We start from the raw sequence: 72089 nt of genomic DNA, 5'->3' as shown, positions 1-72089 counted from the left end.
AGACTTTTCTGCACTATGCTCTGAGCTCAGCACTTGGCGACTCCTTTCTGTTACTTTACTTGGTCTGTGTTGCTGTGGTTTCTAAATACTTCACTTTTCAATAATACCACTCACAGTTGATTCGTGGAATATCTAGAATTGAAGAAATTTCAACAACTGACTTGTTGCAAATGGTGGCATCCTATTACAGTACCACACTGGAATTCAATGGGACTGTGAGAAGTCTCAATACTTTTGTCCAAATAGTGTAAGGATAATGCCATCATCTCCTTCGTCTGACTGTAAGTAAATCAGTATGTTGTCAGTACTGGATAAAGCTTTGATTGCAGTTTATTACAATGATATGATAGATGAGTTAGAAAATAAAATAGATAAAATGCATGTCAGCTCATATAATTCAAAAAAGCATTACTCATATTATGCTGGATTACTCAAATCATCATACTGAAGCATAAAATGCAACAGTGAGGCAGAAAGAGGAAGTAAGATTAGAGTTAAATTTACCACACTGCTTGACGTTGAAGAGAGTGTGGTTGTAGTCACTAAGGAATCCATTGAGGAAGAGGATCATAGGGAACTCGGCGAATACGAAACTCAACTGCACGCACAAGACACACGTACGCACATATGAGTAATCAGAAAAGGCATCGTAATACCTATATGTTTGCATGCACTCACTGACCATTTGTCATCTATGACTTGTTCCTGCACTAATGGACTCTAAAGTACTGCTAATGCTTTTAGTAAGGCTTAGTATGCAATGTGAGCTGTGGGTATCCTGACCAGTCCATATTCAAGACGTGTTTCTGATAAATCAAGCACATGTAAACCAACTAAATTAAGTGATTTCAGAAAAATTTATGCAGGTTAGTTGAGTTTTTGAAATATGGGTAATAATAATAAATATATATATATATATATATATATATATATATATATATTTTTTTTTTTTTTTTTTTTTTTTTTTTTAGTAATGATCCCTGACACAAACCAAAAAATCATGATTGTACATACAGACCACTAAGCCCCCCTGTATTTCTATGTAAACCTAAATTAACTGAAGTGTGCTGTCCACAGACCTCATATAGTTTAGTATAGTGCCAATACGTTCATGTTGATCTTCTCCAGGGAGTGATATTCTAATGGCAATGCTTCTCTAAAGGGACTAAACAAGATGTGTGTTTGTTCATTTGCACATCTGTATCAGCAATTGGCACAACTCAAAGTAGCTGAATGCATCCATTAGGAGGGATGTCCACAAACATTTGGATATAACATATACACCTATATGATATGTTATATGCATGTTGCTGTAACTACAATATATTATAATAATAATAATAATATATAATTGTTTAATTACACAAATTCCTACCTGTCACTGTACGCCATACAACACATTTATAATGCATTATAAACACAGGATACATAGGAAGAGCTTTCTTTTGTCTTCTCTACACATTTCTCGATATAGTCCCTCAACTTCTCAATGGAATTTAAATATAGTGATTGTGCAAGCCACTGTACTGTATTGTAATTTCACAATTACAGTATGTATCAACATGTTAGCAGTACTAGTTATTGTTCTGACAATGCATCCTGAGTTAATTCCTACACAAATCCAACCTCCCCAGGACACAAATACACACAAAACACACATTTGCACTCACATGGAAGAAGATATAGAAGACTGATTGGAAAATGATGACATATTGATGGCAGGCTCCCTTTGGCAATCTCTTCTGCTCTTGCACATGCTCTTCCTTATAGTTCACATATTCATAATACTGCTGAGCCATCCTGCAGTACACCACATCATGTCATACACAAAAGAAACACAAGTAAGTATACTCTACCCTACACCTGCACTTTTGTTATTGTTTGTTACTCCTCTGTGAGGGATATATTATATATATTCTAGTTACATATTAATTTAAATAGAATATATATAATATATTCTATTTATCTGATGGATATGATATCATGGAAAAACGTAATATTGTATATTAAATTAAGCAAAATCAATAATTCTCCCTCAACAATGTACGGAAGTGAAGAGGATTTGTTAACTTCATCAGTTTGGTGCCCAAACTGCATATATAAGTGGAACTGAGTTGGAGTTGAAGTGATTTGATTAATGTGAATGAAGGTGTGTTTGGAGCAGGGAAAGCACTTCACAGCCCAGGGCTTGAAGCCAGTGCTGCAGGGCTTAATGCCAGCCCCAGAATAAAGCAATACACACCTAATCCAGCTGATCAAGATCTTTCAAAGCAGCTAAATACTAAAGCAAGGTGTGTTAGGTTAGGCTCCCTTAAATCAAGTCGATCAGCTTAGACATGTTCAGTGTCTGGAGTTTTGCACTGGAGCTACAAGACTTAGAAGAAGAAGTAATGTTTGCTACAACAGACGTGTAGATCAAGGGCAAAACTTAGCCGTGTACAAACAGAATGCCTCAAACCACACTGACTACATTTAGGGAAATGAGGTAAAAAGCACCACTTCATTTTTTTAAGAGCTGACCCAGTACAATGTATCCTGTAATTCGCCTCCAATCACTTTACCTTGTGATGTAGCTCCCCATTGAGGCCCACAGTGGAACTATGGCAACACCAATGGCCACTGCTGATGGTACCAATGTATAATAGCGCTCCCAGTAATTGGTTGAGACAAAGAGAGCGTAGATTCCAGAAGCAAGGAACATCATCCATTTAGTGCCCAAAAACCTAAAAGACATTTGTTTACATTTTTTACAAACAGGAATTTTATTTTCCGTCACTCAGTTGTCAATAATAAAAGCATGAAAAAAGGAAAACGGTAAGAAACAAACAAGGCAAGGTGGACAAAATGTAGCTGCTATCATCATTACTTGTACCTCTAAAATTTGAGTTAAAGTACCTTGAGAATTAAAAGTGCTAATTGGACCTGCTGTTCCATCTAGAGACAGAAATGACTCTTTTAAGAGGATGTAAGAATTAAAATATCCATGAATATTCAACACAATCAAAGGCGATAATGAAACTGAAGCAGCACAGCCTCGTTATCACAGTTCCAACTGCACCATGAGGAGTGAGAGATCTGGAAGACGTGAAGAAGCATCTTAAAAAGCTGAGGTTCAAGAGGTGGAAAGGTGAGATATGCATATGTGCAGAATGACTGATCAAATACTAAAATTTCATATGTGCAAATATACATATATTTTTAGGGAATACAGCATTTTTACACAATCCCTCCATTTTCAGGGCTCAAAAGTAATAGATGAACATATTTTTAAATATAAGCAGTAATATTTTAATGTTTTAATATTTGCAAATTAGTTGCTTTCAAATGCTTGCCTGAAGTCTGCAACAGTTACCTCTCCTTGCTGGTTTGTATGTGTGTGTGTGGGGGGGGGGGCTTCCATATCTTTGCCTTAAGAAGCTCTTGGGTGGCTTTCACGGTATGTTTTGGGTCATTATCTGTCACATCATTTGTCACATTAGTCTTGTGAAGCACCATCCTATACATTTTACAGCATTTGACTGAATCTGAGCAGACAGTGTATCTCTACATACATCAGAATTCATCCGGCTGCTCCTACATATGAAGTCCATGTAATAACAGTGCATCCACCATGTTTGCCAGATGATGTGTTATATATAATATACACACACATAAATTATTTTTATGGTGATAGTGTTTTTGAGGGTGTTCTCCTCAAAATTGGTATTGGCTTGTTGTGAAGGAATTTTTTTAAGAATGTACCAAATTGTACCAAAGTTGTTTTTTTTTTGTTTTGCTTATTTATGGCCTCCACTTTGGACCCCATATTGAGATCTCCCATGAATGGCTACCAAAAGCATATTCAATACTTTGGGATCAACTCCACATTTTTCACAAAATAATGAGGGACGAGATCTCACCTGGCTATAAAACTGCTTATCAGTGCACTGTCTGATCACCTTTGAGCCTGTGAAAACATGGCTGTAATTCGTAAGAAAGACAAGCGTCCAGGCTTTTTTCTGTCCTGGCACCAAAGTGGTGGAACGAGCTGCCCCTGGGTGTCCGAACGGCCGAGTCGCTCGCTGTCTTCAAACGCAGACTGAAGACCCACCTCTTCAGAGAGTACTTGGACGAATAGTTCTATGGTCGCCTTATTGTATTGTGTTTAGTAATGTCTAAGCTTGGAGGTATCTTTTGTATTATTAGTCTATTCTAACTAGCTAAGGCTTTTCTTGGGTAAATAGCAAAGCACTTTGTAAGTCGCTCTGGATAAGAGCGTCTGCTAAATGCCATAAATGTAAATGTAAATGGTGACTGCAAACCTCTCATTAAAACCCCTGAACTAAAGCTGAAAGTCTACACATCAATAACATCCAGATGGCTCCAGATGGCTTCATCAAGACTTGTGTCACTGTTTAAATATTTACGGACATGACTACATACAGAGAGAAAGAGATAGCGAGAGATAGAGAACAAAGTACCGTATGAGTATTGGTGTATAGAGCAGTCCTACAATAGGAGTGACGTTGATGCCCATCAACATCTTATTGTCGATGTCTTTCAGGCCCAGACTGCCGTACTTCACCTCTCTGTAGGTTTCATCATTGTGCAGGATCAACTGCATCTGCAGAAGACCTACAAAACACAGCGCATGTCAGAAGTACATCAGTGCAGACCATAATAACCACAATAGTGCTGCATAAAGGTCACTGCATATATACTTATATACTCAACGCTAAACAGAATGAAGCACATGTGATATGTGCTTCATCTGTTGATCAAATTAAATCAAATTTATTTGTGTAGTGATTTTTAAAACTGTTGTTGTCACAAAGCAGCTTTACAGAACCAGTAATTAGTAAAAGACAGAAAAAAAATCAATAACATAAAAGACATGAAAAATCTAAAAACCTAAGTGAGGAGCCAACGGCGACAGTGGCAAGGAAAAACTCCCTCAAAGCTGGAGGAAGAAACCTTGGGAGGAACCAAGACTCTAAAGGGGGACCCGACCCATCCTCATCTGATCAGAACCATTTACAAATGATTGACAAAAAGTCACCAAACCACCAAAACTGTTGTACTGCAGAGGTGTGCAACATATTCATAATCATAATATAATAATCATAGTTTATCATTTCTTGTGCACTATATTTCACATGTAGTATCTTTGACATGGTGATATATGATCTAGGAGCGGTCATGCAGCAGCTGTAACAAATGTGTGCTGATATCTAAACTGGTAAGGAAAAACTCACCCATGTAAACACTGTAGATGATCATGCCCCCAAAGCTTGCCCCGACCACATTCTTAACCACGCCCAGCCTCTTCCTCCTATAGTACTTCCTTTCCTCCTCTTCTTCATCGTAGTCAGGGTGTGGTCCCAGAAACTCCTCAACCTGATGTAGAAAAAGAGCCATTGAAGTACCAGAACCAGTATCTTGACCAACGCAGAAGCCTGGACGAGTGTTATATAGGGAAATACCTATGATCATTAACTAGGCCTATAATCATTAACTACCTAAAAGTCATCTATTGCAACACTCTGGAATTTAAGCCTCGTCCTGGATTTCGTCAATGCGGTGGTGGGCTACAGTTGCCTAAAAACACATTCTAGTAACTGCCTATCATGTTATACACATATGTATTCAGTTTAATCCCAGATAGGGTAAATATTAGTTCATTAGTCTATAGTCTGTTGCTAAAATAGCCCTGGCTGTGGACCTACCTGCCCCTGAATGTTACCGTCTGCCCCTACAGGCTGCGGTTCCTCAGGTCCGTCAGCAGGGGGCGCAGCCTGCAGCTCTGCCTCACGGTATACGTTATCCTCTGCTATCACTGCTGCCATCTGGCGGTGAAAGCACAGAAACAAGGATCACGACACATAATCAGAATTTCTGATCTATTAATAAGTCAAACGCGTAAGAAGTACATACATTATTTGATTTTGAATGCAATTAAATGATTATAGTCAATACCTGAATATGAATGAGTAAATGTTTAATTAACAGGCAACATGTGGTTTACATGGCGTTTACATGAACGTGGGAACGTAAATAGTAACATGCACATGTAGACACGACTACAAATACACTTTATGAAAGCAAATCCATAAACATTTTAAGATTATGACCAAAATTATAGTTGTATTACATGTTTAGACGAAAAAAAAAAAAACATAAACAAATTGTATTAGTAAGTATTGGTGTCTGATTTTTGTTCACTTGCATATTTCTTTGGTCCCTATGTGGATCTGAAGTGGAAAACCACCTACACTCAACATTACACGCACATATCCCAAACACTACGTTACTCACCTGCACTGGGATCCAGTAGCCAAACAACCGAGACTTTACGCAAGCGGAGAGCCGCTGAAGGACTTCATGCACTGAGGCTTTGGCTGCTGTGAGGTGGAGAAAGCCTGCTAATACTGAGCTGTTTAAGCTCTGATCAACACTGAGAAGAGACCAGAATTAAACATGTGAAGAGGAAGAGAAAGTGGCTGCCTTTCACTTCCCTGTTCTGGAGAGCAGTTAAAGCTACAGTGTCCCTCTATCCTGGGAACAACAGCCAGATGAGGCAGTGGTCTAAGACAGCACCTACAGGTACATAATGACTCAAGTAGAAGTGAAAATAGCTGTTAAAAGACAACCTGAAAGCCTGGGCTCTTAAAACTAATACTATATAGTAAATAGAGAATAGAATAGGTGTCCATTATACACTGGGCCTGGGTACTGAATAGGGTCTTCTTCTCAGTTCAGAGGACATTGGATAGGTGGTCTGTTCTGTATATTATTATTATAATGCACTGCAGATTAAAAACAGATGTCATACACTGGTATTTAGCAGCTGTTTGGATGTGTGTGAAGTATCCGTCGTGTGTTGTTTGATGACCACAAAAAAGTTGGAGAGGGCTGAGGAGTGAAGAAGTTCAGGTGATGCCATGGACAACACAATCACCACATTCAAACACCACTGAGAGCTTGTGGAACTGATTTAGGAAAATGTGTGCAGAAGAAAAATCCAGCCACTATAGGGGGTCTGTTGACAGAAGTGAAGATTTCATTGAAGCTGTTCATTTACATCCTAATTTAGAACATTATTATTATTATTATTTCCTGCACTGCAAGACTAATAAAGGATTATCTTATCTTATTATATGACAAAGCGCTGCAAGGCAGCCCTCAATATGAGAGGGGTACTTACAGAACACTGGTGGACACATAGTTGTGCAGTCGGATGTATTATTTAAAACCATGTATATAAATATGGATTATAGCTTGTATTGCTTGTATGTGCTTATATTACATATTTGGTGTATTCTGTCTTTTCACTCAAGCTTTTCACACCTTCATGTCATACTTGTGAGAATGGGTGAAAATCTTGAGTGAAGACATTATTTAAAAGCCACCAACATAGAAAAAAACAGACCTATAAGAAGTGAATAACAATTTCTGAGCATTTTGGAATAGCTTAGATCAGTATATTTTATAAAATGGCATTGTACTGATGCACAAGCCCTTAAATACAAGTAGCAGTTATGTGTAATTTCTGTGAAATATTAAAATGATAATTTTCACACATTTTCCTGTATTACTTTAGATTAAGGTTATCATTTGTATGACTCAAACATGGTGTTCTTAATTAGGTCTCTGTTATTAAACTATGATTACTCAGGAATGACTCTTCATGACCGTGCTTTTACTTGTAAGATGTTCTTTTCCGAAAGCCTTTAGGTCTATAATAGTGCTAAGTGAGAAAGTGTGAGGAACAGTAACAGTCCAGGTGCTACACCTATAGAACAGAATTAAATAAAATAATAAACATGTATAAAAAGACTGGTCTTTTCTTCAGAAATATACATAGGTATAATAAAAACGCATTATAATCTCCAAACACAAGGTACAAATCCCATTAAAGTACTTTGATCCAAGTACAATTTACCTCTGGATCAACATCACATCCAAGGGACTGGAAAGCTACTGGAACCTGTATTAGTCAAGTTAAAGCCATGAAAAGAAAGCATGGCCATTTCAGAGCATTGCAGGTTAGCTGGAACCAGGTTAACATTTCACATGAAAAAATACATGTATATATTAAGGTATCGATATAGTATAGTATGTATTATTTATATACACACACACACAAAATAATGAATACAGAACAGATTTAATTAAGTTGAACAAAGGTATTCCAAAATGACATGAATACAGTAAAACTTTGCACGTATGTTGTAGTTTGTCAGTTTGCACATTGAGTGAACAAAATATAAAAAGAAAAAAAAAAAAAAGTTAAGCTGACAATCAACATAAAAAAACATGCATCACTCATACAGAACCTGGTCCACATACATCTGGGCTTAGAGACAAAGCCCAAAACCTAAAGGATGAGCATGTAAACCAGCAATGATCACAATTCCTTGTAACTCAGCATGTTCATAATCACTGGGCTCCATTTAACAACTCAAATATATAGAACATATTTCAACCTCCACCACCCCTCCAAACTCTGCAGACAGACTAATTCAATACTGATGAGGTGAAGTGGAAAGTCTTCTCATATCCATAAACATACTCTACTTATTCATTTGCACATCCTTAATAACCCAGTGTTCCTGCAGGCCCTCTTCCCAGTTTATCCCAGGCCCTAGGTTGCTCTGTAAGAGTCCACATGGGGTTTATCCAGACCCTGCAGTCGCTTTCTTCATTATCTCCTCATCTTGTACCGACAACTCTGTGAGTTTGCGGCCCAGTCTCTCATGCAAGTCCAGGTACTTGGCTACACAGCGATCCAGGCACACCGCCTCGCCTTTCGACAGTTCTGCTTCCTTGTAGTGAGGGGGGACGCACTTTCTGTGACAGGCATTGGTCATACTGCAACAGGAAGAGGGGAAAAAATGCTTACACATTTTTCACAACTGCATAGAACCAACCTTTCATCAACTAAGAATTACTTAATGTAATCAATAATTTACTTAATTACTAACAGTATATAAAATACCACAAGAAACAATAACTTGTCTAATGGATATAGACTGTAAACCAGTCTGTCTGCAGATCTGAGGCACATAAAAGAGTTAGGGGGCAGAACACCCAACAGATCCCTCTGAAGCACTGGAAATGAAGCAGTACAGAGGAAGCAGGAGCTGGCCGTGTTGTCAGTACCTGAACACTGCCCAATTGCATGATACATAGAGTATAATAATAGCATACTGACACTATTTGATAACGATAATACTATTTAAGACTATTTAAGTATTATTAATCCTGTTTAACCAAACACAGCACAGCCAAGTTGTATACCATCAGTGCACCAAGCGTCTCAGTGCTGGCACTAGTGCATTTTTTTCCTGTGTTAAAATACTGTAATACACATGTATTGTAAAAATCTCAATTTCTTGATATAATACATTTTCCAATTCCTGTGACACATTCACATGTGCTAGAAATGTACTCTGACGAAGCTCATTCATTTATGTAAATAAGCAACAAGAATCACAGATTACCATCATTACACTATTATTAAAGTCATGTGACCCTCTACGGCCAGAGTGATAACCTAGCAGCACTTTTAAACCACAGAAATCTAAAGTGGACATGAGGACATATGATGCATTCAAAAGACTGTCATTATATATATATATATATATATATATATATATATATAACTACCCTTGCAGCACTGCAGGTGGCCCATTATGATCCAGATTATATTTTACAGACGAATTTCTAATTAGACAGATAACTGAAATCGATTACGGTCCAATAGGAATGTCCCTCAGCTCTTCTCCTATTGAACATGCTCCACTCCACAGTTAAACTACTGTCCAATAATCCCCAGGTCTGCGGTCAAACTCAGCCTGTATGCAAGTACTTAAGACTCCACCTTCTTAATTGCTCTTTTCCAGGCCTGCTGTAGCAGGCCTAGTGCATTTTGATCACACAGTGAAAGTGAATCTGCTCCTGAATCTGCCCTGTAGCTGTTCTGTCCTGTTTTGAGATACTCTGAACACCAACCTATAAAAGGTTAGGATTTTGCAGTACAACACATGTAAAGCAGGGATAAACGATTCCTCTCATGGAGGGCATGAATCTCAAACACTTTAGTGATTTCTACATTACATTTTACATTTACAGCACCCAGAGCGACTTACAAGGTTACTCGTATTACAGAGGTGGGCCAACGTAATGTTAGGAGTCTTGTCCAAGGACTCTTATTGGTGTAGCGCAGCACAGTCACCCAGACCGGGCATCGAACCCCAGTCTCCCTGCTCAAACACATCAGCTAAACATGCTAACTTACTAATGCCTTAAACCAGATTGGTCTGAGCTGAGAAATCACCCACTAACCCTTCAGGACCACAACTGATAACCCCTGATGTAGAGAATGGTGTTTCACGGATGACCTGACCCTTGGAGAAACCCTGTTGCATGTCTTGGAAGGTGGCCCCACAGAAGGAGGAGCAGGAGGAGGAGGAGGAGCAGGAGGAGGAGGTCACTGACCTTGATACTGTTAGGGACATTTAGGCTGCACACAGACAATTGGAAAGCAACTCCACGAAAATTATTACTCTCTATATTAGTTTTGCTATTAGTTAAATCTTGTCAAATTATTTGATAAAAATAAATAAATAAATAAGTGGTTGTAGTTCATTCAAGCTGGCAGAAGCTCTAAGGAGTCTTATAGTCCCTACCCAGTAACAAGATTAGCCTAACTGAAGTCGCTTGACTGGTGGTCCCTAAAGAAAAAGCAGTGTCTGTAAGGAGCACATGTCCTGTAATCGTGATGATCGTGGCAGTTTAAACAGACTGAATGAGCAGTGTAAATTGGCTTGGTCCAGCAAAGGACTTAAACAGCAGCAGATCACTTATTACAACGATTTACGGTTGAACCTGTGCATGTCTGCAAATCAACAAGATAAAAAAAGGAAATCTCTTAAAAGACTAGCCTTAATAGAATACCTAAGAAAAGCAGTAGCTCATGAGGCTGAGCTTGGACGCAGGAGCCAAGTCTAACGGCTAACCCCCTGCTAACAAAGCAGGCTAAGCTAGTTGGTCGCTTTTAATATTACCGGTTATACATGTCTGCCATCATTTCCACTTCAAGCTCCGCCGCCAGCTGCTGTGCTTTCATGGGGTCCATCTCGGCTGTGTCTCGTCTCCGGGCTCCGATCAACAGAGAACCAACAGCAACGTTTAACCTTCAGAGCCGGAGACCAGCACACGTGGGGCCGCCCAGCTCTCACACTCCTTCCGGTGTCAACATGGCTCCCTCTGTTTCACTGTAATGTCTACTCCGAGCCGACTGGGGTCATTATTGTGGATCAGGTTTACTTTATTTGGTTTTAAATATAAAACATAAGTAATGTTTATATATATATATATATATATATATATATATATATATATATAGCATATTTAATATTAAATAATTTTGTCAGCTTTCTCAAACATTATGTAGGCTGTTCTTAACAGCATAATAAAACGAAAAACGAAGAACAAAGCACTGTAGAAAATGACAGTGCTTTATAGCTCAGGAACACAAATCTTAGCATTAACTAATCCAAACAAACATTTGCCAACTTTTAACTTCACAAAAATAAAAAATTAAATATGCAGAGTCACAAAACAACGCAATAACCGAACAATACAACAGCAAAAAAATGACTTACCACTGGGTTTTCAACAAACAGATTAACTGAAATTAAATTTGTTTTAGGCTCAATAGGAGAGACTCAAGATGCTTGATGCTTACATACATCAATAAGAGTTCAGTTTGTGTCCTCTCCAGTCACGTCAACATCTTCCTCATCTTCCTCCGATTCCTCTTCCTCATCCGTCAGAACAGTCATGCTTTCTCGATTTGCTGAAGAATATGGCAAAATACCAGGAGAGCTCGAGAGGTCATCCACAACTACCTCCTCCTCTTTCTCCTCTTCGTCGTCGTCTTTTTCTTCTTCTGCATCACACTCCCGGTCCTTGGTCTCAATGTTCACTCCACAGTCAACTAAGAGTGTTGTGGAATCCACAGTGTTAAAAGTGCTCAGATAAGTCTGCTTAGGCTTCTCTCCAAGTTGAACAGAAAGTGCTTCCTTGGCTGTGAGTGCGGGTGGATCTGTATGCAATAAAGCTGTAAAATAAATACATAAATTAAAACAAAAAAAAAATAACAATATCTCTCCTACAACCACAACAGACAATGACATCCAAGAATAAGCTGGAGAAAGCACAGGAAAGTTGGAGAAACGGTCTTGTACTAAGATTACTCTCCACTGAAACATAGCAACAGCATTATCAACAAATCTGTTGGACGTTTCTTCTCTTCTGATGTTTGATAAGATTTGGTGTCCATAAACTTCAGTGAGCCAAGAGTTTGACAATGGCTTTGTGAAAATAGGAAGTCATTTCCCGTCTCATATCTACGAGGTATGTGATGTGTTCCACTAAAGATAAAACGACAAACAATCATATCTCACTAGGACTGCATTCCTCAAACATGACTTCAAGAGTAGGGCATGGTCAATGTTACAACACAGTGCCTTATTAAAACCTTAAAATATTAGTTTTGAATAGTTCTATACAATATACATAGTAAATGATACACTTCCTGTCCTCATGAACTTCATACACACTTGTACCCTATGCTACTTTCCATGGGTCTCTTATGGACAAGCCATAATAGACAGGACATACGTAAAGCATCTCCTTTCAAGTGTATATGCTGCAGCTGATGGTTTTCAGATAGGGCATTCACATACACATTTATATACACAAACAACTACTTATGAGTAGCTCTGTGGTCAGCCATGAAAGAGCCCAATGGAAACTGGCACAGAGTACAAAACATGCTACAGCTGTCAGCAGTCAGTGGTGAAATGAATGTGGTGCTACCATGTCTAATCCCATCTGATCAGAAAACATGGTCTAAGACTTTTCACTTGATGAAAAGCTAAGATGTAAACTAGATCATTCAGAGTGGTTTGATGTGAAATGCTCTGTTCTAGAGAAACCTTAGAGTTGGATCCATTCCATGGTGGCAATAGGAACCATGCAGAACCTATGCAATAGTTTCATCACATTAAAAGCTAGATCACAGACAGGTATTAAGTGAAATTGTAAAAAATATTTTGCCTAAAACATTATCTTAAAAAATATATTTATGGCAGAGAGGCATGTAGGGCTCAGATAACTCAAAACACAAATTTGGGTTCACTAGTATAGTAAATAAATAGTAAATAAAAAGGCTTTGCAACCCATGGTTTCCATCACAACTGTAAAGAAATCTGTATCTGTAAGCTTCTCTACAACCCACCATTTCACATCAAGCCTCCCAGAATGGCCTCCACATCTCAACCACCAAATTGTGTGTCTTATTAAATAAAATAAAAATACATCAGCAGGGTCCTTAATATGCAGTCAAAATTCACTTAGTAATGTTACCTTCATTTGATGAGATATTTTGAACTTCAGTCCTTAGGCACAGTGGTCTCCTTAGTTCCGCCTCATGAGCAACAGACTCTTCTTTACTCATTTTGACACTAGGTTGGCTTTCCTCCTTGCCAGTCTTGCAGGAAGAAGTAGCTGCCTCATCTCCATGACCTGCTGCAACCAGAGCACACTGTTCCATCATTTCTACATCAACATCGCTTCTTTCAGCTCCATGTTCTTTATTCTTTTTAGGGATTTCCGTCACACAGACTGCTCCCATTCCTAAGTTCTCTTTCACTTGCTGCTTTTCGCAAACCTGGTTAACTTCTTGACAAACTATGTGTGTGTTCTCACATTCGTTTAGATGGATATCTTCAGTCCTGTCTGAGGTCTCCTCTAAGTCAAGACATGTTTTAGCTGTTTCACTTTGAGGGTTACTTTTTAGCTCAGAGTTACTACCATAATTCCCTGCCGATGGAACGATATGCAAATCAGAACCAATATTAGCGTTCAGATCCTGATGAATGGAAGAACTACCAGCTTCTTCTATTTTATCCATTTCATTTCTACCAACTTCTCTTTCTGAGTTTCTATCAACCAAGCATCCATTTGTAGTTTTGGATGTTCCCAAGTGCTCACTGTTGTTTTTTGAGTCCATGTTTCTGTCTTTACTTTTGTCCATAACTTCCTCTGCTGTCTTGGCCACCTCCTCCGTTTCACCATTTTTTGTTGAAACTTTCTTTTCTTTTCCACCAATCAACTTTCTTCCTCTCATGTAATCTTGGTCTATGAGCTTTCTGAACTTCGTGAGGATATGAGGCAGTGGTGGACCAGTGCCCCTTTTTCTTTCAGTTTTCTGAGCAATCTCAGTGTTCATCGAACTTGAGCGCAGCTTCTCATCAATGGATGGTAAACACTGAGTAACGGTGCTTCCAACACTAAAAATGGTCTGGTGGAAAACCTGATCTACAGTACTTTTTCTTATAGCTTGACTAGGATGCCTGCTGGGCTGCTTCTGTTCCTCCGTTTTCAAGCTCACATCAGAAACTGCTTTAGAAATTATTTTAGTTTCTTGAGCCTTATTTTCTTCACGCTCACGGTTTACCTTGTTTTCTGTCCTCTGCAACTCTTGGTGCCCAGATTTGCTGGGTTGCAACCCTGTTGTGTGTTTTTCTTTTGTAGAAGGCCTTCCACGTCCACGCTTTACCATGGCAGATTTTTTTTCCCCCACGTTTTCTGTGCATTCATCTTGAGCTTTACTTTTGCAAGACTGGTTTGTCTGGACGTGTGTTAACTTCTTCTTGGACTTTTGATCTGTTGACTCACTTTTGACCGTCTTGCCAGCCCTGAGCCAATACGTTTTCTTAGCGCAAGGGTAATCACTCTGTTCTGCAGTACTGATGCCTTGAACAGCTTCTCCACTTGTACAAACTGCCATTTTCTCAACTCCATTTGTGTCAAAATCCAGCATCTTAGGTTTTTTCCTATTTGGCTCATCAACTGTAGCATCAACGCTGTACCTTTTGGTAGATATGCTCTTAACTTCGGACCCATCTGTCTGCCTGGTGAATTCACTGTCCTTTGCCTCTCCAAACACCTGTTTTTCAAGACTCTGGCTTTGTGTCATTACCTGTTCATGTCTGCCTTTTTTGACCCCTCTGATGCAACCTTGGCTTGACCTTAAATTGCGCGAACTGTGACTAGGCAAGGACGCGGTTTTCAGGTTTATAAGTGGATGAGTACATGGGTTCTGTTGGACAGTTTTGCTAGGAAGTAATTCTGTTTGGGGAGAAGAAATCAGGTGCTTTGAATCTGTTTCCAAGCTGAAAGATGATGTAGAAAGTGATGAAGACATACATGCCAGTTCTGTACATTTCTGGCTAAAACTATTGGTCTTTACCTCTTTTAATGCAAGAGGTGAAAGACATCTTGGGAGTCTCATCTCATTTAAATCCATCCCACCATCAGAACTGGTGGCATTAACAACGTCTGATGTTTGTCTGAACAATTCCTGGTGTATTTTACTAGAGTAGTCCTCTTGGAGAACTTCTGAATCCCTCTGAGAAACACCTTCAGGAGATGGTTTCTGTTGATGGTCACTGTCAGTGTGTATAACTGTATTCACTATGTCTAAATCACAGTTTGCTGCATTTCTTGTGGCTGTTTCTGAAGGTTGTACATTCTCCTCACTGGTATTGCTCTTAGTTTGTTTCACCGACTGCACATAATCATCTGCAGTCCAAAAGAGGTTATCAAACACATTCTTCAACTCCCCGACATTTTGGTGCGACGGCTCAAGACCTCCAGTACTGAAAGGAAGGCTGGACATCAGGACTTTGTCCGGTGCAGTGCATGGCAACATAAACGACGGATCAACATCTTCAGCAATGGCAAACGATGCAACTGATGTCACATTCTTGAACACCATCGGTCCACATTTGTATTGGTTCTCAGAACCAGGACACTCAGACCCTACCCAAGAGAAAACATCATAAGATATGACAAGTCATGTTTGGATAAGGCTCACAAAAGGTGTGCAAATAGAGCTGGGCAATATGACAATATTTTACTGTATTGTATATATACTACAATATATAAATATTGTTATTGCGATACACAATATGCTTTTCTAAGCATATTGAGGATACTGTTCATGCTTAATAAACACTGATCAGCTGCAGGTTTCATTACAAACAGTGTAATTAGACTGGTTTAATTAAATAAAGAGCAGCACTGTACTCAGTACAGGAGAGCATATGTATAGTAGTTTATAAAAATTTAGAGTTTATGTATTTAGTCTGTGATTACATGTATCATGATAAATATTGCGTATCGAGAAAAATGTCTTTCAGTATCAATATACAGTATTTTTAACATATCGTCCAGCCCTATGTGCAAAGCAGTAGTACTTATTTGAGGATGTAACGGTACACAGAAGTCACAGGTCCATTCACACCACAGTTTGGACACAGTTTGGTTCAGTGTGGTCAGCCTGTTGTGTTTTAATCAGTAAACAATGAACTCCCTCATAGATCATGCTTTTCTGGGCTTTAGGGAGGATGAGAGCAGAAAAAAGGCAATAGGTCACAAATGGCTACAAAAAAAATGACTAATTTAATCAAGAATAAAAAAATAATTTGAGGAGTGTTTCATTTCATTTCGCCGCTATATTTAATCATTCAAAGCTTAAACCCAATCCCCCCAATGAAGGGACATAAAACACCTATGCTGATTTGAAAGAAGGTGGGGTCTTCTAGCTCCAGTGGATCATTTGCACTTGCCATAGTCAGATGCCAATCAGCCTGAAATAAGCTCATTATGACATGTTGGTAAGTGTTCTGAGTTGAACTTGTGAAATTTGGTTCCACATTATGTTCATTAATCTTACCACATAATCTACCATGTATTCTCTGTATGACTGCATGCACTGAACTGTAACATCTGAACCGTTACATCCCTAGTATGTATATAGAACCATCGAGTCACAGTGATGAATGTGCCAAACTTTGCAGTTCGAACAATGCAGGTGGTGAGACATGTTTGTTGTATTCCAACAGTTCTCTCACATGAGCAGGATATAGGTTGTTGATTAACTGGATCAGATTTCAGTAACTGGAATAGAACAAATGTGTGGACTGACTGTGAGCCCCTGAGAACCTTTACAGGTCACGTTTTTGCAAGCAGTTTACCCTGTTCTCTATTTCCATTGTATACTGTTACATTTATGAAGAAATCACCCCTGTTATTAAAATTATATGGTCTAAACAGGGCAGTTATTTTATAGAGGAAAGTGGCAGGTACCCAGCTCTGATGCATTGTTTAGCAAACACCTGTACTGGCCAGCATCACACTGAAGTGCTGTGGGAGAGAAAGAGTCATCTATCCACCCGGAGAGAGCAAGCTAAATTGTGCTTTCTCAGACTCTGGATGTAGATGGCTGGCAGTATGACCCGATGTTAGTACCAGTGATCCTCAGGTCATAGTGGCAGTGCTCGGAGCATCTGTCGGTTATTTAATATTATTTAGTGTCTACTTTGTTATTCTGTGTTTAGTTTTAGTTAGTTGTGGAAGTATTTGTAGAGAAATCAGATCAGAAAGAGAGAATCAGAAAATTCTCTCAAGAGTGATGATCAGGACGTAGTGTATGCAGCTATTTTACCTGCTTCTCCTTGTGCAGAAGAACCTGGTGAAGATGGGATCTTGCCAACATCAGGTCCACCAGACCCTAGATTCTGCCCATCCACACAAAGGCAGGGAGCAGGAGCAGGATCAAAAGACTCACCCTGCTCTTCTTCCGGTTCCAAGTGTGGTTCAGGTGATGCACGTTTCTCACTGACGTGGTGCATGTCGCTTTTCCTCTCCATTGGCACTGAGGGTAAAATGTTCAGACCCATCATAACCATATCCTCCAACAGCCTGGCAATATGCTCATCAGACTCTTCAGCTTGAGGAAAATCTGGTGACGTGGGTGGCATTTGTAAAGGAGTAGAGGGAGGATTTCTAACAGGGGTATGGGGAGGAGACAAAGTCAAGTCTGAGGGTGGTGTGAGTGTTACAGTGCCAAGAACCGGACGAGGATTTGCAGGAGAAGGGCTTAGAGGTACCCCATGGCCATTCTTCTGGGGCTGTGTGCAGGTGGCACCATTCTGAGGAGAGACGAGAAATGAGTAAATGCTCATGAAGCAAGTTCAGGCAGTAGCACCCAACTGATTTGTCAGCTGGCCAATATCCTGATTTATGAAGCCTAGAATACCGGCGGTGCAGGAAACAGGTTCAGTAAATGGATCGGTCCCATGAATCGGCCTAATGATCCAATACCTGATCCAGCTAATGTTAGCTTTGTTAGTATCTGGACCAAGATCCGATCCAAGTATCGGATTGATGCATCCCTACTTATATAAGCAGCCTGCAATAAACTATATGGACAAAAGTATTGGGATACCATTTCTTCTGGTACTTAAAACAGTTTATCCTGCTTTTGTTGGAATAACTGTCTCTTCTGTCCAGAGAAGACTTTCAATTTGATTTTTGGAGCATTGATGTGATGATTTGATTACATTCAGCGACAAGAGCGTTAGTGAGGTCAGGATGATGGATGATTACAATCACATTCCATTTCCAACTCATCCCAAAAGTACTGGATGGAGCACCATCATTTCAGAGAAAACAGTTCCACTGCTCCACAGCTTAACGCTCTACTATAAAGCTAGAGGGGCTTTATACCCCTCTAGCCCACACATTCTCTACATGGACTAGACAATCTGTCTAAGCAACTTGAAGTAGCTGGAAGCATTTATTTGAAGTGAGGTCCACACCCCTTGGGACATATAGTGCGTGTCATATTTAAAAAAATGCTAAAAGAGCAGATAAAAATTAACAAAGATCAACAGTTGCTATCATCAGTACTACATTTTTTAGATCCTTAAAATCAGTGTCAGTGGGGGAAAAAGTTGCACCCTAGATGCACTTCATCCAACAGGGTAACTCTTTAGAACATAGCATAGAAACTTGTACCTCAGAGTGACTGTGTGTCTTTCTTGGGCTGGCTTGACACCTCCCTGAGGCAGTGGAACCATCAACCCCACTCTCTTTTTGGACACTAACAATCTCCCACAGCGCCCCTCTTCTCCTCTTCAGTTTAATCTTCAGTGAGATCTGCGCGTCTTCCTGTTGTTCGAACGCAGTACTGCTTGGGAAACCAATTTTTTTAACAAGTTTACGATAATCCTTCCCGCCCACTCCTTTCATGCTTTTCAACAGCCCGACTGGTTTCGACTGGACCCCTTCAACATTCAGTTTTTGTCTGTGATGGATTTTTTTCAATCCATCCATATTCTCAGGCACCTTTCGCCTCTCCTTGTTCTCCTTTTGTATTTGCTGGCAGCATTTGAAGTTGACGGGAACTGCTGCTCCACCAACACTGGAGGAAGCAGTAGTGTCCTTTATCCAGTCAGGTCCAATAACTGAAGGACTGGTGTGATAAGCACTAGGCACAGAAGCTAATTCCCCAGACAGGCCTACAGACTCTAAAGCAGGGCAGATATCTGTACAGTAAGCTTCAGGACTGTCTGTCTGACTCGCTGAATGCATAAAACTCTGCATTTCTGACTGGATCTGTACACTTGCATCTCTCTTTCTCTCTTCTGTGTTTTCTGTTTGCAGTCCAATCTCCCGCCATCTCATTGTGTTGTCCTTCTGCACCTTCATCTGCTTTTTCAACCCATCTATCAAGGTACTGAAGCCAAGCCTGTGAGCTATGTCAATAACTTCCTGTAGTTCAACAAGCCCTTCCCCTTCCATCTCCCCAGTGTACATAAACCCAACCAGCTTCAGCAGGGAACGGGTCCCTACAGCCTGGACACTGAGCACTCTATTATGTCCCGCTGGAAGTGGAGGGGTGTTGGCGAGGGCTCTGGAAAACACTGGGCTGAGGGCAGACAAAACACAGCTATGTGCAGGAACAGACACATCTAAGGGCGTAAGAGCATGAAAACAGGAATTAATGAAAAAGGTAAGAAAGTCTGAGAACTTGACAAAAGGATTCTATTTTTTCCAGCATCACTTTGAAAGCACTAAGAATTTTATGTTTATATAATAAAAAGTAATGTATTTAATCTTAGCATCACATGAAAATTTGCAAATTAGTCACTTAGCCCTCTAGTTATGCTCAACTGTAAGGAACAGCAATAATGTTCCCAGATTGACCTTTACATTTTACCATCCAACAGTAGTTATTTCTTCATAAACATTGTCTTTAGTTCAATTAATATTGTGATAATAAATATTTAGTGTAACTAAAAACCTCTTCCCTTCCAGATGATCATAACTAAACTATAACTATAACTATTCTGAATTTGAGACTGAATTTCCTTCATTTACAACTTTATTTGACTAATTAAGCTCAGATTTAAAGGTTTGCAAAAATAATTCGAATTAAATATTAAAGAAATACATATTTGTTTTGAATTTTTGAGCATTGAAACAGGTCAATTTGACCCATAACATAACAGGCGGGTTAAAAACCAGACTGAAACCGATGGTTTCTTAAATAGTTCTCAGGGATTCCTCAGATGGTCCAGATTCAAGTGGCAACTGCCAAATGACGGTTTCCAAGATGCTACCACCCTTCTCCCACTGTCACAGTCATATCAGAATACTCCTTTTTTGGACTGAACTCAACCCGGGACGTCAGAGATGTCATGTTGAGTTCACAGGATTTGCTGCACATATAAATAAGTGAGCACCCAGTCAGTTGTAGCAGAGTGCAAAACAACTGTCAAGGGCAAAGGACATTTTTTGACTGATGTCCAAAAGGGCAATATAACAGGGTACCCGTGTGAAAGGTGGATGTTCTAGAGACTCTATAGTGGAGGTGTACGGAAAATGGATTTCTCGCACATTGAGTGCCTCCCAACGACATAACAGTGGTTTCCTATGGGCCATTGATGCCAGACGGGAATAATAACTCCAGCCAGTAGTACAGAGTTATCGATTCACCACTGTGGACCAAGTAACCTCTATAATAAACACCTTCCATCACCTCATACAGCCCAAGCCACGACATCTCGATAGAGTCACCCGAGCCAATTGTGGTCATTCCCACTATGAGGTAGGTGGTGATAATATGCTGATATGACTGGATAAATTTCTATAACAAACAGCTTTCTGTCCAAATTGCCTCTTCACAGATAAGCTATCCACATAACCCTGATGCAGACTTTTATTAAAATGAGTGCACTAGGAGTCAAACATCATCGAGTTTGTAAGGCATTTTTCCAAATTTGAGTTAGCACAGAACAGTCCTGACAGGAATTAGGAGTCAGTTGCCCACAATTCACACTCCCGTCCCCCTCTCACCCTCTGTCTGCAGCAGTGTGTCACAGTGTAGGCCACCTTGCTGCTGTTTTTGCAGTTCATAAAGTAGTTGCAGGGCAAATCCAGACTGCCTGTATGTCCACATCCTGGGAACTACAAAAACAGACAGACAGATGAAACTCAGAAAGTCAAAGAACATGGTTACTGTAAAGACTTATTTTTGAATAACCCAGTTTTACAGCAATACAGGTAATGTAACAAAAAATACTAAATAGATAAATAAAAAAATCCCCAGTTATAACAATACAAATAATAGCCTGGTCTGAACTGGACCATAAGTAACCGACCACCCAAATAATACCTGCTCAGTGGAGTCCTGACCATTGAAGAACTGGGTGAAAGTAGGCCAACAGAGTATACTGAGAAACAGATGGACTACAGACTGTAATTATAGAACTACAGAGTGCTCTTAGAGGACTAACAATAACAATAACAGCCTATTATATATAGCAATACATTAATATTAGTAGTAAATTTAAAGTACTAACATTAGCTATCTATGTGAAAACTCACCAGTCTTGGTATTTTAGACCTGTCTCCCTCCTTTAATTACAAATTTCACTTTTGAGGTGTTAAACAAACATCAACACTAGTCTCTCTGGAAGTACAGAGAAATATTTAGCCACCCAAATCAAGATAAACTTAAAAACAGGCCCAGTTCACCTACTGAAGGCAGGTCAACACCACTGCTACCCAAGTAAACGTTAGCTAGATCATACAGACGGCCTGAAAATGATTACATTATGCATAAGGCCAAAGCTCAATACCCACCATGATATATAAACTCAAAACAGAACCAGGTATCAACCCAGGGATGATGTTACAGTTAGTTAATTAGACAAAACGCACAGTGACGGTAAATCCAGTCCCAGAAAGTAAAAATCCGCCCCGGGTTTTCAGTCCGACTCCCAGGGCAAGCGCTGTAGCAGCTGTAGCAGGAGTCGCTCAGTAGGTGGGAGAAAAACCCGGGGCGGATTTGTACTATCTGGACCTGGATTTGCCATTTCCAAAAAGCCAAACACCTGAAGTTGTGATAACCCAGCAAAAACGTTAGTCAACAGCACGGTACCTAATATCGCCTCCCCACTTCAAAATTCAGTAACATGCTCAACAGTGTGTGAAAGTGATGTGTCTTTTCGTAGCACTGTCGATTAACAGGTTTCTGGAGCATGTGTTGTTTATTTAGCCAGAATATCCGCTTTTAGCGTTCACACACAAAACAGCGCCCCCTACTGGAGCACGCGGTGGCTGTCCTGCCTCTGATTAAACACAGCAGCAGCTCCCTACATGCGTTTAGGTGTGCATGTTAGATACACTATATGGACAAAAGTATTGGGACACCTGCTCATTCATTGTATCCTCTGAAATCAAGGGTATTAAAAAGAGAGAGTATTCTTTTGTTGGAGTAACTGTCTATACGTTTTGGAGCATGGCTGTGAGAATTTGATTGCATTTAGCGACAAGAGCGTTAGTGGAGGTCAGGATGTTGAATGATCACCACTCTCAGCTCATCCCAAAAGTACAGGATCCATCACCACCACTCCAGAGAACACAGCTCCACTGCTCCACAGCTCAATGCTGGGAGGGCGTTATACCCCTCTATACCATGCCTGGCATTATAGGCAGGGTGCCAATACGTTACTGTTTATCTGCTCCAGAGTCCTTTCTATTGGCAGTAACAGAGAAATATTTAGTCACCTAAATCAAGATAAACTTAAAACCTCTAGTTCACCCACTGGAGACATGTCAACACCACACTGCTATCCAACGGAGTGGCTAACGTCAAGTAAACGTTGGCACTATCTAAGTAAATGTTAGCTATATCATACACACCGCCTGAAAATGAGGACTACATTATGCATATGGACAATATTAGATACATTATATGGACAAAAGTATTTGGACACATGCTCATTTATTGTATCCTCTGAAATCAAGGGTAATAATAAAAAAAAGATTATTCTTTTGTTAGTAACTGTCTATACTTTCCAAGAAGCTTTTTACTTTTGGAGCATGGCTGTGAGGATTTGATTGCATTTAGCGACAAAAGCATTAGTGAGGCAGGGTGCCAATACTTTCATGTTAATCAATAGAGTCCTTTCTATTGGCAGTAACTGCGTGCGTGCATTTGCACATCTGTGTCACCAATAGGTGCAACTTAAAGAGGATGAATGCATTCATTTGGAGCGTCCACAAACATTTGGACATAATGGCTAATGTCATGACCTACATAAAATATCCGATAGGAATAAAAAATACCCGATGCTGTAACTCCTCATAAACACAGGCTCAGTTTAGAGTTTCCGTTCCACCTTAAATTAGGCTGTAGTTATATTCTGCGCATGCGCAAAAGCTTCAAACCTGCTGTAACTGCTGCACTATTTAAGGTGGAACCGAAAATTGGAAATAGACAATTTTCACTCCACGTTTGGAAAAACGGAACCATCAAGGTTTTAGAATAACTGATGCATTAATGAAACACAAACACACAGGATCAGCCTGCAAGAGGTAGCTAGCTAGAATCACTGAACCGTATACACAATAGCTGGCTAGCCATGTCCTGGGTCATCAGCTGACCGGTTACTTGACCAAATGTACTTGTCTTTATTAACGTTACTGACCCGGTTTCTTTCCTTTTTTTTTTATTACCTAGATCAAACTAATCCACCCAACCCAGGACAGACTCTGATCTAGTTCATTGACTTTAATTTACAGGGTTGCAGCTTGGGGTAAGGGGTATTAGGAAATATGGCAATCATAACACTCAAAGCCAAAATTCCAAGACTACAATTATTTTAATGAGGTTAGACAAGAATAAGCCAATGGTTACCTGAGCAGAAATAGTTACTTTCTATAATTACAGAATGAATTTGCTCTGGCTCCTAAAAATGACATTATCCACTCGGTGTCCAACAATGGCACAATGTGCCTGACTGATTTTTACAATAGTGGGTTGCAGGATAAGACGATTAAGACCGTGTCTTTCTGCACTGGCTGCATTGTACACACACCCCTAACATCTTTTGTTGATGTATCTGTTGATGTGGTTTGAGCAGATTGAGCTCCAATTCATGACTATGTAGGCTGGAGAAAGAGATTTACAGGGTAGTCAACACACGCAATACACAAAATCCAACCCTTGAAAAAAAAATCATCCTTTTATTAAAAACAGTATTGCTAAGTTACATGTTCAATCCATGAAAGAAAGGTGCAATGTTTAAGAGCCAAGGCAAAGAGATGAAATATTTATCACCAGAACGATCAGATTTAGTCTTGCATATAAACTGTATGACAATTGACAATACATGACACATGATTTTTTTTCCTTGTTTTGTTTTTAATTAAAAGATATAAACTGTAAATGCATTTAATTAAAAATAAAACTGATTGCATATGCATTCACCCACAACAGCCCCAGAAGAACAAACAAAATAATCCCCAATCATAAAATATAAAAAAAGGAAAACAAAGAGACAACCAAGAGGAAAACAAATAATTAAAATTAACAAATATTCTCTGGTATATATAGTTAAATGTGCTTTTATTTTTTTTCTTTATCTAAATATCAAGCTAGAATCAAAATCTGAGCTCTGCCTCAATTTAGCCTGTAATAGATGCAATTTTTCCATTAAGAGATTTAAAAAAAAAAAAAAAAAAAAAAAAAAAAAAAAAAAAAAAAAAAAAGTCTTTCGCTTCCCTCAAAATCAAAATGTCCACAGTTTCATGAAACTTATGGACAACAGTCAAATGTCCCGTCCTCTGGTTACTTTTACTCTTTAAAAGCCATAATTCTGTTGAATTAGTTAAGACAACCGTAGTCTCTCACATGGGGGAGAAAATGTTAGGGAGGAAAAAAGGTAAATCATAGGTGTAAATTCAAATAAAAAAATAAAATAAAAAAAGGGGGAGAGGGGAAGGCAACAACTTAACTCCTAGTGCTAGAGAATCCATTCAGCAAATATCTACATCTGAATCACTGTGCATTTCGAATATGCAGTCTATGGCGCGAGCGTCATGCTCGTCGCATAAAAAAACAAAACAAAAACAAAGCCCAAACGCATCCTTAATATTCCATCATTCACTCCCAATACAAACAGGCACTGGAGAGGAGAGGCTGAACAATGGCCAAACTCTCAGACTCCTAAACCTAAGCATGTCCTCCATGTACTCTTCTGAAACCAACGCTCAGACTCTCTCACAATTGCACGCGCACACTCACATGTACAAGCCTAGCAGACTGATCAGCGAGCGAGGCACTCAGAGTAAGCAGGGTGGATTTGTTAGACGCCAACATATTTACACAGACATCTATATTCAGACAACAGGAAACAACAGAAAGCAAGAACTGGTCCAAGGGCCTAACTCAGAGTGGCAGTGCTGCTGCAGGATCAGAGATTCTGCCATTTCTACTCATTCTTTTCACTCAGGGACCCTGATCCATGCAGAGCACTCCCACTCTGAGGTGCTTTACGGATATTGCACCAACTCTGCTATTAACCCTGCCTAAGGAGGAATTTGAGCACTGGGATACAAGTGGTCATTTCCCAAACAACTCAGGCTGACATTTTCTTAACCACTTAAAAAAAATCTTTGCAATGCAGGGGAATAAATTGCAGTACATTTCTCTTCCCAAAGCCAATCATCTTTCTTTAAACTCTACCAATATCTAATTCACATCTCTACTACTTTGCCAGTCTCCTTGGACAGTCACCAAGTTAACAATGAAAATGGGCTGCAAAAGCTGAAGTAGCAGGGGGTGGCCAAGTGGTTGAGATGATGGTTAAATTACAAAATGGCCCCTGTTCCCGCCCAAACACTATGAGACATACATGAAATATTGTATACACAAATTACTTATTATAACTGAAGACAGTGATGCAGTTTGGCATAAATGCTGATCACTGTCCATCGCAAAGCAAAATGAAACATGAAGTGGAAATCCACTGTAATCCTCGACCATTCTTACGGCTACATAAACTCCTAAGAAAAGTAGTAAGGGGTTGAAAAGGTTTGAAACACATCAATATGAAGTTATACAATGAGGTCATTAGTGTTTAAAAGATACAAAGAGGGTGATTCAATGACAAAATGTTATTGTTTGTGTTACCCCTAACCATAATGCAGATTTGTCAATACATTAGGTCACAAACATTCCTGTAGTGTAGTGACTCTCAGGTCATGATGTAGAAATCTCCCAATTAATCTCAACCATTTTTGTAGAGGGACAACTTAAACATTGCACACTACACAGTTCCATGAGAGTAATAAAAAAAATAAAAATAATAAATGGAGGACATATGAATGGCAAAAACCCATTCCAGTTCTTCAGTGTTTTCAGTCCCTTGTGTTTCTAAATGAAGCCATTTTCACAGCAAAAAAAGTGGTATGGATTAACTGTACCAAAAAAAAAAAAAAAGTGTTTTGCCTCCTCAAGTAGTGGCTGTCAGTCATTTGGATCTCAGAGAGAAAGAGTAATAAGGAGAGTGTGAACGAGAGAGACAGAGGAGAAGGGATAATGATGGAGGAAGAGATTCTCTGCGTTATTGATTAGTGGCTGTGGTCCCTTCATGATGAGATCAGAGGCTCAGCAGGGACAGTAGGCATGAAGAGGGCGCTCGCCACGAGTAATGCACACTATCAGTTTTTCTGTGTGGAGAAACAAGACAAGAGAAATAAATACAGATGTAAAAGCTAATTTGACAACTCATTGTGATTAACAGTTAAAAAAAAAAAAAAAGAAAAAAAAAAAAAGAAGACAATTTCTGAAAAGAGAACCTGTTTACACCCAATATTTTCCTGCTATGTGGACCGAAGAAAAAGAAAACTTACGAAAGCTAATCTTGAAGTCTCCTGGGTAGGAGAGTGTTGAGGGCCTTATTCCAGATTATGTAACTGGTTTGATATCATATGGTCTTGGAATACCACTGTTCTGCTCCCAGCACACTTGATACAACGAAAAGTATTAAATCAAACCTTTCTTGATATATAGGAAAACAAGAATACAAAGCAATGGTACTCCAAGAGCAGGACTGAGAACCACTATATTACAGAATCAGAAAGCTTACAGTCAAACAAATAGGTGACAGTCCCAGTGTGTTCATTATTATTTTTGTCCTTTTTTATTGAGTACCATTATTATAATTGCTTTAGCATTATAGCTGCTGTACTTTTACCTTTAAATACTAATTTATAAATATTTATTTTTTCTTCCTACAAACTATATTCATATTTAAAGAACACTCAATCCAGAGATTTGAACAAACGACATAAAAATATTCCCTTCCTACTATTAATTGAAGCCATCCTAATCTGGTTGGAAGCAGAAATTCCAAACAATTGACTTCCTGAAATGTGCAAATACAACAATACAAAGACTCAATCATTCCTTTAAGACACTGACTTTATGTAACAAAAAGTCACAAAACATATGAAGGGCGTTTTGTGCATGTGCCATCATATGCACAAACCCACTCAAAGCTTACAAAGCCCACAATCAATGAGGGGAGGTTATATGACTACACATAAGCCATGTGGCCAAAGTGAACACATGACCAACACAGCTATTTCTTTACAAAATATAAATAAAATAAAACTACACTAAAAAGAGAACAACCACAGAACTATGCTGCATCAACAGCAAAAATATATTTACAATAAATGTTACAGCAGCAGGGGTTAGGACCACACACACACATACACTGAGAGCCCATGCAGTGAAGGAAGGAGGCAGTGGACACACATACCATGCTCGCTCATGCACTGAGTAGGGGGAGGGGGGGAGTGGCCTAACCATCGTAAGAGTCCAGCAAGGGCATGGAGCCCCGCCTCTCCCCATACATCCCTCCCTAAGTGAGAATGTGAGAGTGGAGAGAGGTGTTCACAGAGGTGATAAGGGTCATCAGAGGCAAGAGAATGTGAACAAGAGAAGAAGAGAGAAAAGGATAAGAGTTTGTTTTAGTAGAAATATTTACATTTACACATCTCCCTGTAAATAGTGTTAGAGGTAAGTAAAAAGCATGCTGTGCAAGTCTGGTTTTGGTAGATCACTCTATGTTTTGCTATTTAAATTTCACAAGGACATGCTTTTTTTTTTATTTTTTTACCTGAGCTGCATCACTGTCTGCAGGCTCTAGAGTGTCATCCAAAGTGTTCCTCCTTCCTCTGTGCTCCAGTGTAGTGTAAGTGTCTGGTATGTGATGCAAAAACACAATGAATTAATATTTGGTACACATTTAAGAGCAAATATCAGAATGCAATACATTCAGTATTCACCAAAGTTTAAAATGATTAAATTACCTGATCCCATGTCGTTTAGAGGAATCATGTTTCTATCTCTGTCCTGCTTTCCTCCTAGAAAAATAAATGTTATTCAGAATAAAACAACCAAAAAAACTAAATACAATATTAGCGACAATGGAAAAAAGGGGAAGGGAAGGATATGAGCTGGTTAGTCTAGGAGTGAGTGTCTCACCTCTATCAATAAGTGGAAGGGTGCTGCTGTCTTCGTAGCCACCATTGCTGCGCGTGTTATTAGGAGGATTGACACCAACCACAAAGTCGGATTTCTTCCAGCCGTCCTTCTCCAGCGTACGCCGGAGCTCTTTAAAGCCCCAAACAATCTGTAGCACCAGGCCAGCTCCGCGCACCTCCCGATCAGAACGGTTACTGTAGGACAAAGGCAGCGTTTGCACTATGCCAGTCATGATCGGGGACAACATACTGTCCCAAAAATAATTGCAATAGTCATTTTAAGGTCACTTTATACCCATTATTATAAACAGCATATCAATGCAATTACACCCTTTAAAAAGCAATGGCCTTTTAATTAAGATTATTTTGACATTGGCACTGCAACACAATATGACTGCAGAGTCCAAAGTACAGCAGAACTGCGAATGGACGGACACGGACACACAAACACAGACTGACCCCTCCTTATTGATGAGCACCAGCCGCTCGATGCCTTGTGAGCTGCGCAGGGTTTTGGCAGCATCCACACTGGAGCCCACCACCTCAGCCAGAGTGCTCAGCACCGACACCACAGTCTCCTCAGAAAGAGCACGCACAGGCTGGCTCTGTCCACCACCCGGTAGATCCGCCACCAGGTTTGGCACGGCATGTTTACCTACAAGTGCCCACACACACACACACATACACACACAAACTAAGTATACTACCAAATACTGTTAATGAACATTTAACTCCAAGAGATTTTAACATGCATAAAATGCAGCTACTTAAAAAGACAGCATTTTTAATGCCGCAGAGAAGCTCTTCAAAGCTTCCACTTCGATACTTGCCAAAGGCAGAATGCTTCTCTGACAGGCATTCACACTGCCACAGCAAGCCTTTTTCTAACTGCCTCTCTCTCACTAAACAGTGTGATAGGATGTGAGCAGAAATAGCCTACTGTGAAAATTCAGCATTCAGCACAGCAGTGAAATGAACAAGAGTGAGATGAGATTAATGCAACACCCAGGTAACAGGATACCATGTTACTCAGCCTTTGTATTGTAATTGCCACTGACACACTTCAAGCAGCTACATTTAGGCATTAACAGATTTTTCACATTTCAACATTCCTCATACTTCACTGTTCTTTACAGCACTTGGATTGGAATGTTTTCGTTGCACAGCAAAACAAGACATTTCTTTGCACATAAAAACACACACACAAACCTAGCAGTTCACGATTGCGAGCATCAATAGCCAGGTTTCGAAGAGCCCCAGACATAGCTCTGACCACACGGTCGTTCCCATGAGCCAACAGCTCAGTCATCATGGGCAGCCCTTTCTCCTGCCTCATTACGGCCCGTATGTAGCGTCCATACTGAGAGAGAAATAAAAAGAAAGCAACCATGTAAAATGTCAAATACAGCAAAAGTGGAGAGCGGTGGCTATAATTAAAGTGCTGCATGGCAGCTGTGTGGTGGTCAGTAGCATATACTTACAGTCCAGCGGCCTGCACACAGATTTTGTATGGCTCCTGCAGAAGCTTCTAGAACGGAGGGATTCTTACTTTCCCTCAGCAATGAAGTGTACACACGAACCACCTCAGGCTGGAATAGCAACTCATAACCTACAATAAAAATTACATTTAGTCAAGCATTTGAAAGGCTAATATTTTAAACTTTATTCTCTCCATTTTTTCCTTTTAGAGCATTATTCACTCTGAGGTGTGCACACTTCAGGGAGTCATTAAAGGCACCTTACGCCTCCATACCTTTGGCTTGTGTGGTCCTCTTTGGAATGTCAATTGTGTCTGAAGTCCCATCATCATCTTTCCTCCCTAAAATTAATACAGGAAATGCTATGAAAAATACCTGAAATCTGCAAGACCCACAGTACTTATGGGTATTTTAAGAATTATTGCTTCCTTTAATAAAAAAAAAACAACAAAAAAGGAAAAGCCCTAACAGAAAATAGTGGTACACACCAGATGTTAGTCTGTGTGCTATAGCTGAGTAAACTATAAAAGCATGGGTCAGTTGTGAGATAAGCACTTAAGAAGTGGTAAAACACCCTGGTGCCCCCCTTGAGGTCAGATGAAATGTTACAGGCCATATTTGTAAAATAACAGATGGTGAATGTTGGAGTGTATGACTGCACCTTTAAGAATGCAAAACAAGTTTCCAAAATTAATTTGAAATGGGTTACAAGACAGAAAATGGTTTAATTTGTTTAAGAATTGAAAAAAAAAACCCATTTCAAATTCTATAAGTTAGCCAGTGCACTGAATAAAACCAAAAACAGAAGAGTTGATTGGCAGGCATAAATAGCATAATTTATATTACTGATAAACAAAAAGCAAGCAATGCTTACAAAAGGACAGGCTTACCTTTGGAAAACCACTCGTCTGGACCGAAAGAAGAAAGCAGGAGAGGGGAAAATGCATGGCAGGAGTGGAAAGACAGGGAGAAAGGATTTCAGTAAGAGAAAACAGAGCAACAGTGCCCCAGCCACCAAAAGCAACAAGCTTGCATTCATAAACTTAAGAATAAATAAAAAAAAAAAGCATAATTCACATGCAATAAAATTCAAACAGACTAACATTTGATAGAGTATTGAACATAAACTTCCAGTCGTGAAGGTTAATTAGTCTTTGTTTTACTCCTATGCAAACAAATAGCAATTTATTTTGAATTCTTGAGCGTGCGCACACAGACACACCTTTGCCCTTGCGAGAGCTGAAGCAGCCAGTTTTCTGATTGGCAGGGGTTGGGCCCTGGTTTACAGGTGTGGTCTCCTGGTAACGCTCACAGCCTGGCACCTCCCGATGCACCTGATAGGACAGATTCCTCAACAGACACATACTGTTCTCTACCAGCTACAGAGAGGGAGATAGAGAGAAATTGCAAAAATAAGAAATGACAAAGAATGCTTACCAACATACTGGATATTCCACTCAAAAATTGTAATTGGCAACATTTAACATTACCTTGTTATCCACATCTTTACAGTTAATCTGGGATTGAACAATGTACATGAGTGAATCCACCAAGCCGGAGCATTCTCTCAGCTTCCTCCTGGCCTCACTCCTCTCTGAGCTCACATTCCTGCAGAGATCAGACACCGCATGCGTTAAAGAAGGGGGGGGGGGGGGGGGGGGTTATATAGTAGGTTTTGGTTATTATAGTAGGTTTGGTAACAGACTTACTGTTTTTTCATAATTTGACAAATTTGAGCAAATGAGCAGTTATGTGATGCTTTCAAGCAATCTGACTTAACGTAACTCAAGACACCATGCACCTATGCAAATATAACCCCTGAAAACTCTTCAGAAAAGTAACTAATCATACCACATGTACACAATTACCAGAAACATTATTATTATTATTATTATTATTATACAGTGGTTAGAGTACAAGTCTACCACAAACATTATTATTGTCTGGAAAAAGCTCTGCATTAAACACCTATGAAGTGCACATAAAGATGCAGACAGAGAAGTGACTTAAAAAAAGAGCTTGAGCAGCAAGGAGTAAGACACTTCTAGCTCTCCTTAGATGTAATCAGGGGGAAAACATTTCTCTTGGGTGAACAGAGAGCTTTCTAAAGGCAAACAGGAGTAAAGGAGCATCTCAAAGAGAAGCACTGAAGAGAAATAAGTGGATTTAGAGAGATCACATTTCTTTCTTTTGTCCCTTCAGAGTCCAATTAGATTGAAGTTCATGCACGCACACACAGCTCACAATACAACAAGCATTTCCCTTTTAACTTCCCCTCTTTCATACTTGCAAGAAAGTAGTTTCCTCTCACACATGTGCGCACACATCCTTCTGTTTTCGATTGCTTACAGATAACCCTTTACCAACAAATTTTTGCACTGTTAAAGACCCTCACACTAGTTCTCAAATATTCCACCTGTCCCTCTTCAAAGTGTCTGTTGAACCCTGCATGGACAGACCTGCCGGTTTGCTGTGCAAAGTATGAGCTTACATCAAAGTCACAATTAGTTGAGATTACATGCAGTAATCAGGTGAAAAAAGACCTAGCGTGATTTCCAGGAAACTAAGAATCCATTGTTGAACATAAGTCATTACTATGAAGATTTCTAGAAAACGTTATTACGACACACAAACAGCCTTTGATCTATGTTTTTGAAATATGGAATAATGGAATCCATATCCATGCATCCCAATTTGCAACAGGACTTTAAATGCAAATGACAACCCATGTATTTGAGTAAAACAGCATTTTAACCAGATTAACTTGTGCAAATGCTGCTTTGCTCAGATGCAGATGGTCATTTACAGCTAAAGTCATCGCATTCAAACAAAAAAGTATGACAATAATACCTCAAGCAACCGGCAGTGTTGGTAAGAGCAGTCTCCCACTCCAGGTGTCGAGGCTTGCAGCTTTCTTCTCCATCGTTCCCTCTCTCCCAGCCAGAGTGTGGCACCATGACTTCATCAGACAGTGCATGTAGTGCATGGTCCACAATCTCCATCTTCACAGAGTCATGAGAGGAAAGGTTCCACAGCGTGCCTAAAACAGGAACCAATTATGACCATTTCTGAGACAAGTAATCTTTAAGCTTTTTTTTACTGCATTACATTTATGTGCGTACATACCTGTAATTGTATCAGTGAGGTCCTGATCCCTGGTCTTTCTTAGTAGCCGCACAAGAGCAGGAATTCCATCGCAATTCTTGATGGCAATCTTGTTGTCAGGATCTCGTCCATATGAGATGTTTTTAAGCGCTCCACAAGCTGCATGATGCACTTCCTTCTTTGGATTGTCCAACATTGATACCAGAGCAGGTATGCCCTTCAGACGCCTTACTTCTGATTTCACCTACCAGCAAGGTGACAGAGGGAGTGAGCAAAAAGCAGTGTGGCAAAACACGAGCAGGTTTAGCCCTTCTCATTTACTTCTGATGTACTTGTGTACCTTGTCATTTTTAAAAGTGAGATGCTGGAGGTACGCAGCAGCATTGCTCTTGACCGGATCCAGGCGGTAGTTGAGCATGGCAATGACCTCCGGTAGTTCAGGCTGTCTCCATGATGTAGGGGCAGGGCCTTTTCGCAGGGTGCTGTCCAGCGATGCCATGCTGCCCCTTTCTCCTTGAGCCAGGGGAGCCCCTCCTCCCCAAAAGTACATATCACCTGCTCCACTCATATCTCCATCCAGAGTGCCCTCATAAGACCTACACATACACCAAGATATAAAAAGTTAACAGCACAATAGAAGAACAGTTTATGCATTTAACCACACCCCAATACAACTATACTCACCCTGTCCGACGTGGTGGTGGTGCAGCATGGTGCGCTAGCCGGGGCATGGTGCTGTAGTGCATAGGTGGCCCCATGCCATAATCAGGCTCATCATATCCCAAACTTCTTTGGTCATCCTCCAGGCCGTATGGCTCAGGGACAAAGCGCTGAAGGCCAGAAATCTCTAGAGCGCTGCCCATGCGTCCCACCTGAGGCTGAGCCGCATAGGGGTCTAGCTGTGGTCTGCTGTGGACACGATAGCCGGCATCTAGCGTGCGGTATCCATCCACAGGCCTAGAAAGAACAAAACAAAAATATCAAGATGAAATAGTTTTACCAAGCTTTCTTAAACCAACTCTTAATTCGTTCCCACATATTGCCTGCTGTTTTTTCATCACAATATCCATTTTGATATCTGCAGCTGTCTATTAATACACAAACACTCACACACCTGTATCGGTCGTCCATGCGTACCCCTCGGCTGAGACTAGCATAAGTTTCAGAGGGTGGGGCAGTGCGGTAGTCATCGTAACCCCCTGGTGGTCCGTAATGGTAGTTACGAGGGACTGTAGCAGTTGGATAGTCCATATGTCCACCTGGCTGCCTATACATGCGGTCTATTGGGGCGTTATAGCCACTCATACCAGTGACTGAGCCGGTACCATCCAGGGAAAGTGTGTCAGAGACTGAAGGAATAACTGTACGGGTAGTGGTGGTCTTTGTGACCTTCTTGACCTGATATGAAAAATAATTAATACAAGTGCTATTATTTTCTCTGTATGAAAAATTACAAATAACCATCATATAGAAAATGGAAAAGTTGTTTTCCAAGTTTCCCCACTTGTGTTTTTGCAACAAGACAGTAATGGTGTATATGCTACCAAGAACACAGCAATGAAATGGCAGAAGTGCTTACTGTAGTTTCGGTGCGACGAGTGGTGCCATCCTCACTATGTTCAACAGAAATAACTGGCGATGTCTCTCGAGGGTCTTCCTCTACAGTGACAGTCTCCTCGAGAACATGACCTGGGTCCAACATCCTGTACTGTAAGAGGGACATACATGCGCACACACACAAACAACAGAACAATAGTGAGCAACAGTCATATGCTGTAAAATGTTTCCTGTCTTACAAACACCATCTGGACCAAAAAAAGTAATAAATAAATATAAAAAAAAAACAAAAAAAAAACCCCCACACAACCCCAACTACAAAATGGAGAGAAAAATCAACCACACACACAAACCTACCTGTGTCCCGTTTATATATCCCTCGTTTAGCTTCAGCCTCTCTAATTCTGCATCACCAGGGATACGCCCGTTCTAGAAAAAGATAGTGAGGGAGAGAATGCGTGTAAATAAGTAATGGGAGTTTCTTCATTAGGCAGCATCTTTCATGACTGAAATTTGCCTCAAGGCAACAAAACTCTTGGTAAGAGAAATGACTGGAACATTATAGTGACCAGTAATCTGGCTGCTGATCTATTTTAAGAACATTTAAAGCAGAAGCAGGTTTCTGCAGGATGCAAAGGGAAGATGTCATGACAACAGTTTACACACATACAAAGTTGAGGATGAGCACATAACTAAAACCATACAAGCACATCTGCTTCTACTAGGCTAAGGTATGAACCACGCATGGTGCCTAGACAAACAATAGAACGAATGACTGAAAACGAAGTTTGCAAGAATGAGAAGGAGGGGGAGGACAATGCTTTAGGAAAAGCTCACTCATGCAGCCACACAAAAAAAAAAGAAAAAAAAAGAAGGCATGCCTGCCCCCCACACATACACTTCCATGAGGGAACTAGGCAGGGGAAGAACACACTACTCATTCCATCCCTCAGAGGGAGCCTCTGAGCTGGGTAGAAATCCTAGGCGAGGTCCAGGCTTGTGAGAACCTGTCAGCAGCTAGGCCCAGAGCCTGCTTGGCATCTTAACGTGCCTACAAGTGTGTCAGCAAAGAGGAGATAAGGGCCGATGGTGGCATTCCAAACTACTGCACTACACGCACACTCGTTATCTGTACAATATGAAAGAGCCAGTCCAACAGCACAACACAATGCCTGTTGCATTAGGACCCAGAAAGAAAATATGAAGAGAGCAAAAGCCATAATACCACAATGAGCCTGCATGCAGACATTTTCAGGAAGCACAGTTATCCAATCAAAAATGTGGACAGTCATAAAAGGGAGTGGCAAGTGTCATTTCAGGCTGAGTGAAGACAGATGAGTGGAAGATTAAAAGTAAAATGTCTGCTTGATGTTGAGAAACGTCCGGTAAAAGTCAAAGCTCCCTTTCAATGTGGGTAGGCTTTACTGACTGAACCAGTTTCTTCTTTGGCTAGGATCACACAGCAATCAGGGCTTTTAGGGGGTTTCTGGCTGGCCATACTAGCCTCAATTAACAGAGAGTGGTTTTGCCTGAACATGCTGCATCAGCAAACTGGTATCATCTTTCCTTTCTAGTATGGATACAAGGCAATTTAAAATGAGGTCAATAATTTCTTTACAACCACATCTACCCAAGATGCCTTAAAGTGTACCCACAAAGTCTCCAAGTTAATGTACACAAGAGTTTACAGATTTTACAGTTGGTCAACTCAACAAAACAATCAAAGACAAGTGTTACTTTCAACTGAAAGCAAAAAATCTAAATTTATATATTTTGACCAATTTATAAGAAACAGTAGATATGTACCTAGAGTAAAAACCTCAAACAAACGTGTTTAAACACAACTAACGCAAAAGGATGTAAGTCTCTATTTTATAAAAAAAAAAAAAAAAAAAAAAAAAAAAAAAAAAAAAAAAAACACAAAGAAAGTACGGGAGAAGAGTCAGGCACTCAATAACATACAAACTTAAAAAGATTGTCTACATTTAGATATAAAGTCAGATGCAAAGAAACATCCACAGGCCACAGCCTGTAGCTCCTGAAGGCAGCCTTGCAAATCAACTGCAGACCCATTCAGCTTTGTTTAAAAACAAAATCTGCATCCTAATATGCAGGCTCTCATATGATAAGAATATAAGAATAATTGGGGAATTCATAATTCAGGAATTTTACTCACCGCCCTTTGTCAACATTTGTGCAACCAATAAAGCTCCATTCTTTCTAATCATTGACAGTATTTACTTACAATAAAACAGAATCACATCACGCCAAGTATCGCCTCATTACTGAACTGTCTTAAATTGCATTTTTATACATGTTTATACCGGATCATGAATAAAACCATGCTTGAATAAGAAATTCCCAGTAATTTTGGCAGTTGATCCAGGGATAGGTCTTAGGCAAGCCACTTGCATCCAGCTTAAGAATTGTTTTCCATTAAGACATGGCATGCTTTTGTAAAATCGAAAGACAAAACAGCGGAAGACAACACTGATGAGTGAAGCGCATGATGGTGTAGAGGAGACGGAACAGCAGCATGCATGTTGGATGTCAAAGCTGATCCTAGATCTGGGGTATCCGATATTTTTCCAGCGCAGGGTCATGACGCAGACGCAAAAGTGAACGGAGATGCAACTGGCTTAATGCAAGACGGGAAAGCTTTGTGGTTGATGGCAAATGGGGAAGAGGATGCAAATGATGCAAATGAGATGAAAAACTGTTACAAGAAGAACGACAGAAGTAACTTATGAGGTGAGTCATCATGCACGGAAAGGGGGATGATGTAATGCACACAATGACATGGGATAACGTGGTCACCATGGATGACGACACAGGGCAAATGCGTGGGGCGGGGAGGGCGGCGTAGGTTCATGAGAAGGATGAGAATCGGGGTGGGACAGGACAATGACGTGTGACCCCTGTGGTCACATGAATGGTTGGAGGAGGTGTTACCTGCAGGTTGGGGAGGGGGCGGGGCAGAGTGCCCGAGGGCCCTACACTCCTCCTCTCCTCCTCCAGAGCTCGAGTCAGACGCTCAAACTGCATCTCCTGCTCACGCACGGAGGCCAAGAGAGACGCGGCATTCTCACACTGCTCCATACACACTGAGAGAGAAGAGAAAGCGTTACACACACACACACACACACACTCACATCACTGAATAAAGACCAAGACAAAGGCAGAGAAAGAACAGTACACATCCACTCGTGCACAAATGCCTGAATGAGAGGGAGGGGGGAGAAAAAGAAAAAAAGAAAAAAAGAGCCACTTGAACGAGAAGTTTTGACAAAACACTAAAATGGTACTACTTAAAAAGGCCCAAAGTTATTTATTTATTAATAAAACACAAGTACCAAGTAAACACCAGACATCAGAGTTAAAATGTTCTGGTAAACATCTGGTAAATAAAACACCACAAACTAAGTGCTAAGAAAAAAAATAAAATAAAATACAAGAACTAAGGATATGGCCTTTGTCAAGAAACAACTAAAGAGGTTAGTTAGTAACTTTGGCAAGTTAATAAAATTGAAAACTTATAAGTATAATCAGCTTTGGGCTATCGTGTCTTAAAACATAACTAATATAGCTGAAATAAGTTTCCATGCTACAGAGATCCTAGGTTCTGCTTTTAGGAAAGCAAGCAAGGAGTAGTCAGAGATTAGAAAATGACCAAAAAAAAAAGAAAAATAAGAAAAACAGGATTAGAAAGATAAACAAGGTTTTAGATCTGAGAACAAAAGGGGAGTGCCGAGTTCTGACAAAGCTTTCCAGATAAGAGTGATAACACAGACAGCAAGCAATCACACATACGGACACGCAGCACCACCGACAGGAAACCAAACTGGTTTTGGTGAGGATGATTAACATTTGTGTGTGAGAAAGCGAGACGGAGAGAGGCATCAAGTACAGGCAGGCATAATGAGCTCAGACACAACATAAAAACAGCCAAGGTCTTCTCATATCACTGCAGAGAGCTGTGAAACACTTCATCAGAACTATACTGCACAGCTCATACTCCACCACAACAGACCCAGGGCTTAACAGACATTCACTATACAGGACCAGGCACATAATGGCCTTGCTGATGTCCATTTCAGCTGCTACATTAATGCTTGGTCACCCTTCCAAATTATTCGACAGCACTGCAGATAAATCCACAAAGCACAAAGATGGCTGCTGACCTCTTTAGCTGCTTTTATCTAGTCTACATGGAATACTTTCACTTTCAAACTAAACATCCTTGCCTTTACTTATGTTTGGGTAGGACAAAAGTTGTCAGAGCGATCACAACTAAGTATTCTTTTAAGCAACCAGCCTAACAGGAGACACATTACGGTAATAAAGGGGTAGATCAGTCCGCATGGCACAGGAAGAACCTGCCTGTTCCTTTAATCTTTGTTTGAAATGTGATCAGATAATACAAGCATGGTCACATTTAGCGAACTAAAAATTTAAGCTACAAATAATACTTGCTTCATAGCGAGCTCATAACACTGCTTCCTGCAATTAAACAATTACACACTTCTTTTGCCAAATAATGACTGACTGATGACTAGCAGCTAACAACATTCAGAACATGTGTAGAACACAACTAAGGAAAACTACTGATGTGTTTAAACTGCTTATAATGCTACAGTGACAAATTACCAGAAGTAATTTATTTTACATTTTTAAAACAAGAATTCGGTCAGATCTTTCAAATAAATCATTTGTTTGCAATTTGCTCATAACAGCTAATGACAGTTAAAGAGGCATGATAATGAGCTACCATTTCCATTCTCCCCATCATTGGGAACTCTTTTGCCTATGGGACTTTAACACCATTCTTTACTGCAACTACTTAACCTCTGAAATTCTACAGTGTACAAGGCAGCATTTCAAGTGTGCTATAAGAATTGATATCACCCAGCCTTAATGAACCTCATAACATACCAGCAGCAAACCAAAACTACTAGTGGTATGGGTGTGCCCACTTTGAAACACAGGGTAAACCATTTCATCTACACGTGCTACCACAAGGACTGCACTTTGAACAACCAGTATGGTTGTTTGGGTGACATTTTCACATTCTTCATACAAGACGCCATCTTAACATGAGAAGAGAGGTTTATAAATAAATGACTATGCTGATCTGCACTTGCTCATTAACACCAGTTAGCTGAGAGGAGTAGGGAACTGTAGGGTGTGAAAGACAAGTGAGAAGCTGCTATCCTGTGGAGCTCTATTCTGGGTGCATAACTCAGAGAGAACAAAAACTAGAGATGGCAGCAAATTTCAGTATCTGGATAGCATGATGAACCATCTTTCAAACAGTTGAGGTTTAATAAAAGTAAGCATTTCATGGGCCAGCTAGACTTGAAGTGTACACGTGAAACACTACAAAATCCATTCAGTGTGTACAGTATATCCCCAGGAGTATTAAATCATTTCTCTTACACCACAAATCAAAACTACTCTACTCCAAACCAAAATCAGGTTTTCTGCGGAGAACTGAATGGTCTAAGTATGAACAACCTTCAAGTAAGAAACTCACTAAAGCTACATCAAGAGTATTGTACATGTCTAGTATGACTTTTCTCCTGAAACTAACATAAAATGTGCATCACAGCAAGTTTAAGTTTCAAGTCACAGCTCCAACAAGGAGGGATCTGAGTACTATATCTGTACATTCACTGCTAACCCTCTTTGTGCCCAGAATGATTCACTAATTGATGCATTCACTATTAATTCTGTAAATGCTGCTGTTGTAGACAATTGATCAGAGAATACCTTTGGAAAAACACAAATAAATCAATTATTTTAAACACTACAACAAAGGCTGGTGTGTCTATTTTGATTCCAAATGCTACTGTTAAAGCAAATGACATTAAGAACTGAGGCACCAATTGATGACATGCTAAGTTTGAGGCTAAAATGGAAAAGGCTATTTCAGAACCTCACATCTGGACCCATGCCATGTTACCAGCAAAAGGTGAGAATGACACGTTTTCCATTCAGCTCAAGACAACCATAGCACAGCCAAAGAGAAACATCCCTGCTTTCCTTTCAATCTTTTTAACAAACCTTTCCAACAACTACACAAGCCAAACAACAATTCCAGACGTCTGCCACAGACTAATAACATGCTGGGATTCGTTTAAATAGAGTACAAAAAGACCAAATGGGATGCCTTTGGGACAACTATTACTGTATTTTTATGTTACTCACTGTAGAGCATACAGAAATGTAACCAGTAAAAAGGATAAAGAAATAGTAACTAAAGAATATGGAAGTTCAGATGTGTTAAACAATCCTTTGTCAATGCAGAAAAATGTGGGTACTAAGCAGTGGTCAGTGGTGTGTAGTGTCAATTGCAGGGTTTCAAATGACACTGAGCTGTCCAAAGCTAACAGTAAAAAATCTGCCAAGTGGTACAGGCAGTGTGATTAACAGTTCTATAATAAAGTTAACATCTGTATAAAAGGTTTAATAAAAGAACTGCAGCGGCTGACGAGACTGGATTTCAGATGCATCTACTTCCAGGAACGGAAAATATCCAGTTTTGACTATGGCTTTGATAGAATATACTGCCTTGATGTGGAGAAAGACCACAAAAATTAAAACTCACAATGTCAGGTGAGAGAAGAAGATCTTATAACGCTGAAAATCACAAAAAAATAAATTCACTCTGGAACGGCCAACAACGTTTTTGAACTCTTTGAGGCATTTCTGAAAAAGCCTTGATCTTGGACCACAAAACTGCACTCGCCCAAACGAAACCAGTGAGCAGGGTGAAAGAATCCTCAAAACAAACAGTAGCTTCTAAAAAGAGAGCGAACCCGAAACGGAAGCTCACTCTTGCCAAGGACAAAGCTACACAACTACAACAGAGCGGCTTTCTAAACTCTATGAGCCAGTACTGGACCCTCATAGAACTCAGACCTCTGCTTCACCACGTCTATAACACATATGCCGAGTAAGTGGGTATTTGCAGCTGTCCATCTGGTGGTGGGGGAAACAATAGTAAATGAGAGAGAGCGAGAGAGAGAGAGAGCGAGAGCGCGAGACAGAGAGAGCAAAAAACAGAAGGGTGGGGGTGCCGTCCTTGAAAACACAGATGCAGTAGTCAGCTTCATCGACTTCTAAAACTGTTTTCCACTCTTCCGCAACATACCTTCCACAGAGCAAACACACACTCGCAGAAAATCGGGCAGGCTTGCGCATGCGCACACACTCACATTCCGGTTGGTACTGCGGCATGCCTGATCCTGTCTCATCCTCAAAATAAATACCTTAAAAGTCCTGTTCCTTTTCCAAAATACGCCCCTGATTCTCTTCTCTCCATATCTACTTCCTATGTCTGCCCTCAATCTAACAATGTCTGATTCACAGTGTGAAAGCAATGACTCACAGAGGTTCAGTCTGATTGGGTGGGGGAAGGTTGTGACGCACACCCTTTCCTGTAACGCATTCGCTTACACCTGTAATCACCATGATCCTAATGAAGATACACCTGCATTCACATCTGTGCACACGGAACAATTGCATCAGTGCTTGTGGTTTCAATCTCAGCAATAAGCAACCAACATTTACTATTGTAATGTTCTTTATTTACCTGTGTATTGTTTAAAACAATGTCTTTAATCACAGCAGCGAAGCTGAAAGAAATGCACAACTAATTACTTTAAGCTACACAAAATGTCATTCTTCATGAAGTCAGAGCTGCCTTATCACTAAGGTGCAGGATTGAAAACACAAAAGCACTTCACATACACACAGCTTAATACCCTATTCTTATCTTCAAAGGGCATCCCTTCAAAGCACCACCTTGAATACAGATACTCTGTATTTATGATATAGCCCTTTCTGAGCACATCAGCTCAGCTTTATTTTTGGCAACTGCACCAAGAGTTCCAAAAGTCTTCTCCAGAGAAAGGGAAAAAAGCCACCCCTCTAAATAGGTTTGACCCAGAACAGAGCTTAACTTAATGTTCTTTTTTTTGGGAGGGAAAAAAACAAAACAAAAAAAACCACCAACCAAGGAACTCAAGACTGCCGTCTCAAATAAAACTTGATCATTTTCAACAGTTAAGCCTTTCCACTGGGGTTTACCTACTTACACTAACATTTGAGCCAAACCTGACTGCATTCCCCACATAGGAGTGCGAGATTTGACATCACAGAGACAAACTCCTCTGACAAATGCCAATCTAGCTGAAAGGAAATATCCCAGTAGTTGTACATTCCTCACATCATCTTTTTTAATGAAGCTTCTCTTAATAAATGGTAACACCCATACTTCACCTACAAGAAAGTCTGACTACGTTTACCTATATTAAATGTGTATCTTCAGTTTCACACTAGACCTACAAGGTTAACATAGCTGAAAAGTCCATCATACTCATTGCTCAAATTCCATTGGGGGGTCAGACTTCCACTATATTGGTGTTGCACCTCCCATGCAAAACTTCAGACATATCTGCATATCTGGGGTAAACATACAATTGTGCAAACTTCATTTTTCAAATGCCTTTAACCAAGCGTCTGCTTTCCATCACCACCATTAAAACCAAAAATCAATACTGCTATGTGACACCAATGCTGACAGACAAAATATCCTCCCAGCAATACTTAGACGCAAGCAATGCCAGCCTTACTACAAACAACTTTACAAATGATTTCACAGCCAGAGACAAACTTCCAATGTCAGAATAAAATCATGACACTTTTCACCATGAGTTTCAGCATGTTCTCATCTTCTTGAACATTTGCTGTAAGGTAGCCTGAACAGCTGTCTTAATTCCGTCATAGTTTTCCTCTTCTTGACGTGCAGATTAAAATCAAACCGTGTTTAATATGACCACAAGTTTTTAGTCTGGGCTCATGCAAACTGATGTGGACACTAAATTATCGACAATCAAACAATGACCCTGAAAGATTCTTAGTCTTTGCAAAATTATAGTCAATGACTAAAATAAAATACTTGAGTGATGACAAATTGTCTTTATATGTGACAGACTTTGGTCTTTTAAAAGTATTTTCAAAGTCTTCTAGTGTATGGTGACCATAAGCGGCAAAAGCCCACCGATACATCTTTAAGCACTCAAGCGGGCCAGACAGATACAATCACTGACGTCAAAATAACAAATCTCAGATATGACCAAGACCGGCACAGATATAGAAACAGTAGCATCAGCCCTAAGCCACATTAGGCCGAACTAATTCAATTTGCATGGGTGCTTAATCGTGCGTGTCTGCTAATGGGATAGCTAAGGTATTAGAATGCTAAGCCACTTAACATCCAAAATCTACACACCTACTGCAAACACTCACAGCAGATCCAGACGAAACCCAGATCAAGCCCCGACGCTACGGCCGATAAAGTGATAAAGATGTCGCCTTCACCTATGCACACGTGCAAACGCGAAGGGGCGTACAAGTGGCGCTTACTGCATACCACTGAGCACAGCTGTATCAGCCAGTCAACGGGGATGCTCATGTATCGCAAAGAAAGCCTTTCTGAGACAACAGCTGTTAACTTCTAGGCTGAATTTGCGGATTAAGGAGGGGGAGAAAAATAGGGTATTATATACAGGGTCAGAAACTAACTTCTGTTCACTGTTCAGGAAACAAATTTGCAGCTGTTTTTTTTTTTATTTAATCAAACATTTTGCCAAACCAGAGTGCAAAGACAAACAGGAATATTCATAAGTGTAAATTGCCCAAAGAGCTTAAAAAAAATAAAGACTAGTCAAAACTGAAGGCACACAGAGGTGGCAAAAGGTGACTGCACACACAGTAGCGACCTGAAGTGCAGCTCAAGAAAGAAAGAGTCTCAAAACGCTTCTTCCCCACCAGCACCTGCCACAGCGGGTGGAGTAATAAGCATCTACAAACAGCACTGCCAAAACATACCTGCAGTCCTATCTCAGTCCCTGTGGTTTTGTAACACTGATTAAAGATACCCTACAGCCGTACTTAAAGCTGGCAGTACCAGTCAAAGCTGGTGAGGGGAGAAAAATGACTTCCCACAAGCCCGCAGTGCACGTCCACGCCAGCGGTATTGTAATGCCGGACAATCCACGAGGGTCCCCTCATCCCCGCTGACTCAGGTTAAAACTGAATGTGAAAAGCCGATCCCTCCGTTTTGGCCCGACTCCAAACTAACGCCTCTGTGAACTTTGAGACCACACATACTTCCAACACTCCTACAAGCGAAACTAATGTCACACACAGAGGAGACGTTGAGTAATTTGGACATACCAGAAGCTGAGACGGTCATGGTTTCTGTTAGTCAATACAAAGTTAAGGGGATAAATCTCAAGGCCTGCTGCCTGTATCCTTTGATGAAGCTTATAAGACACTACTTGGACTGAAGAGTGAAGTGAAGCGTTTAAGATTATATAATATTAATAATAATAATAATAATAATATTCATTAAATAAAACCACATTTGACTGCAAATTAGCTAGCTAACTTTCTTGAGGATCAACTACCTATCTAGCTACTTTTCTCAAATTTAGCCTCTACCTGTAGATAGAAAAATATTTTTTTGGAAAGTTTTGGAACTAAAGCACTTTAACCAAGATCGCTGGCAGTTTCCTCCTGTTTTTTTGGAAAGTACCGAGCCCCTATAAGGGTAGAAAAATACCTCGAGTTAAAAAAGTTAAATTAATAAATTAAATAAATTAAACTGAGGGGGCAGTTTTTACGAGTTTTTTTTCAAGGGAAGGTTTTTTGACCCTCTCCTGATACTTTAGGGGCACTGTACAAAAGAATACATCACTTATTGATAACATTTTGGCAAAACGATCTCCTGCTTGTTTGGGCGCTGAAGGTGAAGTTAGCCGTTTGACCGTTAGCCTTTACCTCAGGGGCTAACGCGCGAGCCGATGACGCAGCCCTTTTTAAACGAGAAGGTCTAATTGGAAGAAACGGCCGTTAAACCGCCGGCGTCTCCTCCTCCGGCCAAAACGGCCAAAACGGCCAGATCCTTGCGCCTCCTCCGGCGCTCAAAGCATCGCCTTCCTACTGAAAACTACATTTCTCAAGTATCGACGCAGTCTGTGGTGACTGCCGGGCAGAGACGTGTATTTTAAAACTACTCAACCCCCTTCCGCGTTGGACGGACACACCCTTGTAACAGTAAACCCGGTCATTACACCGTTTCAGAAAATACAGAAATGAAGAAACCTGCAGCCAAAAAGGAGCACAGCACTCCAGCTTATTCACCACGTTTCTCCAGAATCGTCGTGCTTCAACTCAATTCATAGCGGAGGCGCGTTCAGGTGTTGTACAGTAGACTGTTGGGAAAACATGGCGTGTATGAACATGCCCTTCCCTCTTTCAGCCGCCACAGGTCAAGGTAGACACACCCGCAGACCACTCGGAGGGGGGGGGGCATACATTTTTCCTTTTAAGTAGAGAAAACAGCACACACACACACACACACACACACACACACACACACACACACACCATCTGTAATGACTCATGCTAAATATATCAGCCAGGTCAGACGAACCGTAAAATCAGTCAGTCAGTAGTGACCACTCCACATGCTGACTCGCTGTTTCACGCCGTATTGTGTGTAAATGCAAGAAAAGACGAGCTACAAAAAAAAGAAACACACACACACACACACACACACACAACCACGCCTGTCCCTTCCCCCACAAACACACACACACACACACACACACCCATATACCCATTCACCAAGACCTACTCAACAGGTTCTCACAAACTTCACACTCTCCCAACTGCCAGCAGCTAATCTTCCAACACAAGCCCACGTTTCACCTTCTTACCAAACAACAGACTGATAACATCTACCAAGGCTTGTTTACATCCTCCACTAAAATCAGGAGACAGAAAAACACACAAACAAACAACTGAAGAACTTTAAAATTAAAGAATTAAACCACAGACAAAGATTATAAACATCTTCAGCCGTGTGACTGAACCTGGGGGGTAGCTACCATGGGTAGCACTGAGAACAGACCACCAATTCAGACACTAACCCAGAAATAAATATATATTGATATTTTTAAAAAAAGAAAAAAGAAATAAACAATTTCTTCAAAGTTACAGGTGATCTTGACCCTTTGCCAGAAGCCGGTGTTATCTGGTTGGGTTTGGTGAGGAACTTGGTCAGTGCCCAGGATTCCCCTTTATATACACGCCTGTTCAGGTGTTCAATTACAGGTAATATCATCATCATCATCATCAAGCAGTATTTGATATATATATATATTTCACAATGGAACAACAAAAATGTCCATATTAAATACACGCTTACGAAAAACAAAAATACACTGATGTTTTAAATTAGGATCCGGACCAAAGTCGAAACACCGAGCTGCATTACTACTAGATACTAGCTGCTAGCTTACTAAACAACCCTTCCCAGTTTTCGATAGCTAAATAAATAACTAGCTACTTTCTCCTCAACATCACAACAGATACATATATATCTAGTACAAAATGACTAATCTAGCTAAATAAACTATCATACAATGAAACTAAACGACAGCCAAGAAGTTGTGCTAGTGTTAGCTAGCTAGCTAACGTTATATCAAGTTGTCCCGAAAATATGACACGACTCGACTGCACGTCGATAATCATGTAAGCTAGCCTAAAAAAACGCCTAAATAGTTCACTTTAAGTTAAACGAAGTCTCGATGAAACCCGACTTTCGACTTTAGCTAGGAAGCTGATTGCTAGCTGGAGGCAAATGTGAGTCGTGGCTGTCGCGTCGCTAACAAGCCAGCTAAGCTAACGCCACTAGCATGCTAAGTGCTAACGTGTTAGCCCGCTAGCTAACTTCCAAGTTTTCCGAACTAACAAAACCGAGCGGGACTTCAGTGAAAACACACACGGGTCTAGAAAAACACACTTATTTCTACTCGCATGCGGTTTAAAGAGAAATAACCAGTTTCGAAAGTCTACCTTTGTGTTTTTTTGTGCAAGTCCGATGGTGTGGTTGCGGTCTCGGCCTATCGAAACAGGCTCCAGATACTGTGATTTTTTTCCAAGCGCTGGGAAGTAACCGTAATCCCAAACTGGTCTAAATTTGGGCGTTTTAGCCCGCACTGCCACCAAAACGGATCTTCGTCGTTCGCTTTTCACTTTACGTTAACTCTACCGAACCCATTCACACAAACGCAGGGAGAGGAGAAAATCCGCAGGCCAGAATGGATTTATAAAATCTTGCAGTCCTTTCATAAAAGCCCACCTAGCTATCTATCTGTCCTCCTCCTCCTCCTCCTCGCCTTGTTCACTCCTCTTTCCTCGTTCCCCAGTTTTGCCCCTGACCCTCCTGCCCCTCCCCTGCGCAGCCGGAGCAGCGCGCATTTCAGAGCAGGGCGGGGATGGGAGGAGAGTTCGGCGCTCACTGGAGAACCGTACTAGGTCTGTTCTACCGGGAGAGAGAACCCGCTGTACTGAACATGAGCACACTTTTCTTTTTAACGTTATTTTTATGTTTTTGGAGTCTGATAAGGACGTAGGGTGGGACGGGGACGGGGACGGTGTGGCACACCCCCCCTTCCCTCCCCGTTCGGTTTCATCACGTGGCCGGTGGTTTTGGACAGAAATCCCATCAAAAGCAGAGGCGCTTCAGACCTGAACCAACATGATGAGAGCGCCGCCTTACGGTTCAAGACAGGTGGCGCGGACGGTTTGTGTTTTCTGTAAAAAGAAGACGTTAGAATAACTAAACATCCAATCTTCACACAGTAAATACATTCATACACGAATAACCAGCAGTTTTGTCTGATGGCAAATCGTGAATATGCCAATATCACGTCAGTAATAGATATAAACAGATAGATAGATAGATAGATAAGACAGACAGACAGACAGACAGATAGAGAGATAGACAGACAGATAGATAGATAGATAGATAGATAAGACAGACAGATAGATAGATAGACAGATAGATAGATAGATAGACAGACAAGACAAACAGATAGACAGATAGATTGATTGATAGATAGATAGATAGATAGATAGATAGATAGATAAGACAGACAGATATATAGATAGACAGATAGATAGATAGATAGATAGACAGACAAGACAAACAGATAGACAGATAGATTGATTGATAGATAGATAGACAGATAGATTGATAGATAGATAGACAGACAAGACAAACAGATAGATAGATAGACAGATACGACAGGCAGACATATAGATAGATAGATAGATAGATAGATAGATAGACAAACAGATAGATAGATAGACAAGGCAGACATATAGACACAGATAGATAGATAGATAGATAGATAGATAGATCAATAGACAAGATAGATAGACAGATAGATAGATAGACATATAGATAGATAGACAGATAGACAGACAGACAGATAGATAGATAGACATATAGATAGATAGACAGATAGACAGACAGACAGATAGACAGACAGACAGACAGATAGATAGATAGATAGATAGACAGATAGATAGATAGACATATAGATAGATAGACAGATAGACAGACAGACAGATAGATAGATAGACATATAGATAGATAGACAGATAGACAGACAGACAGATAGACAGACAGACAGACAGATAGATAGATAGATAGATAGATAGATAGACAAACAGATAGATAGATAGACAAACAAGGCAGACATATAGACACAGATAGATAGATAGATAGATAGATAGATAGATAGATAGATAGATAGATCAATAGACAAGATAGATAGACATATAGATAGATAGACAGACAGATAGACAGACAGACAGATAGATAGATAGACATATAGATAGATAGACAGATAGACAGACAGATAGACAGACAGACAGATAGACAGACAGACAGACAGATAGATAGATAGATAGATGGACAGACAAGATAGATAGATATATAGATAGATAGATATATAGATAGATAGATGGACAGACAAGATAGATAGACATATAGATAGATAGATAAATAGAAAATTCTGGCATCACAATGTTATATATGGATTGCCCATTCAATATACAAATTCAGAAAAGGTCATAAATGATATTTTACTGACATTTTTATTACATAGAAATGCATTCACACATACTCTACAAGGAGCTCTCCCACTAGAATAAAATATATAAAATATGTTATACATTTGATCTTTTAATTGTTACATTTTCATGTATGATTGTCTTTTAATCATTTAGTTGGTCTGATCATGTGTTTATTTATTAATGTATTTGTAATTATCTTATTTATTTGTTAACCATACTTAGTGTGTGTTTTGCAATTGTGCAAATATATGAACATTATATTACCGTTATAGTTTGCATGTTGTTTGTGAAATAAAAATAAAGTTTTTAAAGCCACTCCCTGCCTTCCTGTGTGTGCTTGTGTGTGTGTGCATTGCGTGAGTTGGTTTAAGTCTGGGCACTGAAATAACTCTGTATGATCTCAGAGCAAGTGCAATTCATGTGACTGGCTGTGACTGTGCCTGTGTGTGTGTAACTCACAGCAGGAAACGTAGTTCTTCTTCAACACAATTATTAGCAACAGTCTTTTTTTTCAATATCAAAGTCAGGCTTAGTTCTGTAAAACATAGATATTCAGTTTACCTAAACCAAACAGTTAACACTGATATGCTGATGTCAGGACCCATTCTTAGGAAAATCTAATTATCTCAAAGACTGCATAAATGGGAATCTACTGAGCTGTCTTGCTGCCTGCAGTTTACAGTAGGATGTGTGGTAAAGAACCTTTACATTAGATCAACCTCTTTTATTTTTATGAGTTTAAAAAATAGAGACTCTGGTTCAGAGGTAATCGTGCTTCTAAAAGGCCTACCTCCCTACAGACTTGACTCAAAGGTTGCAGTTCCTCAAGCACACTAGAAACACATTCCAATAAAAATACCTTTTATGTTATGAAAACCTACAGATTAGGGACGCACAATGATATCGGAAGCATATCGCTGTCAGCAGACCATTGCCTGAAAAATATCTGCATGGGACAGATTTAACCAACATAAATGATATGGACAAAAGTATTGGGACACCTGCTCATTCACTGTTTCTTCTGAAATCAAGGACATGAAAAGAGTTTATCCTGCTTTTTTGCAGTAACTGTCTCTACTGTCGAGTGAAGAAAGCTTTCTACTAGATTTTGGAGCGGCATTACTGTGATGATTTGATTGCATTCAGCAAGAGTGTTAGTGGGGTCAGGATGTTGGATGTTCACCACCCTACCTTATCTCCAACTAATCCCCAACTAATTCCAAAAGTATTGAATGGAGCACCATCCATCATTCCAGGGAGCACAGTTCCACTGCTCCACAGCTTACTTGTCATTACTTGCTCATTCATTGCATTTATAACTCCACATTAATACATGCTATATTTATCTGTAATACTAGTCCAGATAGCTGTAACCTCAATCTGAAAATTTAATAAAATTACATGTACTTATATCAATATCTATATGTACACACTTACAATAAAGGTTGCCGTAGAAAAGCCACTTTTGCCTCAATAAAGAACCATGTGTGAAGAACCTTTACATCAAGGGAAGGTTCTTTAAACCTGTAAGGGGTCATTGGCACTCACACATGGTTCTTTATGAAACCAAAAGTACAGTGGTTCTTCCACTGCATCACTCAAAGAACCTTTCTCTGTGACAATAGGAAGGGAAGGTTGTGAGATGCTGTTCTTCTCTGTTTCAGATCCTTTTGGTCTAACACACAATGCTAAAGCTTGAAAGTGAGACGTGTGACCTTTTTGCAAAGCAGTCTCGTGTGCTAAGTGAGGCTCAGTTCTGTAAAACATAGATATTCAGTTTACTGCTTTAACCAAACAGTTAACACTGATATGCTGATGTCAGGATCCATTCTTAGGAAAATCTTATTATCTCAAAGACTGCATAAATGGGAATCTACTGAGCTGTCTTGCTGCCTGCAGTTTACAGTAGGACGTGTGGTAAAGAACCTTTACATTAGACCTATCTCTTTTATTTTTAAGAGTTTAAGAAAATAGACACTCTGGTTCAGAGGTAATCTTGCTTCTGAAGGTCTACCTTCCTATAGACTACGCTCCAACCCAAACTGACTCAAAGGCTGCAGTTTCTTTAGCACACTAGAACCATGTTCCAAAAAAAATGCTGTTTTTTTTAAATGCACTGTTTCTTCTGAAATCAGGGGTATTAAAAATAGCTTACCCTGCTTTTGTTGGAGTAACTGTCTCTACTGTCCAGTGAGGTCAGGATGTTTGATGCCCCCCCCACCTCATTCCCAGCTCCCCACCTCATCCCAAACGTATTGGGTGGAGCACCATCCATCATTCCAGAGAACACAGCTCCGCTGCTACACAGCTTACTTGTCATTACTTGTGTGACGTTTTGCAAAGCAGTCTCGTGTGCTAAACCAGCAACATTTATTAGAATTAGATTTTTGGAACAACATTTCTCCCACAAATTCCTTGCTAGGACTGTTTCATTATTATTGTTAATATAGAGCAATTCAAAGTGGTTTGGTGCGAGACACATACTTTCACAATGGTAGTATTGGTATTATTGGTAGTATTGGTAGTAAATGGTATTTTCACAATGTCTCCACACAAAGTTATTATCCAAAAAGGTAGGTGCTTACTCAACATCCTGACCTCAATAACTCTCTTGTAGGTGAATGCAATCAGATCCTCACAGCAACACTTAAAAATGTAGTGTCATCTTAGAATGTATTAATGCTTAAAAAAATACATATTTATACACCTAAAATGCCATAACATAGTTCATTAGTCCTGAATATCAAGTAGGTCCCCTTTGTGCCGCCACAACAGATCTGATTATTTGAGGCTTGAACTCCACTAGATCTCTGAAGGTGCCCTGCAACATCTGCACAGAGGCGTTAGCAGCAGACTCTTTCAGTCTCGCAGTTGTGAGGAAGGGCCTCCAAGGATCACATCAATGAGCCTTAGGTGCCCATGACCCTGGCAGGAAATGACTGTTTACTTGCTGCGTAATTTCATCACCCCTTGGCCGATGCCACTGTCCATAAAGGTAATCTATGTTTTTCACTGACCTGTCAGTGATGCTAATGGTATAAATTAATGGTGTGTGTTGGAATGATTTCCTAATTAATTTCTTTGGCACAATTTTTTTTATTGATCCACTATTTCACAAACCTTAAATGCACACTTCACACTTTTTAGGTAGTGTTTAATGGAAATGTGACAAGACCTGACAAAAAATTGGGGACAGTTGTAAAATATTTATATATTTATTTGGATAATTTATCTATAATTTCATGTTGTTGTTGTTGTTGTTGTTGTTTTTATGAATTTATTTTATTTTATTTGACCAATTTATGTGAACGATAACAGCTTAAATTTGTGTAAAATTGTGTTTTTTTTTATGTTTTATCATAACTATGAAAGATGTCGCTCACATTTTGCTGGGGTTAGCCTATATTCAAGATTTGCATATTCCTTTATAGACCAACTCACAGAAATCAATCATTTTGACAGGTTTTGGTAATTATTGATTATACGAGTCATTTTCAGTCTTATTCACTGTAAAAGGTCCAGGACAGATAATGTACGTTTGTGGCAAAACGTCCCTTAAACAACCCCTAAATCCGTGTATCTGAGCGAATGTAACACAGCCCCAGACACACAAAAGAAGCGTCTGACGTGAACGCGCGCGCGCGCCCTCCTGCTCGTGGACGCCTGCAGCGGGATCGCGCTTTGTATTCAGCCTCTTCAGCGACTGGATCGTCTGGCAGTAAAGCAGAGATGCGTCCTGTGAGTGTTTGACCTGCGTTCATTATCACTGCGAGAGACATCCATTATACACACTTCACAGACGGACAGCATGTGAGGGAGTGAGGGTGCAGGAGCCTGAATGCCTGAATGCCACATTACTGTAGTAGACTATATGTACCTCAGATTGCAACGACGAGTTAGGCTGGGATGATTAAATTGGTGGGATTTCCTAATTGCAGTAACGTTTTGAGCTGCCCTGTCGTGTATATCCCCTATCATACGAAATGGAGCACGTTGGTAATGTCGTGTTGGCTTTTACGTTTTATTCATCGATGAGGAAGTCTGTTGGGCAAAGAGATTACAGAAGACAGACGTGGTAATCTGGATTAGGGCTCACCAGGGAGAGCATGTGTTCAGGCTGTGTGGGCTGACTGTCCATAGCCCTGAATAAAGTCCCATATTCGAGCATTTTGGAATTTTGCTGTCTGTGAGAATATGATGAGGGACTGTGCTTTTGCTTACTGGTAGTTTAGATCATGCAGGATAACTGGAGAAGCCCACACTCACTGGCCACTTCATCAGAAACTCTTTATTAAAAAGTTCGTCATCCATCTTGTTGGTGGACAGTTAGATTCTGTTGTCCATCTGTTGCACAGTTTGTGTTGCCCTTCATCACGGGTCAGTTTTTGACCACAGAGCTTTCCTTGGCTGGATGTTTTTGGGAAGTAGACCACTCTCAACTAGGTTATAAACCCTGGCAAAGCTCCATTATAACTAATACCATCATTCCAGCAACACATATACTACACTATAAACCAGTGAAAATGAGAACTAATCTCAATAATTCAATTAATAATCTTTTTTACATTGATTACAAATCATTGAGGATTATTGCGTGATAATAAATGAAAGAAATGACAATTAATTGACCACAAAACCAACAAGCAACTGGCTTCAAAATAATCAGTATCACACAGAAGCTGTCCGTAAAGATTCATCTGTGCGTCTGTCTATGCATTGGTCCTAGTATCACAAGATGGCAAGTTCAGTACCCAGCAATGCCACAGCCATCCATGGCCAGGAGTCTATAGGAGCACAACAGGCCTCACACTCTCTAGGTAGGAAGAATGGCCAACGCTCTCCTAAGCGCTCCTCAACACTGTGATGCTAGTGCAGAGCTATCTAGTCTTACCCACAAAGTGCTGTTTTTCATTCCAAACAAGCACGTAGTGGTCTCAGTCTTCCGACATCTAATCATATATCTTCCTGCTTTATTGGAATTAAAACGTGCAGCTATACCAGCTTACACCCTCTGTGGTTAAGACTAAATACCCAGGACTGGTCAGAATGGGCAGCTGTAGCAATAGCAGATAGAAAGGATGCAATAGCACTTGAATGAAGCACATACTGTCTTTCAAAAGGTATGTGATAGAAGGAAATCTAACTTGCAGTTTTAGAAATCATCCACCCAAAACATCCATTCATCCACCCGTTTTTTCTTCATCAACTTCTCCCTGGTCAGGGTCGCAGTATGTTTGGAGCCTACCCTGTATCACTGCCAGAAACCAGCAGAGACCAGCAAATAAGCTAATTAACAAAAACCAGCAACTGCTATCAGTGCTAGAACAAACTGGTGAACATATGTGATATGTTTACTTTAGTGTGTGTTTTATGTTTTGTTTAGTTAATTCAGTTAAAAATACTTTTCAGTTAATTCAGAGGAGATGAAGGCATTCAAGTGGACAACAAGCGTACATCTGTCTCTTTTCATAGAAATATACTTGCTAGCATCTGCTTGAAAAATAAAAAAGGTCCACAATTAGGAACTGTTACGAACGAAAAGAGGAACATGATTTCTGTGGACAAAGCAAGTTCCTTATGTTACACAAGAAGGGCTGATGACCAACCTCAAATTATGACACAAACCCTTCATGTTGATTGCATATAAAATGTACACGTGACCCTAAGATCACTTCTTCTACTTAAGCGCTTTCTTCTGCTCTTATTCATTCACGTTTTCCTTGTACAGCTCTCCAGGGGTACTTCAGTAAGCAGCTGTGGAGAGGCCAGCCACTGACTTTGAGGTTTGTTTGGAAGAGGGTGATCCGCGTTATCTCCTTCGTCCATACTCCACTGGTCTGCTTGATCAGTCATCTCTTTCTCTACTATCACACTGGAGCATACAGTGAAACACCAGCCACAGCGAGTGTGGGTGATAAACACAAGGAGAGACTACACATGAAACACTGCGTTCAGTGGGAGTAGGAGCAGGGCCTTCGGTAGTATTTACACACTCTCTACCTTGGCTGGAGAGACTGTGGAGTGTTTTTGGAGAAGCAGACGAAAATGCTGGGGTGCGATGGTGGATCTGGCATGAGAATCCGATACAAGCTGACTCTGGTAACAGGCCTGCTGGAGTGCCTGGGTTTTGCTGGGGTTGTGTTTGGATGGGCTTCTCTTGTGTTCGTCCTGAAGAACGATGGATACTTTAGTGATCTGTGTGTCGATGTGACTGAAGCCAATGGCACAACAGTTACAGGTGAGAATGTAAAATCTGATCTTCTGCTGTGTTCTTGATGTGTATTTATGTCTCTACATGTAACAAGTAAATGTTAATCCACAGACTTTTATACTTTTTCCAAATAAAACTTTTACAAAACAATCTCCCTAAAAATGTCCCAACCTCCCTGACTGTTTCCATCATAATGGTTTCAACATTTGGTCCCTGAAAGGGCTAAATACTTGGCAGCTGACTAACTCACTCACCCCATCTTTCTCTCCTTCTCTCCCTCCTAGACTGCAGTGCTCAAGATGAGCGTTTCTCTCTTATCTTCACTGTTGCATCTTTCATGAACAACTTTCTCACTCTCCCCAACGGCTTCATCTTTGACCACTTTGGAACAATGGCAACAAGATTTCTAGCAATGTAAGTTTAAATCAGATTAAGTTAAAGGAGAGGTAGGAAATTAAATATCTTTTTAATGTGAATATTTATGACGCTTAACTGATGCCTACAGTGTTTTCAGATCGAAAATTACAACATCCTAAACTTCAACTATCTTCATGTTTAAGAGAACTGTGGAAGTCAAGATATGATCTGTAAGACCAAGAAACCCTCTCAGATAGGACTGCCCATATACTGGCCAGAAAGACAAAGAAACCCCCGCAAAAGTTTCTAGATCAAGAATAGAAAGACTTGGCTACAAATAGTGTTTACAAGCTGTGATATCTGCCAATGCAAGTGTTACTAAGTGCTGACTTAGTCAGTGCCCAAATGCTTTGCACATGCATTAACATTTTCTGAAAAAAGAGATTGTGATTGATAGGATGGAATAATCACCATGGTACATATGGAGAATACTGTTTTATTGATCATCATGTTAAAAGGTTTATTACACACTACAGTGTATAATTCAGTAGCTACAGGGACTTCTGTAGAAACTGGTGGGGCTATTCTTTGGTAATAGAAGTCTGCCAGCAGGACATAGGCTTTGTAAAGGGGTTAAGCTATGGATATTTCAGCAAAAGTGGCCATATATTATTGTTATATGGCTATTATATAAAATATTATGGAAACAGTGTAATTTATATATATATAATTTTTTTCACTTATTTATTTGTTTATGTAGATTCCTGTACACCATAGGAACGTTGCTTGTGGCGTTGTCCAGTAAAGGTAATGATCAAAAATTTCTAAAATCATAAAAGCAGTTCCCAATCCTAGTCCAGGGGATCTTGTGCTCTGCACATTTTCATATTCTCCCTATTCTAACACATTAGTTCGATCACACAAGGAACTTTTTAATTCGTCTGTCAACTCAATCAGGTGTGTTAGATGAGGGAAAGCTCAAAAATGTTCATAGTGTGGGGTCCACAGAACTATGATTGGGAATATAAATAACCATTATGCTCAAGTTCTCCAGTGAGCTGATGAAGTGATTCATTTTCCTCTTTTCCAGCTCTGCCCTTCATGTTCTTCCCAGCTGTTTCTTTCATTGCTGTGGGGGGCATTCTGTTTCTGCTTACAAACATACAGGTATTAACTGTCTTATACAATGTGTGCATTGGCACATGTATTTTCAGGAGTTGTGAAACTGTATTTTGCTAGGAACAAAAACACACAATAAACTGTAATCATGTTTCAGATGAAATCACAGTTTATAAAGTTTACAGTTTATCTGTTTTTTTGTTCACTGTAGCACGGGAGCTTATTATTTCTGTCTTACCTGCAAACACTCAAATGTTTTTGGATCAACATCACTTCTGGCATTCTGACATTCAGATCTTATTTCCTCAGTATATTATTTACAGCACACACTTTTTAACAGGCTTTTGTAACATTGCATTCTGTATTGTGTGCAACACAGCATTTGGTTTAATAGGTGTGTAAATATGAATTTGTTCTGATTATATGAACACTGAACACAGTACATTATTAAGAGCTATTTCATAGCTATATGTTGGAGCAATTTATTGATTCCTTGTGTGTTCATGCCCAAAATCATGCCCTATGGGTTTGTCCTTATCAATAGAAACAAAGCATAAGTAAAAACCAATAATAAAAATAATTAATTGATAAATTAATGTTGCAAAGCAGAATTAAAACTAAAATGAAAAAGCAACATTTTACATCAGTTCAAATCTTAAATGCATTTTAAATTAGTTAATATTCTGGTTAACTATATAACTATAACTCTTATCTATTAGCTTTTGTGGTTCATGTTGTACACTGGTCTATACTTCACTGTACGCCTTAAAAATGAAGTGCTATATTCTTCCATACCACTAGGTGGGGAACCTGTTTGGCACTCATCGATCTACTATCATTACTCTTTACAACGGGGCTTTTGACTCTTCATCTGCAGTTTTCCTCATCATCAAAGTAAGAAATCTGTTTACAAATCACCTGATTTTTATCAGCTTAAACTGCAAGGGTCTGTATGTGGGTATGCTTTTGGCTCCTCAGTGGTTTTTTAATAATGACAATGACTTTTTTTTTTCATTTACTACGATTGCTATATATGTTTACTAAAACCTTTCAATTTTCATTAAATTTGGAGTTCAATAACCCTTCGTCAGTACTGTATAGAACCAGTGTTGCTTTGCGTTTAGTTATCTAATCATTTGCAGCAGTTATACTGAATAATACTGAATGTTGCTGAATAATGATTACTGACTAATAATTGTTCAAATTAATAAGTGAATAATAAACCTGCAGTAAAAGTGACCAGAGCATAATTATCTGCTTGTCATTTCTTGTCATTCATCTGTCTGCAGTGATTTTCCACCCTAATTTGACGATTTTAACAACCTTTAAAGCCCTCCATAAACACCCATGATTTCCCTTCATGAAGGTCCTACGTGAGAAAGGAATCTGTCTTCGCTCCTCTTTCCTCTTCCTCTCCGCCTGTGATGTCATCCACCTTCTGCGGACTCTCTTCCTCATGCCCAAATCACACATCCCTTACCCAGTTCCAGAGAACTACAAATATGGGTGAAAAGACTACTACCGCAATTGAATCGCCTCAGTTAGAGGTTATAATCCCTTATAATGAACTTTGAATGTTCTCTCCTGGTGCAGGGTGAGCTGCAGTAAATCAAACAGCTACAATGTGGAAGAGTTTGAGGCAAAGCGAGAGTTGAAGTACAAATCAGACCCAGCTGAGACAGCACAAGACCAAGACAGCGAAATACTCAAGAGTGAAAACTCAGCTCAGCTTGAAGAACCATCAGGGAAAGGTACTGCTTCACTGTTTCATGGAGAAAAGCGGTATTTATACACTTTATACATTTATACACATTTATACAGCTGTAATTATACACTACAGCTCAAAGGGTCAATGTTTAATTAATGGAAAATTACGTTTGTAGCAGATCAAAGCATAAACTGATTCCAGTTGTTTGAAATATGGCATATTGATTATTCTAACATGGTAAAGAATCAAAAACTATCAGCGTGTAATTCAGCTTGTCTTCCATATAAGGAGAACCGAGAAGGGAGGAGCTGCTAGCTCCTCTTTAGTCTCACAGACTTCTCATTTTAAAAAAAAAGTCCTGAGCCCAGACAGCACTGTGCCGAGGTCCAACACAGTTATTAATTGTAGTGATCAATAAACAGAAATTGGGTTCAGTTATATCTGTGTTCACTTGTTATAGTTTGTTTGAAGTAAGTAAAGTAATGTCTCTCCCAGATGGTCAGGTATATGTTTAATTAATTTAACAATGGTATCGGAATGGTATCGGGTATTGGTCGATACATAAAGTTCATGGATCTGTGCATCCCTAAGAGAAAGCTGTATAACATTGGAAATTCATTTAAAATAAAATTAACATGCAAAATTTTTCAAATCTCAACATAACAAGTATATGGAGTCTTCAAATTAAATCAAATCAGCTTTACAAGAATCCAGTAACAGGACAAGAGATCAACAAAACTTAAAATATAAAAAAGCATAAAGACTCTGAGAGAGGCAAGGGAAACTCAGAAAAAAACAGAGAATTTATAATGTATGGAAATGTGATTCAGGTGACATGGTTTAAGTCTAATTTGCTAATCAGTCTGAAAAGATTGTTGATGAATATTTTTTATGTAATAATATTACATAAAAAATATGTAAGTTGATGAATATTTTTTATTAAGTAAAAGCTTTTGTACCTGAAATCACCTACTCCTCTCTATATTCTCTCTCTCTCTCTCTCTCTCTCTCTCTCTCTCTCTCTCTCTCTCTCTCTCTCTCTCTCTTTCTCTCTCTCTCCAGACAGCAGCTTTAAGAGCTGTGTTTTCTCCTGGTTCTTTCTGTGGCATCTGATATGGCTTTCAGTCATGCAGCTGCGTCATTATCTTTTCATCGGAACACTGAATCCCATGCTGAACCGGCTTGCTAACCAAGATCCAGACACAGGTAAACCATGAAAATATGGTGCTTTACCACACTGAACTAAACTGTACAGGATATTCTCAGTCTAAGAAATGACAATAGATGCTTTGTGATCAAATCTGTGATAAGGCTTTTCTTTATTTAGTGGTCAAATCTGATAATTGTAATGATCAAAATGTCTGATCTCTCAGTTTATTCCAAGAGCTGTATTGGTAGTAGAATTATCATACTGTAGACACATTCTTTCTTAAACCTTTCTTCTCAACAGTTAGCAAGTACACCAATGCGTTTGCCTTCACCCAGCTGACTGGTATTTTCTGTGCTCCGTGGAATGGGCTTCTAATGGACAGACACAAGGGCAAGGCACTGAAGCCAGGTCAGTAGGCAGTTGAAAATGTAAAGTATTGTTTAAAAGTTTGAAAACACTTTATATGTAATCATAATAATTTATGTTATTAGAATAATCAGTTCTGTTATTTTAGTTGTAGCAATAACTTATGGACCATAATCAAGTCAACTCATTAAGGCCCTGTCTGGTCACGTCATGAATTTCCATGAATAAAAATCAATTTATTCAAAATAAATTAAAGGTAATAAAACAGAGATTATCCTGCTTCTGTTGGAGTAACTGACTCTGCTGTCCAGGGAAGGGGATTAGACAAGTTGTGTATGTGCATCTGGTTCAGCACTAGGCGCAACTTCATTAGAAGGTCTGTCCACAAACATATAGACGCACTGTGTATTTCTACAAAACATTTTCTCTGTCTTCAGAGGCTCCCATGACTCATGTCATTCAAGCTTCAGTAAATACACTATTCATTTCTCCACCCATACACACACACAGGAGAGACAGAGAAGGAAGTGGACCTGCGTGCCTCTGTCCTATCCCTCTTTGTGACCTCTCTCCAGTGTCTTCTTTTCTCTGTCTGTGCAACCGTCCCTCTCCTCCCTCTGCAGTACATCACGTTCATCCTGCAGGTCCTCAACCGCTCTTTTCTGTATGGAGGGAATGCTGCTTTCATTAGCATTGCGTGAGTGATTGACTATATAAAAGTAATTAATCAAGAACTTTTTGCATTAAGTAAAGGCCACATGAACTGTGACTGAAATTTCAACCATAACAGGTTTCCTGCCCAACACTTTGGAAAGCTGTATGGTTTGGTGATGTCCCTCTCTGCAGTGGTGTCACTGCTGCAGTATCCGTGCTTGGCTCTGGTAAAAGCTCTCGGAGGGGATCCCTTCTATGTAAGTCACATTTTCTCAGTTTTTTTATTCTAATGCAATGTTTTATGTATAATTATATTGTGTATACTTGTATATAATTGCCTATAGTTTTATATGACAGCTTTTATTCATCTTCCAGATCAGTCCATTTTAAGACATTTTAGATAAAAAGCGTTTTACACTGATAATACTAATACTACTAATAAAACTAATAATCATTTGGAGTATATACTACAGTGCTGCCTGTCCCCTCTAGGTGTGATTATCTTTTTATCTACTTTCACTCTGTTAAATGGTGTACACTACCCTGCTGGCACCCTCAGGCACTCTCAGGCACCCTCAGGCACCAGGTGTCAAACATAATGCTGTTATGGATACATATATACTGTAGGGAATTATGTGAGGACTGAGGAAGTTCAGTATTATAGGAAATAGTAATCCCTGAACAGTAGGGGGAGGACAAGGCAAGCGTTCCACTAATAATACAGGGAAAGATGTGACAGCAGTGTGTGGTAGACATCTAAAATTCAAACCAAGAACAGCATGGCCTGCAGGCCTCTGGAACAGTTAACATTGTTTGTTATTGCATTGCAGAGTTTCTCAACCCAGTCCTTTGGGCCCACTAGACAGTTTCATATTTTTGCTTTGCTTTAGTGTGTTGAGATCTTGGGTAGAGGAAAATATGGCTTCAAGAACTACATTGAAAAATTTGTATTTGTTGCAAATCCTCTTGGAGTAACTTTGTGTAAGCTGGTTTAACCAATGTAACCATGCAATTTAAGACATATAGTACTGAACTAGAAGCAGTTGGAGGAGCTGCTTCTCTTAACAATACATGTGTATTAATACATGTGTAAAAATACTTTCTAACGTTAGTATAAATATAATTAAACAGTACATAGTAATTTCATGTGTGTGTGTTAGTTAATTAGTAAATAAATTATCAAAGCCATTCACTTTTACAGTGACGTTTAACAATGGTGGACACAACCAAATGCAGTCAAAGTCATGTCTTGGTTGCACTAGGACTCTACATGGAAACTGTGATCAATCAGCCATTTTCAGCTGATTTAGTCTGATAGATCCAGCAGAGATAATCGGTCATAACACACAAATATTGAGAGCTGCCAATTTCAGGAGGATTTGAAATATTATGCAAGTGACATCAGACATCAGTAAGTTAAGTGGATTAATAGGGGAGACTGTTCTTAAAGTACTGTTAGTGTCCACTTCAGGAGAAATTTACTGCTTTTGCATACTAAAAATCTTTGAATGCTTAGTTTGCCACATTTGTTCATCTACATTTGTTTAGAAAACACAGATATTAGAAAAATAAACATGTTTTTTCATGTTTGTGATTAGCTGTGAAATACAGCATAAAGGTCTACATTGCAATTAGCCTAAATAAGAAATCAACAATGAGTGTCTGAAAAAGATCTTAAGAAAATAATTAAGACTTAAGAGAAAAGAAAATATTTAAGTAATTTTTTGCGGGATCTCCTGAAAAAGTATTTATATAAAGTGTTTATCTTAAGATCTTTCATACATTTTTTCTTAGGAAAGCTTTTGTGAATCTGAATTTGGGAACTGAACAAATTCTTATATGGGCTGAAGTTCACAGAGATGTCAGCAACCAAACCTGTGCTCATGTGACTACCATACTGATAACGTTGTTGAGCAACAGCTCATTCTGACTGCTGCATGTGTTCTTGTTTATGTATCCTTATGTTATGTAGTTTTTGTACACACAAAGGGATGTATAAACATTAAGACATTTGCACAGTACTATGCTATAATCAAACACAGGTAATGGGCAATTTTAAGGTAAGCTAGGGAAGCCATTGCTTCATGGTGTTTCAGTGTGGCTGTCTGCCAAGCCTAGAGAAATATTATAATTCCATGCTTTCCAGACTTAAATCCACACATTGTATTTCACTGTCGTTCCAGGTGAACATTAGCTTGACCATCTTGACTTTGCTGGCTTTCATCCATCCTCTCAGCATCTTCCTCCACTGCAGAAGACTGGCCAGCGAGAGAGAGAACTCACAAAACACCGGCACTGATTCTTCAAACAGAGAAGCTTCACTCTAGTACTGTGTTGTTGGTGTCAAGAAATTTATTAGTCCCGCAGTGGGGAAATTCTCAGTATTAGGAAAAAGCTCAGAAGTGAGCAGGAGCTGCTGCAACAGGCTGCCGCCTCCGCGGCGCCAAGGTGCTAATTTTCTGCACTATGCAATTGTCTTTAGGGTGAAATGTGGTATATGTGTACAATTTAAAATTGAAATAATGCAGTTTTATACCATTTTGATATGTAGTATTTGTATTAAACTTTCACAGCCAAAACACAAAACTGTAGCTTTTGTGAATGACTTTAATTGTTTGAATATACTTATAGCAGACAAAATACGAAGACACAATAATTAAAAATACAGAAGTACATAGGTAGCTGGCTGAATGTACTGCACTCTGAAAAAGTAGCTTTAAGCTTAAAAAAAGCTGCATAATACGTAGAGTTAGTTGAAATTAAAATATTTCATTTAAATGAAAATAGTTAATAGGAAAAAAATAACATTTTAAGTCCAATTAACACATTTTTTTTATGCAAATAGTTTAGATCAATAGATTTGATGTTGACATGCCGTATGTGTACTTTCCCAGTCAATAAATAACCTAAAGTCTTTTCTGGTAAATAAAATGTAAAGGCCTTTACACAGCAAACTGGAGTACAATGGCGGCCACAACCAAATGCAGTCATAGTCATGTCCTTGGTTGAGCTAGGACTGTAATAGGAAACTGTGATCAAAGCCATTTTTAGCTGATTTTGTTTGATAGATCCGGTAGAGATATTGGCACTAATCCACCATAACACTCAAATATTGGAAGCTGCCAACTTCATGAGGATTTGAAATATTATGCATTAAACAAAAACAAACCTAAAACAAGCATGACCTTGCAGAGGTAATGCAAGCTGCTCATAGAGAGCATCTCAGTGTGCAATCCTAATGATTCCCAAAGATGCTTTGCACTCGAGTTACAGGTCCATCATAAATGCCTCGTCATTCATTGCTACTTTCATGTTATTATGTCCATTGTCAACTTTTCCAGTGAACTCAGACATCAGTGGGCTTTAGCATGTTCTTCATAATTCAGTGAGTTGTGAATAATGAATGAGAAACAGTTTCTCCTTTAATGAAATGCTGACTCACAATGATCATAAATTCCCTGGAACTGAAAACAATCCAGCCATGTTTTCTCACACTCTCCGTAAATCTTCACCTGTTCCTGTAAATGAACTGTTCCATGCACTGAATCTCTGGGTAAACAGCAATTCTTATTCATAAATATATTACTCATATTCTGTAATCTTTGCAGGATCAGTCAGGTGCACTGAATTAAGGTCTGTTCCAACAAGCCCCCCAATGCTTAAGTGGAAGTGTCATCTTGGAATTCGACAGAATAAAGACACCGATAAGGAAGTAAGCCTCAGAATAAGGGCTCTGAGTAGTACTATATATCATGTATCATTTACTAGCCAGTCAAAACAAGTCAACCATGCAAATCCTGACATTTTGTAACATGAAAAATAAAAGCTGCATTTACAAACCATAACCGATAATTTAATGAGATATCACATCATGAGAAGGTGAATTCTAATAAGAATGAATACAGAGGATCAGCCAAATAAAAACAAAGAATTACATCTAATTTAATTGTCCTACTTACTAAAGGGAAGCTAAGTGTAAGCTGTGTGTCCACTTACTTTCATAGTCCTATTAAAAACCTTGTATGTAAATCTGCTGTTACAACAGCCAGTCCAGATAAAAAAATGAATAGATCTACATCAGGGGTTATCAAGTCTAGTTCTGAAGGGAAGAAGTCCAGCACTCTTTGGTGATTTTGCTAGTCCAACACCTTCTTGAACTCTTGAGTTAATTTAGTTGATGTGTTTTTTAGCACAGAAAACCTCAGATTATGCTAGACTTTGGCTTTCAGGACTGGAACTGATGATTCCTGAACTATGAAAAGCATGACATGACTTTTAAATGTAAAATGTGTATATATGCTAAAAAAAATAAACAGGTGCTTGTTGGTTAACTTGTTCCATTAAATGACTTTCTAAAAACTGATTTCAATTATTAACAGAAAGTAAACTTAACATTTTAACATTTGACATTTTTTGACATAACAATTTGTAATGAAAATGGATGTTAAATAACATTGTTAAGATATTTAAAGTTTTTATGTATAAAGACTGCATAGTGAATACTGCATATTAAAACAAAGGTAGTTTATAGATCATTAGTAACATTATTGCCAAGCTGACAATGTCAGCGATTTCCCTCACATTTATCTACAGTAGATTTACTCATAAGACTCAAATGTCTCATTCTGTTTATAAATCCAGCCCCCAATGTGCTGTCATTCAGTATCTTCACAATAGTATATAGTAAATATGCGAAAAACGAAATGATTACATACAATTTCTTGATAATGTACAGCGCAAAAGTACAAAAAGTACAATACATCTCTACAACAGTATTTACAGAGCTATCAATGATATGAATTCTGTGAGACCATGACAGTTTAGTTACCACAAGGCAAGACTAGAGATTTGGACAGGTGTTTCTAGAATAATTTTATGGACAGAATAATGGGTTATGATTGGTTCAGCCTTTCAGCTGTAAACCTTCTGTGAGATACTGTACATAGAACCTTTCAGTGACTATAAATATAGATGTGCTTCCAAAACCCACAAAAAATAAAATCTGAAAAAGATAAAAGAAGTGTCCCTAAAACAAGGGAGACATTTCACACATATGTGCGGTAAAGTTCTTGCAGTATTTTCTTCATAGTATCCTGGCAAATATTCCATACATCTCCCTGTTGGTTAGCGAGACATCATCCGAACAAACTCTGGAAGATAATTGATCAAAATGTTAATACTTAGTACAGGATCATTCTGGTTAAGACATAAAATGAATAGAAAACATGTGCCAGTGTCTTCATGAGACTTCCATTCTATTCAACAAAGCAACAAAGATCATCTTTCGTTCTTGATTTGCCTGACTCCTATTATCTGATGCTCCACCCTCCCTGTTAACGTCCATCGTTCAGAAAGACAGGAATGTTTTTTACTTATATTTTCCATGGCTACATACAGTATACACCCACACACACAAACACAGAGTACACCTGATAGCTGGGTCCGATCGAGGTCAGATCACATTCTCGGTTCTCAAGGGTGCGATTATTTTGGTTAGCATCCGAGTACGATTACTATATTTACACCTGCCCTTAAATTCCTCAAGGCCCACAGTTATAGAAAGATAGAGATATTCTCTCTCTCACCTTCAAAGTCCACAAGGCCATCTCCATTCAGGTCCACGTCCCTGAGGATCTCATCAATCTCCCTTGCATTTAGCTGCTCACCCATCAGTTTCTTCATGGCCTCCCTCAACTCTGCCAGACTGATCTGACCATCTCCATTAGAGTCAAACTGAGGTAGAAAAAAGAAGAAAGATATAAATGAATGCCTAACTCCTGAAGAAGGCTTAGCAGTCTTTCATTTGAGCTCTGTGTCCCTGTTTTTAGCTTTCAGAATAGAAATAGTTTTTTTTTTGTTTTACTATCATCCATTGTGGCATTCCTCCCCAAACGTCACCTTCATTTTATCCTACTGTATCTTCCAAGCAACCCAGACCCAGGAACCCAGGAAAAGTTAGTTATGAAAGCAGTGGGCATTATAACTGCAAAAGCGGATCTGAGAGGTTAAGCCAGCAGCTCACCAAAAGCTTACTAGTGTTCATTTCTATGAAATATGTTTTTTGTGGTGAAAGCAGTTGTTTTTGTAGTGCACTATTTTACCAACCTCTCTAAAAGCATCTCTCAGTTCCTTTACTCCAATCATATCTGCTGTCTCTGCCAGCATTTTAGGTCCCATCAGCTCCACAAAGTCCTCAAAGTCCACTCGACCCCCACCTAAAGAACAACACAAGAAATTGCTCATAAAGCATGTGCTGAAGCATGATCAATCGAAGCATAGTCAAGCACATTTGTGAATTCAGAGCATACACATTAAGAGAGATTCAATGTTGTGCATAAAAGCCATTTATGATTTTTAAAGTGCTGTTTGTGAGCACTGAAATGTAAGATCATCAGCATGAACTGGGGTTTATTAATTTTAGATTGTGTCTCTGCTGGTCACTAGCTCTTTGCAGTTCAGAACGGCCAGCACTGCAATGGGTAGACAGCAATGCTAATGATTCTTCCCAAGTGCATCTTCCAAGGTACAGTATTTCTACCAAGCTGGTATGCAGTTAAAGGCTACTAATCATCATCTGCCATGTACAATTTCGGGGCCTTTAGGGGCATCTGAATATCAGAGCCTGCTCTGTTAGATCTGAGGACCTAGATCAAATCCAAATGTTTGTGGACACCACTTCTAATGAATGCATTTGAACTATTTTAGGTTGCACACACTGCTGAAACATATCTGCAAATGTACACTCACACAGCATGTCTTGTCCCTGTAGAAAAGTACTACCAATAAAATAGGGCTCTCTGAATAAGGGAAAAACCTATTGGCACCATGCCTAATGCCAGGTATGGGCTAGAGGGGTAATGCCCCTCAGCATTGAGCCATAGAGCCGTGTTCTCTGGAATGATGGGGCTGCATCCAAGAGTAATGCAGGATTTGGCAGAACGTAGATCCACTCACATATCTGCTGACTAAGCTCTATCAGCTCCATCTCTGTAGGCATGTAGCCCATTGTCCTCATGCACTCGCCCAGGTCCTTACAGCTAATGAAGCCATCCCTGTCCTTATCGAACTCCTTGAAGGCTTCTTTCAGCTCTTAGAGAAAGAGAGAGAGAGAAAAGGCAAAAGACAGTGAGGGAGAGAGACCTTTTTCAGTTGACAATATTAAAATAGTATGTTTCTACAGAGTTCAGCTAGAGGACACTGAAGGATGCCATATTACAGGGGCAGAGGTTTTACAGTGTTACGGTTCTGGGGGAAAGTCAGTCTGGAGAAGTTGGGAGTAATAGGGGGGAGACGTGCTGGATAGCAAAGCTAATAAGGGAGCTTAGTCGTCTGGGGAAGTCGGTTATTGGCACTATTATACTGGTGTGTCTCTATAATGGTATATCTCTATATGGGTATGTTACTGAGTAGTAATATACTGTATGTCTGTACCTTCAATTTCCTCTGGCCGCAGATCTCTGTCCTGTGGTGAGAACCAATTACCAGTAGACACACAGACAAACAGAAAGTTAGGACAGACAGACACAAACATACATAAAAACACACACACCAGCCACAGCAATGATTTATATATTATTATTGTTAATTTGTTCAGAGAGTGTTTTTAGGGGCCCACAAAAGTGTAGGAATTTACTTTACACTATACATCAGCAGTTGAGCCAGTCATGTAACACCTTTTACAGTTTATCAGGTAATTGTCAAGCTAGATCAGGTGTGTTTGGGCCTGGAATAAAGGTCCCCAAACCTACACACAGTACAGAATTAGATACACATGTATTTAGCGATATTTATGAGTAGTGTGTAAGTATTACAAAAAAAGCTTTTACTTTTATTACATGTTACATGTTATACAATATTAATAAACACATCAATTAAAAATCAGTTAAAGTTAAAGTTGATTTGTGTTTATTTATATTTGTGTTTAGACATTTTTAGGTTGTGGCCAGTCGGCTGTTTTGGGAAGCAGTTTGCTGCATGTAGATGCAGGTACATGTAGACCAATAATGGCCATGAAAAGGTGGGACTTAAGCAGCTTGACCAATGCTTGATGTATACACTTCAGATAAGAAACATCTGGGTGTTGTTGCAATTTTCTGAAAACCTTTTAGTTCCTCAAATGATTCGTTAGGAATGCGAATAGGAGGATATTTAGTTAGCTGGCTAGCACCCAGGACTGGTTACCACTTAGCCTACTTAACTTCATCCCAGGCTCGTCTGCTTTGTGGCTAAATGTGAGTCAGTGCATGTGTGTTTTGCAAGCCAGGTCACAGCATCACATAAAAAATGACAGATATTCACAATGTCACAAAACTCCACAAATTATACATAAGATATCCTTTTTTTTTTGCGATTACTGTAAAGAATGTGTTTCAATATCTACATGAATGGGATATGCAGTAATCCTCAGCTATGTTCCTCTAACTGTGCTACTAGAATTAATTGTTAGGTAGATTTCACTATTAAGATTCACATTTTTTGTGATAGTTTTAAAGATAAAAAATTAAGAAAGGTATGAACAAAACCATACAGCCTGTTAAAGCTATTTTTGTGTTTTCATTGAAAGTGTATATTGAATTGAAATTTGGATTTAATTTACTAATATTTGTAACTTTGGGATGGGACGCAATTTGTTAGGCTGCTGTGTTCACTAAAAAAGCATGAGGAGCATCACAGCCTTTTGACCATTATGTTGCTTAATTTAAAAGTCAGAAATTTATCTTTCGTTTTGTATGATTAAAAGGTTATAGTAAAGATACAAATCCCAAATAAAAGTTTGGATTCAAGATCTTTTATTTTCTGATACGTGTCGCGTATAAAAGAACTTCTAAGTTCAAGGCTAGTGATTCAGCATGCTGCTCTCACATAGCCTAATAAGATGCATCACTTAAGAAAGCTTCCAGGGTCCATATGTTGGGTGTTCGGTTTCAGACATCAGTACTTCCTGACATTGTGTGTGTGTTTGTGTGTGCAGGGGGGTAAATCAGATAAGATACTTTCAATACTGAAATAAAAAGTATAATATTGAAGCCTCTCCAAAAAAATAAACATCAGCACACAGAAAAAAAACACTCACGCCTTACATAAGTACATGAGTAGGAGTGCTGGTGTGATTTAGGCTGTGCTGGGATGGCCTGAGCCTATGTTTTGGCAGTGCCTGAGTGCAGCTTCCTGGCTCTGTCACTGCATATTTAGGCTGATTACAGCTGTGAACTGGCAGAGATGCAGCGCAGCACAACCCTGCCCTGCGCACAGGGGTCACTATGCTGGGCAGATGGGCCTGAGTTGCCAGGCAACAAATGGAGCTCAAGAGATTTTTGGGGTTTAAGAGGTTCATTTTAGTGACTGAATTTCTCCTACTAGTGTGCTTATACAATGCACAGTTTGTTTGTTTGTTTGTTTGTTTTTTTGGAATTGTGGATTTTTTTGGAACATTGTTTGTGCAATTTATCTTTGACAGACCATGGTGTCACAGACTTATGATACCACTAAATTGCAAAAGGGTGCTGAGTAATAGGACGAGAGAGAGAGAGAGAGAGAGAGAGAGAGAGAGAGAGAGAGAGAGAGAAAGAGAGATCAGTGTAATCTCTATGCAGGAATCTCAGGAGAATGAGTGGGTGTAGTGCTCTAGCCACACAGAAAAGGATTGGGAGATTATCATGTGGACGTGTATATCGATATGAAATCCTAAAGTGCCGTAGACTTTCTCTTGAGCTAACTTTTCATTTTGGGAGCGCATCTGTCCCACAGTCTTCCATCTGTTACACTTATTACTGATCTGTCCTTTTCGCTAAATGACACACAGTCATACTAAAAAACAACCAGGGGCTATTAGCCTCCAGTCAGTGTTTATGTAAGGCATTTGGGTCACTTTTAACCTAACCTACAGCAACCTTAGTAAGAAAATGTGTTGAAATACATTCACTTTGAAAGATAATTTGCACTACGTATTCTTGCACTAAGGTTACACCACAAGTAAAGAACAAATTAATGACATATGTATTGATCAACCCTTAAAATTAATTGTATTTATTTTATAATTAACTAATTTTATATAGTATTAAGTGTGTTTTGTTTGAGAACCAGGGATCTTCCCAACATTAGATTTAGTGGTGTCCTATAATATGGCAGTGACCTTTGAATAAAGTGCTACTAAGAAATCCTCTCTGTCCTCTACTGCCAGCACAAGGACTAGAAAGGCTTTAGGCACCAGGCATGAGTGAGGAATGCTCCCTTAATGGCCCACAGCAATTATTGCACGTATATTGCAAGAGCCGGAAGATCAGCAGGATATTACTCACAGTGCGCCTACTTAGGCTATAAGTGATTGTTTTAATAAATATGACGTGATGATCTTTAATGACAGCCTCGGCACAGCCATTTTCAGCTGGCAAGCATTCATGCCATACCACTGTTCTTACAATACAAGCATACTACAAGGTTGTGGCCATTCTCAAAGGTGTTCATTCTTCTCACCATCTCAAACCAACCCTGTTTTCTCTTACATGCAATCAGAAATACCACACAGTGTGCCAGTCCAACAGTGACCTAAATGAAACCATGTCCTGCTAACCCAAAGAGACCAACCAATTAGACCACACATAATGACAAGAGTCATATCCAACAGTTGCATTACCA

General features: G+C 39.5%; 5 protein-coding genes across 10 annotated transcripts in view; 1 reads left to right on the top strand and 4 right to left on the bottom strand.

Annotated features, from left to right (window-relative positions):
• The window catches only part of unc93b1 (unc-93 homolog B1, TLR signaling regulator), a 12557-nt gene extending 6068 nt beyond the window's left edge, over positions 1–6489 (bottom strand). The window contains exons 1-7 of the mRNA XM_072678444.1: positions 6295–6489; positions 5706–5825; positions 5235–5376; positions 4461–4614; positions 2562–2723; positions 1671–1800; positions 505–598 (exon numbers count right to left, since the gene is read on the bottom strand). Coding sequence (XP_072534545.1) covers positions 505–598; positions 1671–1800; positions 2562–2723; positions 4461–4614; positions 5235–5376; positions 5706–5825 — 802 coding nt within the window. The 5' untranslated portion in view covers positions 6295–6489. The remainder of the gene's footprint in view (positions 1–504; positions 599–1670; positions 1801–2561; positions 2724–4460; positions 4615–5234; positions 5377–5705; positions 5826–6294) is intronic.
• Positions 6490–8130: 1641 nt separating this feature from the next.
• On the bottom strand, positions 8131–11261 carry timm10 (translocase of inner mitochondrial membrane 10 homolog (yeast)). The gene is made up of 2 exons (XM_072677069.1): positions 11049–11261; positions 8131–8850 (listed from the first exon to the last, which is right to left on the bottom strand). Exons 1-2 carry the CDS (start codon positions 11117–11119, stop codon positions 8655–8657), a joined length of 267 nt encoding a protein of 88 aa, XP_072533170.1. The 5' UTR covers positions 11120–11261; the 3' UTR covers positions 8131–8654.
• Positions 11262–24418: 13157 nt separating this feature from the next.
• Positions 24419–47999, bottom strand: ctnnd1 (catenin (cadherin-associated protein), delta 1). 6 transcript variants are annotated; one of them, XM_072678440.1, is made up of 21 exons: positions 47820–47904; positions 37842–37993; positions 35247–35318; positions 34912–35040; positions 34447–34730; positions 34017–34289; positions 33673–33928; positions 33354–33576; positions 33078–33267; positions 31718–31835; positions 31450–31606; positions 31118–31135; positions 30503–30568; positions 30231–30358; positions 29959–30109; positions 29209–29404; positions 28751–28944; positions 28576–28629; positions 28383–28465; positions 28023–28124; positions 24419–26925 (listed from the first exon to the last, which is right to left on the bottom strand). In XM_072678440.1, exons 2-20 carry the CDS (start codon positions 37986–37988, stop codon positions 28065–28067), a joined length of 2799 nt encoding a protein of 932 aa, XP_072534541.1. In that variant the 5' UTR covers positions 37989–37993; positions 47820–47904; the 3' UTR covers positions 24419–26925; positions 28023–28064. The 6 variants fall into 6 exon arrangements, with proteins under 6 accessions (XP_072534541.1, XP_072534538.1, XP_072534544.1 ...); XM_072678437.1 differs by having other exon boundaries at positions 28070–28124; XM_072678443.1 differs by lacking the exon at positions 37842–37993 and having other exon boundaries at positions 28070–28124; positions 47820–47999.
• Positions 48000–53576: 5577 nt separating this feature from the next.
• On the top strand, positions 53577–64190 carry slc43a3a (solute carrier family 43 member 3a). Its single transcript, XM_072678436.1, has 13 exons — positions 53577–53627; positions 55618–56127; positions 56385–56514; positions 57218–57264; positions 57548–57624; positions 58378–58470; positions 58943–59082; positions 59170–59327; positions 60347–60490; positions 60735–60842; positions 61311–61497; positions 61591–61711; positions 63638–64190. The coding sequence occupies exons 2-13, from the start codon at positions 55935–55937 to the stop codon at positions 63779–63781; spliced, it is 1542 nt and encodes a 513-aa protein (XP_072534537.1). The 5' UTR covers positions 53577–53627; positions 55618–55934; the 3' UTR covers positions 63782–64190.
• Positions 64191–66578: 2388 nt separating this feature from the next.
• Positions 66579–72089, bottom strand: part of cabp2a (calcium binding protein 2a) — a 7197-nt gene continuing 1686 nt past the window's right edge. Inside the window, exons 3-7 of the mRNA XM_072677068.1 lie at positions 68886–68916; positions 68409–68543; positions 67560–67669; positions 67040–67187; positions 66579–66604 (exon numbers count right to left, since the gene is read on the bottom strand). Coding sequence (XP_072533169.1) covers positions 66579–66604; positions 67040–67187; positions 67560–67669; positions 68409–68543; positions 68886–68916 — 450 coding nt within the window. The remainder of the gene's footprint in view (positions 66605–67039; positions 67188–67559; positions 67670–68408; positions 68544–68885; positions 68917–72089) is intronic.

This window comes from Salminus brasiliensis, chromosome 4 (genome assembly GCF_030463535.1).
Source record: "Salminus brasiliensis chromosome 4, fSalBra1.hap2, whole genome shotgun sequence".
Taxonomy (NCBI): domain Eukaryota; kingdom Metazoa; phylum Chordata; class Actinopteri; order Characiformes; family Bryconidae; genus Salminus; species Salminus brasiliensis.
This window is presented reverse-complemented; position numbering and strand designations above follow the sequence as displayed.

Coding starts and splice junctions, on each gene's coding strand:
- timm10 (XM_072677069.1), bottom strand. CDS start 11,119: ATGGACCCCATGAAAGCACAGCAGCTGGCGGCGGAGCTTGAAGTGGAA. Junction 8,851..11,048: donor ATGGCAGACATGTATAACCG/GTAATATTAAAA, acceptor TTCCTGTTGCAG/TATGACCAATGCCTGTCACA.
- ctnnd1 (XM_072678437.1), bottom strand. CDS start 37,988: ATGGAGCAGTGTGAGAATGCCGCGTCTCTCTTGGCCTCCGTGCGTGAG. Junction 31,836..33,077: donor AACACTGCCGGTTGCTTGAG/GTATTATTGTCA, acceptor TGATCTCTGCAG/GAATGTGAGCTCAGAGAGGA. Junction 30,359..30,502: donor GAGGACCACACAAGCCAAAG/GTATGGAGGCGT, acceptor TTTTTATTGTAG/GTTATGAGTTGCTATTCCAG.
- slc43a3a (XM_072678436.1), top strand. CDS start 55,935: ATGCTGGGGTGCGATGGTGGATCTGGCATGAGAATCCGATACAAGCTG. Junction 57,265..57,547: donor TGTGGCGTTGTCCAGTAAAG/GTAATGATCAAA, acceptor CCTCTTTTCCAG/CTCTGCCCTTCATGTTCTTC. Junction 57,625..58,377: donor TTCTGCTTACAAACATACAG/GTATTAACTGTC, acceptor CCATACCACTAG/GTGGGGAACCTGTTTGGCAC.